Source organism: Nomascus leucogenys, chromosome 5 (assembly GCF_006542625.1).
Source record: "Nomascus leucogenys isolate Asia chromosome 5, Asia_NLE_v1, whole genome shotgun sequence".
NCBI classification, from domain to species: Eukaryota; Metazoa; Chordata; class Mammalia; order Primates; family Hylobatidae; genus Nomascus; species Nomascus leucogenys.
This window is the reverse complement of record NC_044385.1, coordinates 20,469,061-20,541,149: the sequence shown is the minus strand read 5'-3', so window position 1 is coordinate 20,541,149 and position 72,089 is coordinate 20,469,061. Positions and strand designations below refer to the sequence as shown.

Genomic DNA, 72,089 nt, shown 5'->3' with positions numbered 1-72,089 from the left:
CACTGTGCCCGGCCCAGTCCTGTGGGTTTAAATATCACCAAAATGCTGTTAACGCCCACATTTTAATCTCCAGTCCAGGCCTTTTTTTCTGACCTCCAGGCTTGTGTAGCCAACTGCCTACTCACGTATCTCAGAGGCAACTCAAATTTAACTTGTCCAAACCTGAACTCTTGATCTTCCTCCTCCCATCTTCCTTATCTAAATATATGTTACTACCATCTGTTCATTTTCTAAAGCCACCAACCTAGGAGTCATCTTTTCAAATGCCCTCTCCTTTGCTTATAACCACCAGCCCATTACCAAATACTACTGATTCCACTTTCAAAATATTTCTCAAGTCTTTTCCTATTTCTCCATCTCCAAGTCCTTATTCCCTCTCAAATGCACTACTGCAACTCAATTGCTACGCACCATCCCACCCTCTTTTCCTGCCCCTCCCTCTTATGCTCACTATGGTGGCCAGAGGGATCTTTGAAACATAGTTTAAGCCTTGATAAGGATCCTTATATGGTTAGTGACTAAAAGGCTCAGACTTCCGAGAGTCCTGTGGCAAAGGCAAAAGCCTACTTCAAAGGAAGTTCAGATACCCACCTGGTTCCTCTGAAGAGAATTTATTTTTGTGAAAAATGTTCTGAAAACTTTCTGGTGGGACCAGAGAGTGGAGAAGCCCATTTCCCTCCTCTCATATAAGGAGAAGTCCTTGTATGGACTGCAAGCATCTGCATGATCAGATTTAAGTTTAAATCTCCAACCTCATCTCCTACCATGCTCCTCGCTTGCTACACTCTAGCCACATTAAGTTGTTTTCGGTTCTTAACCAAACAAACACCATCTTGTCTTGGATCTTTCACATATGCAATGCATTTTCCTGAAATGCTGCGTGTGCCCCACCCTACAACTTTCCACCTAAACCTCGCCTTTCTGACACTTATCATCCTGATGGTCTTGGCTCATCATTTTTTCAAAGAGGCCTTTCTTGGTCTCCCAATCCAAATCCAGTCCTCTCTTGTAGTCTCTCATGGTTTTCCATTTATTTTCCTCATAGCGCTTAATACAGCTTATAATTCTAAGTACTGATTGTGCTTATTTAATGTCTATCTTCCTCCCTTAGACTACAGGCTCTATGGCTGCGAGGGTCATGTCTGTTATATTCATTGTATACCCAAGGCCTATCTTACAATAAGTGCTCAATAAACATTTGCTGAATGAAGTAATAAATAAACAAATGAATGAAACTTCAGATTTTCACTAAGCCCTTTTAGGTTATACATTTGGGACATGTATAAAGGGGAGGTTGGAGTGGCTGTTGGCATTGAAGCTTTAGAATGCTGTGATAGAAAAAAAATTATAGTTCCTTTAATGAGAGGACTGTTATAGCACTATAAAGTGGAATGATTTGTTCTGAAAAGGAATCCTAGAAAACAAACCAAAGAAAACAATGAACTTTTCCGAGGACTAAAATTCAAAACAAATGATCAAGTAGTAATATAATCACCAAGTAGATTCATTTTATGAAAAGAAGTGCTGAAAGAGAACTCTAGCATAGAGGTCAGACAATATGCTCTGGAGTTAGAGTTGATTCTGTCACTTAAATAGCTGTGCAAACTTGAACAAATTTCTTAGCCTCTCATTTCCTTCCTCTCTAAATCAGGGACATTAATATCACTGACTTCTTAAGGTTTTTGTGAGATAATGCATCAAAAACACATTTTACCACTGAAGTCTCTCCACCTTTAGTTAATTTCTCTGAGCTCCAGTATTTTAATTTATAAAACAATGGATTTGTGCTTGACTTCTCTTAAGAGCCTCCAGTGCAAAGACCCTTTTTATTTTATGTAGCTGGATGCTCTCAAAGCCCTCCCTACTCTCAGTTAACTAGATGAAGGGCTCTGCACTGTAAGGGTCCCCTGTGGTGCAGCTGGGCAGGAACAGGGTGCATTGGGCACTGTTTTGTAAGGAGACTGCTTGTCTTGTGTGCCCTTGCCCAGTACAATGAGTTTTAGAATCAAATTTTAAAAATGTTTTAAAAATATTTATGGATTTTTTTTTATTCTCAAGAACAGTACATACTAGTAAGTATACTCCATTAGGGCAGGGGCTATATCATCTCCCTTTTCTCTTTCATTTAGTTAATTTTCTTAAATAGACTTTATTTTGTAGAGCAGTTTAGGTTCATAGCAAAAATGAGTGGAGGCCAGGCACGGTGGCTCGCGCCTGTAAACCTAGCACTTTAGGAGGCCGGGGCAGGTGGATTGCTGGACCCTAGGAATTTGAGACTAGCCTAGGCAGCATAGCAAGATCTCGTCTCTACTAAACATCAAAAAAATTAGCTGGGCCTATTGGCATTTGCCTGTAATCCCAGCTACTTGGGAGGCTGAGGCGGGAGGATCGCTTGAGCCCAGGAGGTCGAGGCTACAATGAGCTGTGACTGAGCCACTGCACTTCAGCCTGAGTGACAGAGTGAGATCCTATCTCAAAAAAAAAAAAAAAAATACTGGAATAGATACAGAGTTCCCATATACCTTCTATCCCTGCACATGCAGAGCCTTTCCTACCATCATCTTCCACCAGATTGGTACATTTCTTACAACTGACGAATCTACATTGACACATCACTATGACACAAAGTCCAGAGTTTACATTAGGGTTCACTCTTGGTATCTTACATTCTATGGGTTTGAAAAAAATGTATGATGACATCCACCATCATAGTGTCATACAGAGCAGTTTCACTGCCCTAAAAATCCTCCGCGTTCTGTGTCTTATCCCTCTCTCCCCCACAATGATCAATGATTTTTTACTGTGTCCATAGTTTTGCCTTTTCCAAAATGTCATGTAATTGGAATTATACAGCATATAGCCATTCAGATTGGCTTCTTTCACTTAGTAATATGCACTTAACTTTCCTCCATGTCTTTTCCTGGTTTGTTAGCTCATTTCCTTCTAGTACTGAATAATATCCCATTGTCTGGATGTACCAGTTTATTTAGCCATTCACCTACCAAATGACATTTGGTTGCCTCTGAATTTTGGCAACTGTGAATAAATCAACACCTGTGTGCAGGTTTTGTGTGGACATAATTTTTTTAACTCACTTGGGTAAATACCAAGGAGCGTGAGTGCTGGACTGTATGTTAAGAATATGTTGCGTTTTGTAAGAAACTGCCAAACTGTCTTCCAAAGTGGCTGAAACATTTTGCATTCCCACTAGCAAAGAGTGAGCCTTTCCATTGCTCCACATCCTCATCGGCATTTGGTGTTGTCAGTGTTCTGGGTTTTGGCCATTCTAATAGGTGTGCAGTGGTGTCTTGTTTAAATTTGCATTTCCCTCATGAGGTATGATGTTGAGCATCTTTTCATATGCTTATTTGCCATCTGTGTATCTTCTATGATGAGGTGCCTGTTAAGATCTTTGGTTCATGGCCGGGTGTGGTGGCTCGCGCCTGTAATCCCAGCACTTTGGGAGGCCAAGGTGGGCGGATCACGAGGTCAGGAGATCCAGACCATCCTGGCTAACACGGTGAAACCCCATCTCTACTAAAAATACAAAAATTAGCCAGGCATGGTGGCGGGCTCCTGTAGTCCCAGCTACTTGGGAGGCTGAGGCAGGAGAATGGCGTGAACCTTGGAGGTGGAGCTTGCAGTGAGCCGAGATTGCACCACTGCACTCCAGCCTGGGCGACAGAGTGAGACTCCATCTCAGAAAAAAAAAAAAAAGATCTTTGGTTCACTTTTTTGGTGTTTTTTTTTTTTTGAGATGGAGTTTTGCTCTTGTTGCCCAGGATGGAATGCAATGGCACGATCTCGGCTCACTTCAACCTCCACCTACCGGGTTCAAGTGATTCTCCTGCCTCAGCCTCCCGAGTAGCTGGGATTATAGGCATGTGCCACCATGCCCAGGTAATTTTTTTTTTTTTTTAGTAGAGGCAGGGTTTCACCATGCTGGTAAGGCTGTTCTCAAACTCTTGACCTCCAGTGATCCACCTGCCTTGGCCTCCCAAAGTGCTAGGATTATAGGCATGAGCCACCACACCCAGGCCTTTGGCTCATTTTTTGATGGGGTTCAGCGTTTTCTTATTTTAAAAAAATCAATTGTTTAATTTAATCATTTTTACTATATTCAGAGTTTTGCACCCATCACCACAATCAATTTTAGAATTTTTTTATCTCCAAAAGGAAACCCATACTCATCAGAAGAAACTCATTGTTCTCCCCTTTCCCAGCCCCAGGCAACCATTAATCTACAGTTGACCCTGGAGCAACATGGGGCTTAAGGGCACTGACCCCTTGTGAAGCCGCAAATCTATGTATAACTTTGGACTCCCCCCAATTTAACTACTAATAGCCTACTGTTGACTGGAAGCCTTACTGATAACAATCGATTTACATATATGTATTATATACTATATTCTTAGAGTAATTAGAGAAAATAAAATTTTATTAAGAAAATCATAAGGAAGATAAAATATATTTACTATTCATTAAGTGGAAGTGAATCAAAATAAAGGGATCATCATGGCAAGTGGGAGGCAGAACTAGATTGCAGCTCTGACTTGGATGGACAGAGCAGCATGCAGAGGCTAGCATCGTGAATTTTAGCTCCAGAACAACTTCAGGAATAAACCAGGAATCCTGAGAGGACCCACAGACCCCCTGAAGGAAGTGGGCGGCTCCTGCAGGACCCAGGAGACACCCCAAATATTGTGTGTCCAAAGTGTGGAAGTGGGAAAGGGAGATCTTCCACCCCTGAGGCACATACCCCACTGGGGAAACTGAAGGTCTAGTTTGCGGGAGAAGTTTCTGACCTTACCTGAAGCTGAGTCAATTTAGAGAGTCACGCAAAATACAAAGGTAGAGGAAGCAGCAGGAATAGCCCTGGGAGCTTGCTGGGTCCCCAAGCAGCCCATTCCTGCCTGGCACCACAGGGATCTTTGGGAGGGTGGCCAGAGGCACGGGGGAAAACACTGCAGGGAGAAGAAAGTCTCCAGTTGAACTTCGTAACAATTTGAAGCAGGTGAGAAGCCTCCTGGCCAGAACTTTGGGTGCGGGCGGGGGGCATGAATCCAGCATGCAGATTCCACAGGCAGGGGAAGAACTAAAGCCTTTTTCTTTCACAGCCAGGAGGTGGGTAGCCTGGGGCAAGTTCTCAGCCCTGCTTGCCCACTGCCTAGAAACAGACTTGGTGCTGTTAGCACGGGCACAGTAGGAATGAGACCGGCCCTTTAGATTGTGTGGGAGCTGGGTGAGGCCTGTGACTGCCAGCTTTCCCTCACTTCCCTGACAACCTGCATGACTCAGAAGAGGCAGCCATAATCCTCCCAGGCAAACAACTCCAGTGATCTGGGAACCTCACCCCCATCTCCCACAGCAGCCGCAGCAAGACCCGCCCAAGGAGAGTCTGAACTCAGACATGCCTAGCCCCTCCCCCACCTGATGGTCCTTCTCTCTACCCACCCTGGTAGCTGAAAACAAAGGGTACATACTCTTAGGAGTTCTAGGGCCCTACCCACAACCAGTTCCTCTCCATACTACTACAGCTGATGCTCTCTGGAAAGCACCACCTCCTGGCAGGAGGCCAACCAGAACAATAACAGCGCATTAAACCACCAAAGCTAAGAACTCTCACAGAGTCCATTTCACTCCCCAGCACCCTCCACCTCCACCGGAACAGGCGCTGGTATCCACAGCTGAGAGACCCATAGATGGTTCACATCACAGGACTCTGTGCAGACAACCCCAGTACCAGCCCAAAGCCTGGTAGACTTGCTGGGTGGCTAGACCCAGAAGAGAGATAACAATCACTGCAGCTCAGCTCTCAGGAAGCCACATCCATAGGAAAATGGGGAGAGTACTACATCAAGGGAACACCTCGTGGGGCAAAAGAATCTGAACAGGCCTGGCGCGGTGGCTCACGCCTGTAATCCCAGCACTTTGGGAGGCTGAGGTGGGTGGATCACAAGGTCAGGAGATCAAGACCATCTTGGCTAACATGGTGAAACCTCGTCTCTACTAAAAAATGCAAAAAATTAGCTGGGCGTGGTGGCGAGCGCATGTAGTCCCAGCTACTTGGGAGGCTGAAGCAGGAGAATGGTGTGAACCTGGGAGGCAGAGCTTGCAGTGAGTCGAGATCGCACCACTGTACTCCAGCCTGGGAGACAGAGTGAGACTCCATCTCAAAAAAAAAAAAAAAAAAAAAAAAAAAAAATTCTGAACGACAGCCTTTAGCCCTAGACCTTCCCTCTGACAGAACCTACCCAAATGAGAAGGGACCAGAAAACCAACTCTGGTAATATGACAAGATATTACCTAAATGCCCCACTTAAATGATACAGAACTGCAGAATGGATAAGAACTCACCAAACATCTGCTGCCTTCAAGAGACTCGCCTACCACATAAGGACACACATAAAGAGGTGGAAAAAGGCATTTCATGCAAATGGACACCAAAAGTGAGCAGGGATAGCTATTCTTATATAAGACAAAACAAACTTTAAAGCAACAGCAGTTAAAAAAGACAAAGAGGGACATTATATAATGGTAAAAGGCCTTGTCCAACAGGAAAATATCACAATCCTAAAAATATATGCACCTAACACTGGAGCTCCCAAATTTATAAAACAGTTACTGCTAGACATAAGAAATGAGGTAGACGGCAGCACGATAATAGTGGGGGACTTCAATACTCCACCCACAGCACTAGACAGATCATCAAGACAGAAAGTCAACAAAGAAACAATGGATTTAAACTATACCTTGGAACAAACGGACTTCACAGATATATAGAGAACATTTCATCCAACAACCACAGAACACACATTCTATTCAACAGCACATGGAATGTTCTCCAAGATACACCATATGATAGGCCACAAAATGAGCCTCAATAAATTTAAGAAAATTGAAATTATATCAAGCATTCTCTCAGACCACAGTGGAATAAAACTGGAAACCAATTTCAAAATGAACCTTCAAAACCACGCAAATACATGGAAATTAAATAAGCTGCTCCTGAATGAGCATTGGGTCAAAAACGAAATCATGAGGGAAATTTTAAAAAGTCTTTGAACTGAACGACAATAATGACACAACCTGTCAAACCCCCCTGGGATACAGCAAAGGCGGTGCTAAGAGGAAACTTCATAGCCCTAAACACTTATATTAAAAAGACTGAAAGAACACAAACTGACATTCTAAGGTCATACCTCAAGGAACTAGAAAAACAAGAACAAACCAAACCCAAACCCAGCAGAAGAAAGGAAATAACCAAGATCAGAGCAGAACCTAATGAAATTGAAACAAACAAAATGCAAACAAACAAAAAAATGAAACAAAAATCTGGTTCTTTGAAAAGATAAATAACATTGATAGACCATTAGCAAGATTAACCAAGAAAAGAGGAGAGAAAATCCAAATAACCTCAATAAGAAATGAAATGGGAGATATTACAGCTGACACCACTTAAATACAAAAGATCATTCAAGGCTACTATGAACACCTTTATGCACATAAACTAGAAAACCTAGAAGAGGCTGGATGCAGTGGCTCATACCAATAATCCCAGCACTTTGGGAGGCTGAGGTGGGTGGATCACGAGGTCAGGAGTTCAAGACCAGCCTGGCTAATATGGTGAAACCCCATCTCTACTAAAAATATAAAAGTTAGCCAGGGGTGGTGGCACACGCCTGTAGTCCCAGCTACGCAGGCGGCTGAGGCAGGAGAATCGCTTGAACCCAGGAGGTGGAAGTTGCAGTGAGCTGAGATTGTGCCACTGCACTCCAGTCTAGTTGACAGAGTGAGACTCCATCTCAAAAAAAAAAAAAGAAAAAGAAAATAAAAAGAATAAGAAAACCTAGAAGAGGTGGATGAATTTCTGGAAAAATACAACCCTCCTAGCTTAAATCAGGAAGGATTAGATACCCTGAACAGACCAATAACAAGCAGCAAGACTGAAATGGTAATTTAAAAATTACCAACCAAAAGAAGCCCGGGAACAGATGGATTTTCAGTAGAATTCTACCAGACATTGAAAGAGGAATTGGTACCAATCCTTTTGACACTATTCCACAAGCTAGGGAAAGAAGGAACCCTCCCTAATTCATTCTATGCAGCCAGCATCACCCTAATTCCAAAACCAAGAAAGGACACAACCAAAAAAGAAAACTACAGACCGATATCCCTGATGAACATAGATGCTAGAATCCTTAACAAAATACTAGCTAACTGAATCCAGCAACATATCAAAAAGGTAATCCACCATGACCAAGTGGGTTTTATACCAGGGATGCAGGGCAGGGATGGTTTAACATATGCAAGTCAAGAAATGTGATATACCACGTAAACAGAATTAAAAACAAAAATCATGTGATCATCTCAATAGATAGAGAAGAAGCATTCGACAAAATCCAAACAACCCTTTATGATTAAAACTTTCAGCAAAATTGACATACAAGGGACATACCTAAATGTAATAAAAGCTATCTATGACAAACCCACAGCCAACATAATACTGAATGGGGAAAAGTTGAAAGCATTCCCTCTGGGAACTGGAACAAGACAAGCATGCCCACTCTCACCACTCCTCTTCAACGTAGTACTGGAAGTCCTGGCCAGAGCAATCAGACAAGAAAGAAATAAAGGGCATCCAAATTAGTAAAGAGGAAGTCAAACTGTCACTGTTTGTTGATGCTATGATCATTTACCTTGGAAACCCTAAAGACTCCTTTAGAAAGCTCCTAGAACTGATAAAAGAATTCAACAAAGTTTCTGGATTGAAGATTAATGTACACAAATCAGTAGCTCTTCTATACACCAACAGCGACCAAACAAAGAATCAAATCAAGAACTCAACACCCTTTATAATAGCTGCAAAAAAAATTAAAATACTTAGGAATATACCTAATCAAGGAGGCAAAAGACCTCTACAAGGAAAAGTACAAAACACTGCTGAAAGAAATCATAGATGTCACAAACAAATAGAAACACATCCCATGCTCATGGATGGGTATAATCAATATTGTGAAAATGACCATACTGCCAAAAGCAGTCTACAAATTCAACACAATCCCCATCAAAATACCACCATCATTCTTCATAGAATTAGAAAAAACAACTCTAAAATTCATATGGAACCAAAAAAAGAACCTGCATAGCCAAAGCAAGACTAAACAAAAAGAACAAATCTGGAGGCATCACACTACCTGATTTCAAACTATACTATAAGGCCATAATCACCCAAACAGCATGCCACTGGTATAAAAATAGGCACACAGATCAATGGAACAGAATAGAGAACCCGGAAATAAACCCAAATACCTACAGCCAACTGATCTTTGACAAGCAAACAAAAACATAAAGTGAGGAGGCCAAGCATGGTGGCTCACGCCTGTAATTCCACAACTTTGGGAGGCCGAGGTGGGTGGATCATGAGGTCAGGAGATCGAGAGCATCCTGGCTAACACGGTGAAACCCTGTCTGTACTAAATATACAAAAAATTATCCAGGAGTGGTGGCGGGCGCCTGTAGTCCCAGCTACTCGGGAGGCTGAGGTAGGAGAATGGCGCGAACCCGGGAGGCAGAGCTTGCAGTGAGCTGAGATCGTGCCACTGCACTCCAGCCTGGGTGACAGAGTGAGACTCCATCTCAAAACAAACAAACAACAACAACAAAAAAAAACCTACCACCACCACCAACAACAAAAAACATAAAGTGAGGAAAGGACACCCTTTTCAACAAATGGTGCTGGAATAATTGGCTAGCCACATGTAGGAGAATGAAACTGGATCCTCATCTCTCAGCTTATACAAAAATCAACTCAAGATGGATTAAGGACTTAAATCTAAGACCTGAAACTATAAAAATTCTAGAAGATAACATTGGAAAAACCCTTCTAGACATTGGTTTAAGCAAGGACTTGATGAGCAAGAACCCAAAAGCAAATGCAATAAAAACAAAGAAAAATAGCTGAGACCTAATTAAACTAAGGAGCTTTTGTATGAAAAGGAACAGCCAGCAGAGTAAACAGACAACCCACAGAGTGGGAGAAAATCTTAATCTATACATCTGACAAAGGACTGATATCCAGAATCTACAATGAACTCATTCAAATCAGCAAGAAAAAAATAAACAATCCCATGAAAAAGTGGGCTAAGGACATGAATAGAAAATTCTCAAAAGAAGATATATAAATGGCCAACAAACATATGAAAAAATGCTCAATATCACTAATGATCAGGGAAATGCAAATTAAAACCACAATGCAATACCACCTTACTCCTACAAGAATGGCCATAATCAAAAAAATAAAAAAACAGTAGATGCTGGTGTGGATGCGGTGATCAGACAACACTTCTACACTGCTGGTGGGAATGTAAACTAGTACAGCCACTATGGAAAACAGTGTGGAGATTCCTTAAAGAACTAAAAGTAGAACTACCATTTGATCCAGCAGTCCCACTACCGGATATCTACCCAGAGGAAAAGGATTCATTATATGAAAAAGATGCTTGTACATGCATGTTTATAGCAGCACAATTCGCAATTGCGAAATCATGGAACCAACCCAAATGCCCATCAATTGAGTGGATAAAGAAACTGTGGTGTATATATACACAATGGAATACTACTCAGCCATAAAAATGAATGAATTAACAGCATTTTCAGTGACCTAGATGAGCTTGGAAACTATTAGTCTAAGTGAAGTAACTCAGGAATGGAAAACCAAACACCGTATGTTTTCACTGATATGTGGGAACTAAGATATGAGGACCCAAAGGCATAAGAATAATACAATAGAATTTGGGGACTTGGGGGGAAGGGTGGGATGGGGAAGAGGGATAAAAGACTACAAATAGGGTGATGGGTGCACCAAAATCTCACAAATCACCAGTAAAGAACTTGCTCATGTAAGCAAACACCACCTGTACCCCAATAACCTATGGAAAATCAAAAAATCAAAAATAAAATGCAAGTGAATAATCATAAAGGTATTCATCCTCATTGTCTTCTCATTGAGAAGACTGAGGAAGAAAAGAAAGAGGAGGGGTTGAGTTTTATTGTCCCAAGGGTGGTAGAGGCAGAAGAAAATCCACATATAGGTGGACTCATGTAGTTCAAATCTATGTTGTTCAAGAGTCAACTGTTCTTTCTGTCTCTATGAATCTGTCTATTCTGGGCATTTCATATAAATAGAATAATGCCATATGTGGTCTTCTGTGACTGGCTTCTTTCACTTAGCATAATGTTTTCAAGGTTCATACATATTGTAACATGAATCAGAATTTTTTTATTGCTGAACAGTATTCCATTGTATAGATATACCATTTTCATTCATTCATTCATCTAACAGCTTTTTAACTAGACTTTCCTTTTATCTGCTAATTTTCACTCCCCTTCAACCTCACTTTAAGAAGAACCTCGTTGCCAATTCCTAAGACTTTAAGGAGTTCTTCAGTGTAAGGTGGGCTGTTCTCAGCTTCCCAACCACTGCTATACAATTTGACACCCTCAGGTCTTCTAATTCAGTTATCACTTGTCCGAGGGCTTTCCGCCATCCAAAATTTTGTTTTTGCTTTCTCCTCTCTTCTTTGTCCATGTGGTTTATGTTTTTTTTGTGTTTCAAAATCCGTTTAATTACTCTTTAGAATAACTTGAGAATAAGAGTTAATGCATGCATTTTACCTGCATCTTTAACTAAAATTTCTAGTATCAATCTCTAATAATAAGAGATGGCTTTAACCTGATTTTATAAAATCAATACAAATAGTGTAAAATTACTGTGCCAACATCATAGAAAACCATAAACAGTTAACTTAGACAGATACATGCATACATGAAGCTATGAATGATACACAATGTGGCTCTGGTTTTCATTTTAGACAAGCATGATGGACAGAAATCTCTCTCTTGGTCCTTCTTGATCCTTCCATTGCCATTGGTTCATTGTCATCTACTGATCTTTTTCTGTCACACACATTGCCCCATATCCCACACCTTCCTCTATCAGTAAGTCCTCTTCCTGGTATTAAGAATTTTATATAGGCATACTTCAGAGATATTGCAGGTTCAGTTCCAGACTACTGCAATGAGGCTAATATCGCAATAAAGTGAGTCATATGAATGTTTTTGTTCCCCAGTGCATATAAAAGTTATGTTTATACTATACTGTAGTCTATTAAGTGTGCAATAGCATTATGTCTAAAAACTGTACATACTTTAAAAACACTTTATTGCTAAAAAATGTTAATGATAGGCTGGGTGCGGTGGCTCATGCCTGTAATCCCAGCACTTTGGGAGGCTGAGGCAGGCAGATCACGAGGTCAGGAGATTGAGACCATCCTAACACGGTGAAAGCCCATCTGTGCTAAAAATACAAAAAATTAGCCGGATGTGGTGGCATGCACCTGTAGTCCCAGCTACTTGGAGGCCAAGGGAGGGGAATCGCTTGAACCTGGGAGGCGGAGGTTGCAGTGAGCTGAGATTGCGCCACTGCACTCCAGCCTGGGTGACAGAGTGAGACTCTGTCTCAAAAAAAAAAAAAAAAAAAAAAAATTGCTAATGATAATCAAGTCTTCAACAAGTTATAATCTTGCTGGTGAAGGGTCTTGACATTGACAGCTGCTGATTGATCAAGGTGGTTGTTGCTGGGGGTTAGTATGTATATTCGTTGGGGTTCTTCAAAGAGATAGAACCAATAGGGTAGATAGATAAGTAGATGAGAGGGGATTTATTAGGAAGATTGACTCACGTGATTATGGACACTAAGAAGTCCCACAACAGGCAGACTACAAGCTGGAGACTCTGAGATGCTGGTAGCATGGCTCAGTCCAAGTCTAAAGACCTCAGAACCAGGGAAGCGGGTGGTGTAACTCTCAGTGTGAAGTCAGAGGCCTGAGAACAGGGGAAGCCATTGGTTTTAGTCCTGGAGTCCAAAGACTGCAGAGCCTGAAGTTGTTGTCCAAGGATAGGAGAGGAAGAGTGTATTCCAGCTCCAACATACAGCACAACATAACTGCCTTTTTGTTTTGTTTTCTCCAGGCCCCTGGAAGATTGGATGGTGCCTGCCTATACGAAGGGCAGATATTCCCCTCCTCGTCCACTTAGGCTCACATGCCAATCTCCTCTAGAAACACCCTTGCAGACACACCCCAAAATAACACTTTTAGAGGTTTGTATGTTTCCTTAATCTAGTCAAGTTGACACTTGCAATTAACCATCATCACAGGGTGGCTGTGACCATTTCTTTTTTTTTTTTTTTTTTTTTTTTTACCAGTTCAGAATTCATCTTTATCTTCTACCTGCCTCATCAGTGGAAGTTTAAAGTCATGATTTTTTTAGACATTTATACTTGTGTACATAGACAAATAAACTCATATAGGATGACAACTGATTTTTTTAAAGTCCAGGTAGAGAAAGAAGCAATCATTTTGAACTAAAATCTTTCTACGTTTTTTTAATTACTATTCAATTTGCTATTGTTTAGCAAAAAGCAAAGTTTCCATAGTGTTCATCTCAAATCTTACTGCTTTACAACTTTAAAGTTAAAAATAAAAATTAAAATAAAATTAAAAAAATAAAATTAAAAATAAAAAAATGAAGCAGTCAATCCAGTGATTAATTTGACATAGCTTTCACTGGGAAAGGGCAGCTGGGGGTGGGGATGGGGGCATTGGCAAAGAGACCAATAGACAAAAAGATAACTTAAACAATTAAACATACAATGGTTTTATTTTTAAAAGAGAGAGAGAGAGAAGTGTTACTTTCAACAATTGGAAAAAAGCACTGAAAGCCCATGGGTCAAGCCATAGACGAAACCATGTTCTATCTTAAGTAGGTTCTTTTCCTCCCTCTCTTTTCTTCTTTTCTTTTTCTTTCTTTTCTTTGTTTCCTTCTCTCCTCCTCTCCTCCTTTCCTCCTCTTCTCTCCTTTTCTTAAAAGCTCTCCCCAAACCATCATCGCTTTTAAACCTCCCCAGATGCCTTCATCCCCAGATTTCTTGGGTGGGGGCTTGTAGATGTTTTCTTTTCCTGCGGGCTTTCTGGTTCCTCATCTTCCTTGGGAGAAGGAGTCTTTTCCTTTGATAGCTTTGAAGCTGTGGGGCGACCCACATTCCCTTTGCCTTTCACTGGACTTGGCGTCACTGTAGCCTTTAGCCTGGGTTTGAACATTTTCTTTTCTTTTCTCTCAGGTTTGGACTTCTTAACCATCTTTTTGTTTTTCTTTTTTGAATTGCCATAGTCACTATCATCATCATCTTCCATCAGGAAATCTTCATTGCTGCTGGAATTCTCCTGGAAGGGTGCCTCATCCTCTTCTTGTTCTTCCTCATGCCCACATCTTCCATGAGCTCTGTTTGGAAGCTGCTTTAGATGCTGCCTGCTGTGCTGGCATACATTTTTATGATCTTCGTTCTCATCTTCATTATCCTCTGCTGAGTGAAAATCATCCTTCTTGGTCTTCAGATCTTTTTCTTCTGAGTCCTCACTATCTTCCTGTGAATTCTTTCCAGATTGCCTTATTTTTAGCTTCTAGGGGAGATGATCAAATTTTCTTAGTGGTAGGGCCCGAATCTCTTCCATAATCTTCATCTGCATCATCAGATTCCTGAAACTGTGAGTAATCAACAAACCTTCCTATTTCTGAAGAGTCACGACATGTTCTCTGTTGAAACAAGATGGAGTTGAGAAGCCAAAGACCAGGACACCCCCAACCCCGTGCACTTGGCGGCCATCCCCCACTCCTAACTTCAGCTGAACCCTGAGCTGCTGGCTTCTCAAACTCTGCTGCTCTTTGGTTTAGAGGAGCCCCCCACTCCCCCTTCTCTTCAAAATGCAACCATTTCTTAAAGTAAGACAATGAAGTTTGCTGCATCGATTGACTCTTCTTTTCATGAAAGATTTCTCTGTAGCATGCAAAGTTATTTGACGGCATTTTACTCACAGTAGAACTTCTTTCAAAATTGAAGTCAATCTCTCAAACCCTGCTGCTGCTTTAACAACTAAGTTTACGTAATATTTTAAATCTTTTGTTGTCATTTCAATAATATTCACAGTCTTCATCAGGAGTAGTTTCCATCTCAAGAAACCACTTTCTTTGCTCATCCATAAGAGGCAACTCCTCATCCATTAAACTTTTATCATGAGATTGCAGCAATTCAGTCACATCTTCAGGCTCCACTGCTAATTCTAGTTCTCTTACACTTTCTACCACATCTGCAGTGACTTCCTCCACTGAAGTCTTAAAGTCCTCAAAGTCATCTATGAGGGTTGGAATCAACTTCTTCCAAACTCCTGTTAACATGGATATGTTCTTCCATGAATCACAAATGTTCTCAATGGCATCTAGAATGGTGAATCCTTTCCAGAAGGTTTTCAACTGACTGTGCCCAGATCTATCAAAGAAATCACTATCTATGGTCACTATAGCCTCACAAAATGTATTTATTGGCTGGGCACAATGGCTCATGCCTGTAATCCCAGCACTTTGGGAGGCTGAGGTGGGTGGATCACCTGAGGTCAGGAGTTCGAGACCAGCCTGGCCAACATGGTGAAACCCTGTCTCTACTAAAAATACAAAAATGAATCGGGCATGGTGGTGGGTACCTGTAATCCCAGCTACTCAGGAGACTGAGGCAGGAGGATTGCTTGAACCCGGGAGGCGGAGGTTGCCGTGAGCCAAGATCGTGCCATTGTACTCCAGCCTGGGCAACAAGAGCAAAACTCCATCTCAAAAAAAAAAAAAAATGTATTTTTTAAACAATAAGACTTGAAAGCCGAAATTACACCTTGATGCATAAGCTGCAGGATGGATGTTGTGTTTGCATGAAAACATTAATCTCCCGTATAGCTCCATCAGAGTTCTTGGATGACCAGGTGCGTTATCAATGAGCAGGTAAATTTTGAAAGGAATCTTTTTTTCTGCGCAGTAGTTCTCAATGGTGGGCTTAAACTATTCAGTAAACCATGCTGTAAAGAGATGTTCTATCATCCCGGCTCTGCTGTTCCATTTGTAGAGCACAGGCAGAGTAGATTTCACTAATTCTTCAGGGCCCTGGAACTTGCAGAATGGCAAATGAGCATTGGCTTCAACTTAAAGTCACTAGCTGCATTAGCCCCTAGAAAAACAATCAGACTGTCCTTTGAAGCTTTGAAGCCAGGCATTGACTTCTCTCTAGCTACGAAAGTTCTAGATGGCATTATCTTCCAATAGAAAAGGTTTCATCTGTGTAGAAAATCTGTTGTTCATTAAGCATCTCAGCTAGATCTTCTGTGTCACTTGCTGCAGCTTCTCCATCAGTACTTGCTGCTTCACCTGGCACTTTCATGTTATTAAGACAGTTTTTTCCTTAAACCTGATGAACCAACCTCTGCTAGCTTCAAACATTTTTCTGTAGCTTCCTCACCTCTCTCAGCCTTCAGAGAATTGAAGTGCATTAGGGCGTTGCTCTGGATTGGGTTTTGGCCTAAGGAAATGTTATGGCTGGTTTGATCTACCCAGACCACTAAAACTTTCTCTATTTCAGCAACAAGACTGTTTCATTTTCTTATTCATGTGTCCCATGGAGAGGTGCTTTTAATTTCCTTCAAGAACTTTTCCTTTGCATTCACAACTTTCCTAACTGTTGGGAACAAGGGGACTAGCTTTCAGCCTATCTCAGCTTTCAACATGCCTTCCTTACTAAGCATAATCATTGCTAGTTTTTTATTTAAAGTGAGAGATGTGCCTGCAATCCCAGCACTTTGGGAAGCTGAGGCAGGCAGATTGCTTGAGCCCAGGAGTTCGAGACCAACCTGGGCAACATGGCAAAACCCTGTCTCTACCAAAAAATACAAATATTAGCCAGGCATGGTGGTGCTTGCCTGTAATCCCAGCTACTCAGGAGGCTGAGGTGGGAGGATTTCTTAAGCCCTGGAGGCAGAGGTTGCAGTGAGCTGAGATGGCACCACTGCACTCCAGCCTAGGTGACAGAGCAAGGCCCTGGCTCAAAAAATAAATTAAAAAGTGAGCAGGGAGTGTTGACTCACGCTTGTAATCCCAGCACTTTGGGAGGCCGAGGCAGGTGGATCATCTGAGGTCAGGAGTTCGAGACCAGCCTGGCCAACGTGGTGAAACCTCGTCTCTACTAAAAATACAAAAATTAGGTGGGTGTGGTGGCTCATGCCTGTAATCCCAGCTACTCAGGATGCTGAGGCAGGAGAATCACTTGAACCGGGAGGCGGAAGTTGCATGGAGCCAAGATGGCGCCACTGCACTTCAGCCTGGGCAACAGAGTGAGGCTCCGTATCAAAAGAAATTAAATAAATAAATAAAGTGAGAGATGTGCAACTCTTTTACTTGAACACTTAAGAGGCCACTGTAGGGTTATTAATTGACCTAATTTTAATATTGTTGTATCTCAGGGAATAGGGAGGACCCTGAGGAGGGGGAGAGAAAAGGGGGAACAGCCAGTCAGTGGGAGGAGCCGGTTAGTGGAGCAATCAGAACACACATATTTATTGATCAAGTTCACCTTCTTATATGGGTGCTGCCCATGACTCCCCAAAACAATTACAACAGTAACATCAAAGATCACTGATCACAGATCAGTATAACAGAAATAACAATGATGAAAAAGTTTGAAATATTGTGAGAATTACTGAAATGTGTCACAGAGATCATGAAATGAGCACATGCTGTTAGAAAAATGTCAAAGATAGGCTGGGACATGGTGGCTCACACCTGTCACCCCAGCACTTTGGGAGGCCAAGAGGATCACTTGAGCCCAGGAGTTCAAGACAGTCTGAGCAACATAGTGAGAGCCTCATTTCTTAAAAAAAAAAAAAAAAAAAAAAAAAAGTTAAACCAGGTACGTCTTTAATTGCAGAGCATTCCCAATCACTCAGCCCACCACTGCTCCTTTAAGAAGGCTCTTTGTGATGTTCTGTGATTCTAGCTCTGCACATTCCCAGTTTCCTCTTGAATGATTCTACCTTCCACTGAAACATAGCAAGATCGCTTAAGATCCTATAAAAATGACTTTGGCATGGCCCTTTGCCTGGGAACGGCTTTTTCAGTTGCTGCTGCTGCTGTGTAATATGTTAGGTTACACGGACTATCTGTTTTTTGTTAAAGAGAATGACTTCCAAGTTCAGTAGGTGCTTCTTGAAAACATATTTCCCCGTGATGCAATAATAATTGATTCTGTTATTTCCATAGTTCCCCGTGATGCAATAATAATTGGTTCTATTATTTCCTAATTCTTGTTCTTATGTATGTGACATATGACATGTAACTGAGACACAGTTCCTATATTTATTGTTTGTTCCGCAATCTTTTCACAGATGGGATTAGGTTGAACATTACCCTGTTCTATCTGAATTATATGCAATATGCTATAAATTTGAATAATCCACAGTAAGATGATTTGAAGCTTAACTCTGCCCCAGCAGGTGATAATTATTTTATTAGAGCATTCTGTATCTAGTCACTCTGCATAGTGTTGACTCTTGGTTTGAAGTCACATCTCATGCCTGTGGTTCAGCATGCATCTTTGGGCCTCAATGTCTTAGAAAAACTTAGCTTAGTGGACTGGATTTACAGACCTGGGGAGGACATGGAAATTTCAAGTTTCTCATCCAGAATCTTCTTCCAACTTGCTGTGTGGCCTTCCACACGTCATTTCATACTCGCTCGATCATTTCTTCATTTCAGCATGGAAACAGAGCCCATTAGCTTCTCAAGGGCATTGTAAGAAAGGGGAGAGCAGTGGTCAAAACGGAAACAAACTGAAAAATATCAAGATCCCCTCAATAGTTCTGACCTCTAGTGAAAAAAGGAACAAGGCGGTACCGGAAAACCCAGTATGTACATAGCCAAAACCAAAGACTTGTTGTTGTTATAAAGAAAAGGGAACGATGTCTGATTTTAACATTCACATATTCCAAACCACAGTCTTCCAGGTCTCTCTCCCACAGCCAAGGCTGATGGTAGCAGCCAGGTCTACAGGAAAGTTTCCAGAAAGCAGATTTTGGCAAAGGTTGCCTTTAAACCTGCAGAGAATACAATTCCAGTTTTTGGGGTTTTTTTCTTAAGCACATTTTCATTCCTTTTTGCCACAGAATTTCATGGACTATGTTTATCTTTCTTTTTCAGGTCATAGTATATAGACTTTTCACAGTCAGACATGAGGAGCAGACATATTTCTTGAGTGTTTTTTCTTTCTTTCCTTACGAAATTCTTTCAACTTGGAGGTGAAGCCAAATTCTAAGATTATATTTTCAGAGAATCATTTCTCTTATGTGATCATTACTTCAGAGAAAGAAGGAGATATTAAAGTCCACTCTCTGACTGCTTTGAGAAGAGGCTCACATATGCCAAGTGAAAGGAATAATTATTGATTTTAATTATATTCCCTGGACAAATGGCCCCTGTGGCCCAGAGTCCTGGCACCCAGAGATGGCAGTGAGCCCTGGGTCTGTTTAGGATAGTTTAGTAAAAAAAAAGAAAAAAAAAAAAACCACTGCAAGTGCACTGGTTTTAGAGGAATGTCCAAGAAAATTGCCCTCCTTCTCCTCAGAACATGTCATTACAGAAAAATAGAAGTCCCTGCATTCCAATCTGATTTTCATTTAACTCTGCAAGCCTGTAAATTTTGCCATGAGGTAAGGGGCTGATTCAGAGCTCCAGAATCTTTTTGGTGCCACAGACACTGTTTCAAAATGGATATGCTTTTAGGTTTCTTAGTGTTACTCTGCTAGGGTCATGGAATAAATGGGGCTCTGTGTGAGGAGAACTCCCAGTCCTGGTAAACAAGAACTGGGATGCCTGGTGGTCAAAGTAGCTGCCTTGCGTTTTAAAGGTTAGGAGTTCAAATCTTGTGGGTTTGAGCTTGGGTTAAAGTATGCACGTATCTAGGTTGAAGAAGCAATAACGTTGCACAGTGGAATCTGGCTTACCCATATCTAATTTCTGGCTACAATTAATTAAATACATACTTCCTATGGAATTCTTTACCTTATAGATCGTGGACAAAGGGTCCACATTCCAGGGGGCACAGGAAAGCTTTACTTTCCAAGCTTCCTGGGCTGTACAGTGTATATAGACTTGAATTCTACCACATTGGCATGCGGTTCATATTTGTCACATTCCTTAAATTCTGATAGACCTATAGCCCCAGGCCTCCTTTCTCCTCTTAATTTTCTTTTCTCCTGATTTTCCAGAGAGAGAATAATTTACAGGTTTTTTTTTTTTTTTTTTTTTAAACAGAGTCTTGCTCTGTCATCCAGGCTGGAGTGCAGGGGCGCCATCTTGGTTCACTGCAACCTCCGCCTCCCTGTTTCAAGCTATTCTCCTGCCGCAGCCTCCCAAGTAGCTGGGATTACAGGCATGTCCACCTAATTTTTGTATTTTTAGTAGAGACAGGGTTTCACCATGTTGGCCAGGCTGGTCTTCAACTCCTGGCCTCAAGTGATATGCCCACCTCGGCCTCCCAAAGTACTAGGATTATAGACATGAGCCACTGTGCTCAGCCTCATTGGCAGTTTTAAAGACATGTTTTTTGCACAGATGACCCATTGGAAATAGGCCCCATTGATAGGAAATATAAACTGTATTAGGGCCTGTAATTGTAGTGGTCTAATCTTTGTAATGCTTTGTTTTTCTATAGCATTTCAACGTTTATGAAACATGTATATGATCTCTTTTTACCCTTAGTGTCTTTGAGGAAGGTAAATATTGTTCCCATTTTGTGGATAAGAAAAATGAGAACCAGAGCGATTAAGGGCTTGTTCAAAAGTACTCAACCAGTTAATGTCAGAGCTGGTACTTGAACTCAGGCCTCTACAACTCTAAATGTTTTCAATGATAGTAGAATTGCCTGTAATGGCAAAACATTGTAGAATCATATTGATGTTTCAGATTGTGTTGCCAGTCGTACTTCATTGAGCTATGCTTGGTAATGCCACTGCCATCTTGGAAAGAAAATAGATACTGAAGTTCTCCATAGATGCTGAACACTCAGAAAGTGCCAATAGTTGCATCGATTTGATTATATCTGCTACCTCATTCCCTCTGAAACACCTGCAAATAAAGGAAAATAACTAACCCATTGTGCCCCCATCTAAGAATGCCTGAAATCAGAAATATCCCAGCATTGTGACCTGAAGTTGCTTCAGCAGGAAGTTCTGTTTTTTAAATTAGGACTCTAGCCATTTCTTTTTCCAGTAGCTCTTATTGCCAGTGGGGCTTTAAGCAAATAGTTCCCAGGAAAGCTGTCTATACCTACATGAGATGAAGACAATAATGATACCTGCTTCCTGTCTACCTGGCAAGTGTGTTGGGAAAAGCAACAAGATAATGTCTGTCATGTGCTTTGAATGCCTAGAAAGAAAGATAGGGTTTATGAGCAAGGGTGTAATTATATTGAGTCAGCCATGATATCATCGTCTATATTATAGATATGTGGTTGTTGCCTAAGACACTGCTGAATATAATTTGGCTCTCATATTTGATGTTTTAAGGACATGATGATGTTACAATAATTCAGCAGAAGAGCCTACGTTGGGAAAGGAAAGGTATCCTTTTCTTTTAAAAATTCCTGTATGACTGAAATTTATTTTAGGCTATCTTCTCCAGCTGGTCCTGCAATTAGGACAGCCTCCAGTGTTCACAAAGCACTCCTTCCATTTCTTCATCAGTCAAGTGATTCCTCCTCTAGCTGGTCCAGGATTTATGGCAGGAGGGTGACCTGGAGAAGGGAGAAAATGTGTCCAACTCTACCGAGGGACCACTACAATTTAAAAGCCCAAATAGAGGATTTCTATGACCATGCTTCTAGAAAACCTATGCCTGTCAGGCCAGTTCCCATAGAGCAATGTCCTGTCCCACACCTAACAGGGCCAGAGCAGATGACTTGCCCCCAACCACCATTTGAATTTGTTTAAAAGAATAGTTCTAGGCCAGGAGCGGTGGCTCATGTCTGTAACTCCAGCACTTTGGGAGGCCGAGGCAGGTGGATCACCCGAGGTCAGGAGTTCGAGACCAGCCTGGCCAGCATGGTGAAACCCCGTCTCTACTAAAAATTCAAAAATTAGCTGGGCATGGTGGTGGGCACCTGTAATCCCAGCTACTCAGGAGGCTGAGGCAGGGGAATCACTTGGACCCGGGATGGGGAGGTTGCGATGAGCCAAGATCACACCACTGCACTCCAGCCTGGATGACAGAGCGAGACTCCATCTCAAAACAAAAACAAAAATAAAAACCAAAACCAACCAAACAAAAAATAATTCTAAAACCACAGCTCATAACCATTCAAGCACCTTTTGGAATGCCAGGCACTGCCTAGGGCACTAGAGATATAGATGTTAAAACATTATTCCTGGGCCAGGCGCTGTAGTTCATTCCTGTAATCCCAGCAGTTTGGGAGGCCAAGGCAAGAGGATCTCTTGAACCCAGGAGTTCAAGACCAGCCTGGGCAACATAGGGAGACCCTGTCTCTACAAAAAAATAAAAAATTAGCTGGGCGTGGTGGTGTGTGCCTGTAGTCCCAGCTACTTGGGTAGTAGGGCTGAGGTGGGAGGATTGTTTGAGCCCGGGAGGTCAAGGCTGGAGTAAGCCATGTTCATGCCACTGCACTCCAGCCTGGGCGACAGAACTAGACCCCATCTCAGAAAACAAACAAACAAACAAACAAACAACCCAACAACAATAAAAACCTTATTCCTTAGGGAAATGGCTGTCCAAGGAGGAGACACTTGGAAAGGACCAGCATCCAGTAAAGTGCCTGGGACACAGTAGGACCAGAAGCACACTCACTGAATGAATGGCTAATAATGTATTACAAGGTGATGAGGACCATAATAACGAAAGCACAAGGTGCCATGGGAGCATGTTAGAGGCCACCTAACTAAGAGTGGTAAGAGGAGGAAGGAGAGTGCACGGAAGACCATGGGCAACGGCTTCACATAGGAATGGGTGGGCAAGCCCTCGGTTTATGATGACAACAGCATAGAGTGTCAGGCTTTTTATTCTATTCTAGTTCACTTAAAAAGCAAACAAGCAAACAAACAACATGCCAGTCACAGCCCACTAAAGGTTTCAAGCCACAGTGTGAAAGTTCTATATTATTAGAAAGGATTTTCTCTTCTTCACACCTGTCAGCCTAGGAGCCAAGGACTAGACAACAGAATCAAAATGTTTGCTTGGGAGTTCTTAAATATCAGCCACTGAGCACAATCATTTCCACCCCATCTTAACATTATTTTTTTCAGTCATGAGCAACCATGGGTATTAGTTTCCTATGGCTGCTGTAAAACATTGCCATAAATGTGGAAACCTAAAACAAATATATTCTTTCATGGTTCTGGGGGCCAGAAGCCTGAAGTCAGTTTCACGGAGCTGAAATCAAGGTCCCGGCAGGGCTGAGCCCCTCCCAAGGCTCTAGGGGAGAATTCGCTCTTTTCCTTTTCTCCCAGCTTCTGGTGGCTGCCCCTTTCTTCGGCTTGTGGCCACATCACTCCAGTCTCTGAGTCCCTGGCCACGTTGCCTTCTACTCTTCTGTCTGTGTTGAATCTTCCTCTTCCTCCCTCTTATTTAGGGCTCACCGGCAATCCCTCTGTCGAAAGATGTATAATTTAATCACACCTACAACTTTCTTTTTTTGCCCTATAACATTCACAGGTTCCAGTGATTAGGAGGTAAACATCTTTACAAGTTGAGGGGGCGTTATTCAGTCTGCCACAACATCTCTGTCTGAATCACCGAGTCTCCAGTACAAACCTGTTGAATATCTCAGTTGAGTTTCTCTTTGCTTTCATTCAAGAAGGCAGAATAACTCCTCTCCTCTTTCTTTAGGGGAGAAGAAAATGGGCGAGAGGATGGGAGGTAACTTTTGCTGAGCCCCTACATTTGCATGCACTCTTCATAGCAAGATTGTGTGTAGCTATTATCACCATTTTCCAGCTGACAAAGGCGAGGCTCAGTGGGGCCGAGTGACTCGCCCAGGTTCTCCCAGGGAATACGTAGAAGAGTCAGAATTTGAATATGGATCTGTCTGATTTCAAAACCCATGTCCTTTCTGTTATACCAACATTCCTCAAATTTCAGAAACACATTAGCACCTCATAAAGGAAAAAAAAAATATATCTACAAGCCTCAATTTGAGAAAAAAACTAATTTAAGGAACTAAGTTTTATTCTATAAAAACATAAATTTTACCTATTTAGTTCTTTATTTTTTATGAGACAGGGTCTTGCTCTGTCACCCAGGTTGGAGTGCAGTGGCACCATCATAGCTCACTGCAGCCTCGAACTCCTGGGCTCAAGCAATCCTCCAGCCTCAGCCTCCTGAGTAGCTGGGACTGCAGGGAGCACACCACCATGCCCAGCTAATTTTTTAAAACAAATTCTTGTAGAGACAGGGTCTCACTGTGTTGCCCAGGCTGGTCTCAAACTCCTGGGATCAAGGAATCCTCCCACCTCAGCCTCCCAAAGTGCTGGGATTTGTAGGCATGAGCCGCCACACCTGGCCTGAAATATACATTTTAAAATGCTCAAGTTGTCCCCAAATCCCAGTGACTGATACACCTGTGTGAGAAATGCTGTAAGACACTACAGTCCCCCTCATTTCTGAGGACTCTATTTTCAAGGATCTTTTTTTTTTTTTTTTGGAGACAGGGTCTCGCTTTGTCACCCAGGCTGGAGCACAGTGGCATGGTCATGGCTCCATGTAGGCTCAAACTTCTGGTCTCAAGCAATCCTCTCTACTCCGCCTCCCAAAGCACTGGGATTACTGGCATCAGCCGCCGTGCCCGGCCTCAAGGCTCTTAAAACTAAGACCCAGGATGGCCACATTTCAACCATGTTGCACCACTGCTTAGGAAATGCTTTCAGTGAAACAAAGCATTTGCCACAAATAAGACTTTAACACCAGCAATCTGTTAATATTATAGATGTAAGTTAAATATTTCCACCACAGAGATGCTTCATCAACTTCAGTCAGATTAAAGTAATGGACGTGGCATTTTCTGACCTTAATCTGAATGAAAGTTTAGCTGGATGTCCCATGCAAGCCTTGTAGGTGAAAAATGTTACCCTTGTTCTGGCATACTCTAACCACCTGTAATAACATTGAAGCCTAATGCTTATTGAGCAGTTACTTGGTTACACTTATTATGTGCTAAGCACTTTACATGAATTAATGTATTTAACATTCATGAAAACTTTATGAGGCAGGTCATATCTTTATTGCCCTTTCCAAATGATAAACAGAGGCACAGAAGGGTTAGGTAATTTCTCCAAAGTCCTACTGCTAGTAAGAGGTGTAGAGCTAAGATTAAAGACAGTCATCGGGTTATAGACACCATCTTTTTTTTTTTTTTTTTTTTAAAGAAGGGTCTCACTTTGTTGCCTGGGCTAGATTTGAACTCCCAGGCTCAAGCAATCCTCCCACCTCAGCCTCCCAAGTAGCTTGGACTATAGGCGTGCAGCACTGTGCCCAGCCAGCCACCATGTTTTAATATAACTGACAACAAAGATGTTCATTCTGTGTGCAGACTCATCTCTTGGGCCCAGGCCTGAGACCTCAAGTGTCGCACAGAGCTCCAGCCCTGTCTGCCCCCAACCTCCCTGGCCTATAGCAGTTTTGCTATATCAGCCTCTTTCGTGAGGTCTTATGCTTCCCTTTCACTGTCTATTCACCCTGGGACACAGAAAACGTGAAATGCACTACCCCTATATTGGATACTAGAAATTCCAGTCTACTTCCTACCTCCTGTTCCAATCAACAGCCTCTACCGTGAAGAGAAAAATGGGATATCCCCCCCACCACGCCTCTCTGTCTTCACTCTATTCCCTCAGTCTACCTTTTTGTGACCTTTTTCCTTCAAAGATTTCCCTGGAAAAATGCTGGGGTTACAGGAGAGACACCACGTGGTTTGTCTCAAATTTCCTAGGAATGGATAGGCTTCCAATTTCAAGAGATCCTTCGAGTCCTTAATCATTTCTTCCTTCATCATGACTCAGATATTCTTGCACACTGATCATTAAACTTTGTCTGTGTCAGTGAAATTTGGTTCTAGTTGAGATTCAGTTCCAGGTGACTGAGTACTTGCACATAGCTGCACTCTGTAAGCTGTAGTACATTCTCATGTTCCTAAAGATTTGCTCTTCTCCTTCTAGCGTGTGTTCCCAGGAAGAATACGATCCACTGTGTAAGAATGCATTCTACAATGCATTCTACCAAAGCCTTGTGCTTGGTTTGTTATCTTGGTTGCATTTCTGGGAGGCATATTCCTGATCCTCGTCCAACTGAAGAATCTAAGTACTCAAGCTTGGAAACCCCTTCTCTAAGAATATACAGTAGTCCCCCACTTATCTGAAAGGGATACATTCCAAGACTGCCAGTGGATGCCTGAAGCCACAGATAGAACCAAGCATCACATATACTATGTTTTTTTGATCTGATCATCAAGATGGCTAAATGATTTTGTGCAGATAAAAAGGTAGGATTCGCATCCTGGGCAGGAATGGAGTAGGACAGCTTGAGATTTCATCATGTTACTCAGAATAGCACAAAATTTAAAACTTATGAATTGTTCACTTCTAGAGTTTTCCATTTAATCTTTTTGGGTTTTTCATTTGTTTGTTTGTTGAGACAGGGTCTTGCTCTGTTGCCCAGGCTGGAGTGCAGTGGTGTGATCATGGGTCACTATAGCCTTGAACTCCCAGGCTCAAGTGTTTCTCTTGCCTCAGCCTCCTGAGTAGCTGAGACTACAGGCATGCACCACCACAACTGGCTATTTTTAACTTTTATTTGTAGAGACAGGGTCTCACTATATTGCCTAGGCTGGTCTTGAACTCCTGAGCTCACGCAATGCTCCTGCCTCTACCTCTCAAAGTGCTGGGATTATAGGTGTGAGGCACCATGTCCTGCCATTGAATATTTTTTGGACTGCAGTTGACCAGAGGTAACTGTAACTGTGGAAAGCAAAACCGTCAATAAGGGGGGACTATGGTATAGACAGTCCTCAAAAGGCCCCAGTCAATGATGAAAGCTGTGCAGATGTCCTGACAACCACGAAGCAACTCACTGTAGAAAATTATAATAATATAAAGATTACATAAGGTCAACTTGGTGGGGTTCTCAAATTATACCTCACTTACTCTGAGGTGAGCAGATCCATATTAGTTCTACTGTTCTTTTTTGTTTAAGAAGGAGTCTCACTCTGTTGCCCAGGCTGGAATGCAGGGGCGTGATCTCAGTTCACTGCAACCTCCACTGTGAAACCTCTGGGTTCAAGTGATTCTCCTGTTTCAGCCTCCCAAGTAGCTGGGATTACAGTCACCCACCACCATGCCTGGCTAATTTTTTTGTATTTTTTAGTAGAGATGGGGTTTCACCATATTGGCCAGGCTGGTCTTGAACTCCTGACCTCAAGTTATCCACCCACCTTGGCCTCCCAAAGTGCTAGGATTACAGGCATGAGCCACTGCACCTGGCCTCTCATTTCTTAATCATTGATTTCCAGTTCTACCTGAAAGACTCCAAACTCTGAAGTAGTTAACCCCACCAGTTTTCTCCTCCATAGTCCAGATTAGGGTCTGTGTCTGGCGTCTAAGAATCCCACAGCAGCCACAGCCACCCTGACTCTCTCCTTGGATTTCATCTTTTAGTCTCTGGACTCAGCCCCAACATTTGGACATTTGCAAGCAGAAAAATATGTTCCCGAATAAGGAAGTCAATAAAAAAATCCGTGTTTACATTTTTCACTCCTTTCTCATTCCCTGCACTTATAGGGCCCTTCTCTAAGATAATGTCAATCTATTTAATCTGCTTCCTTAAACTGTAAAGTTCTTCAGGGAAAAAAACAATCCGTCAAGTGCTCTGTTTCCCCTTCACTTCCCCTGGTCAGGGTCCATCAGACAATCCATGTGGCTGACAGAGCGAGTGAGAAACCCCGGCCCTTCCAGCCAGGTGGGCATACTTCCTCTGCCCCCAGGTTCCTTAAAAAATGGTCATTCTTATTTTGTTATTTAGTGTGGTTTTTATCCAGAGAGGTCAGTTCTTCCAAGGGGCAGACTTTCAACCAACTGATCAAGAAATCTGGCAGAACCTTTCCCATCTCAGGATTCCCGGTAGAAAGAAAACCATGCTGCATGTGGCTCTGGGAGAGGAGATCACTTCTGAGAATGGTTGGCTGCTTTTTCCCCTGCCCCTCTGAGATCCTAGGAGCCCCTTTACAGAATCCCTGAATGTTATGCTTATTGGTCATTCTCGCTACCCAGCCTTTAAACATTCTTTCCCTTTGGAAAGAAGCATCCAAAAGAAGGGAGGCAGGACTCCATTTCCTACTTCAAAAGCCAAAGAGGGCAGAGAGTTTCTCTCTTTGCCCCAGCAGCTAGGGAACCAGCATATTACCCTGAGTTCAGCTGATCAGTGGCCCCAGTAGGACAGGAAGCCTGTGGGGAGGCAGAAGGTTTTGGCGGTGGCTGTGCTGGAGTTGAGTGTCCAGCAGCACAGCAATGAGTGTTCAGGGGTGCCAGAGCCCAGCAGCATGATGACAAGTGCTCAGCACTGACAACACCAATGACAGCATGCCAAGCAGACTATCTTTGTGCCTTGCCACCTTGATTTTTTTTTTTTTAAACAGTCTCGCTTTGTCACCCAGGCTGGAGTGCAGTGGTGTGATCACAGCTCACTACAGCCTCGACCTGGGGCTTAAACGATCCTCCTGCCTCAGCCACCTAAGTAGCTGGGACTACAGGCATGAGCCATCATGCCTGGCGAATTTTTAATTTTTTTTTTTTAATTGATGAGGACTCTCTATTTTGCCAGGCTGGTCTTCAACTCCTGAGCTCAAATGATCCTCCTGCCTTGGCCTCCCACAGTGCTAGGTCATGAGGCCTCCCTAGATTTTCATCCAATTTCATCACCTGGTTCTCCAGCCTTGCACTGATTCTTTGAACCATATGATACATTTCCAATAAATCCACTTTCCTACTGAGATTTTCATTGGTGGCAACCAAGAATTCTGTCTGATAGACCATCTGTTTCTTCTTGAACACACAATCCAGGAACAACTGAGTTTGGTGGACTTGATGAGGCCATTTCCTGCACTCTTACTGATCCTCCCACTATGTGCTAATTGCTTTACTTTTTCCTAAAACTGAAGAAGCTGTGTGTGCTCCAGAAACAGCCATGCAGGACCTCAGTAGATGTGTGCCATAGAACCACAAGCAAGCTCAGATAAATGACTAGGAAGCGGGAGGATGCATCTGATGGCTTCTCTGCATGAAGACCAAATGAAAGGAACCTTGTACATGGACTCTTTTTAAAAATTAAAATTTATTTTGTTTCTTGCATCTAATATAGAAATAATTCATGTTCATTGTGGAAGATCCGTGGGAAACAAAAATAGAAAGAAAAAAAGACTCACCTGTCATCTCCCAAACACCAATAGACACAATTGAAATGATGATGTGTTTCTAATGTTTTTTTCTAAAAAGATCTTTTCATAGCTATGTTCATCTGAAAATTCTGAAAAGAGCAGCAACATTTCCAGTACATTATTGATATGCACACACGTACAGTATATACACATTGTATTAGACTCTTCTGGCATTGCTATAAAGAAATACCTGAGATTGAGTAATTTATAAAGAAAAGAAGGTTTAATTAGCCACAATTCTGCGGGCTGTAAAGGAAGCGTGATGTTGGCATCTGCTCAACTTCTGGAGAGGCTTCGGGAAACTTACAATCATGGCAGAAGGTGAAGAGGAAGCAGGCAGTTCACATGGCCAGAGCAGGAGCAAGAGAAAGAGCGGGGAGGTGCTACACACCTTTAAATGACAAGATCTCATAAAGAAATCACTCACTATTGCAAGGACAGTACCAAGGGAATGGTACTAAATCATTCATGAGAAATCTGCCCCCGTGATTTAAACACTTCCCACCAGGTCCACCTCCCACATAGGGAATTACAACTGAACATGAGATTTGGGTGGGGACACAGATCCAAACCATATCACATATAAAGTATGTACATAGGAAAATATAATGGGAATGTTTATCATATGTTATATATATTCCTTCACTCATATAAATATTATTCCTTCATTCATATAAATATTATGAATATAAATTATAAATGTAAATTATAATTATAGGCTGGGCACGGTTGCTCATGCCTGTAATCCCAGCATTTTGGGAGGCTGAGGCAGGCAGATCACTTGAGGTCAGGAGTTTGAGACCAGCCTGGTCAGCATGGTGAAATCTTGTCTCTACTAAAAACACAAAAAAATTAGCTGGGTGTGGTGGCAGGAAACTGTAGTCCCAGCTACTCAGCAGGCTGAGGCAGGAGGATTGCCTGAACCCCAGAGGTGGAGGTTGCAGTGAGCAGAGATCCTGCCAGTGCACTCCAGCCTGGGTGACAGAGCAAGACTCCATCTCAAAAAAATAAATAAATAAATAAATAAACAAATAAAATTATAATTATACAATTATATTTATATTATATTATATTAAATACATAATATAATTATATTATGTATTTAATATAATATAAATATAAATGATAAATATTTATATAAATATTTATATTATCACTATAAATATATTTATATTTATGTTACATAACATTACATCCTATAATATAGATTCCTATAATATATAACATATATATTATAAATATTCATATTATATACTATAAATACATATATTTATCCCCAGTACTAAATATAAGACAGTGAACTCTATTTTTCAGCAGGAAGCATTTCTCAAAGTGTCACATAGAACACTTATTCCTCCATTTGTTAATATCTGCTATATACATAATATAAAAAGATATTTTCTTGATCAGATAAGTTTGGGAAATGCTGAGCTAAAGTCAAATATGTTTCTTTATTGCATGAATTTTCAGAGCTTTTAACACAGCAGAATGCAAACATGCATTTCCCAACCCCTGTGTGACTGCAGGACTCCCTTTTAAAGCACATTTGTCAGGATTACTGTTCTAGGGAGCACTGACCCAGAAAGCTTAGAACTTCCTATCATGTTCCTTCTTCTTCCACCCTGAAGAAACAGCTCAGAGTTGGTGGGAGGAAAAGAAGAATGTATTTCAGACACATAAAAGCAAAATCTGGAAAAGAAATAACAGAATGGGACCTTGCAAGTGATTTTCCTTTGCGGATATGTGTTTATCTGTAAGGACATGTTTGAGGGTATGAGGTTCATAGACAAATGCCACAATTCGCACCCGAGAGAACTGAGGATAGAGCCATGCTGAATTCTAAGGGGGCAATCTTGTCTTGAAAAATGTTGCTGCATAAGTGGGTCTACCCCTGCTTAAGTAAAATATCCAATTAATTTACCAGAACGCCGCATTGTCCGACTACAGGCAATTAATTTAATGTTACTCAATATCATTTTATTATTTGCCTCCCAAAAAAGACAGTTCTATATAACACATTTTCTAAATGATGCAAAGGATAAATGAGAAAATAAGGTAACTCAAGAGGCATCGTTGAAGATGATGAGCATGTTCTTACCGGAACACAGCTTTGGTTGACACAGGAAATCTCCATAAGAAATCTCGTTTTTGCCCCATGACTTTCCCAACTGACCTAAAGTCTGGTCAGTCTCCAAGTAGAGTCTGCGCAGAATCTGAATTCAGCCACAGATTAAGAATGAAAACATGGCCTCTCCCATTAAACCAACAAGTGTGAATGCCAAACTGCAATTTGACATATACAGAAATTGAGGGAAACAGGAAGTAAAAAAAGAAACCTGAAATGGGTGATGTCTCCTAACGAACACCTTATTCACTGCCAGCTCTGCAAACTTGCTTTGTGGCAAAACCCATCTACGAGACTCCACAACTCCTGACCCTGGTAGCTGTCATTTTTGGGATACGCTAAGTGTCTAGGAAAGTCTGGGAAATACCAGAGTTCAAAAGCACCTTCTTTCTTTGAAGGAGCCTAAAGGATATTCCAGGGCAACTTTCTGATTTTTTGGTTGAAATTTTCTTCATGCTTCTGTTTGGTGAGCTGCTCAGCTGGCTCCCATGCCTGAGCTGCACAGTGCCAGCTCCCGCTGACGCTTGAGAGGGAAATGGAACCTGAGATTGTCAAAGCTGGAGGGGACTTGAATGATCATCTCCTCTAGCCCAACCTCCTCTGTTTACAGATCTGAAGGCAGGGAGCCTGAAACCCACCCAGCATCCTGAGAGTAAATGTGCTTTCCTCCCTTCTTCTATTTCTGTGCGATTTTCCCATGGCATCCGGCCAGAGCATCTACACCAGCAATGTCTAGAGGATTTATGAGGCCAAGCGATCCTTTGGGTTTCTACGCAGACCTAAACAGGAAACCCACACAAGGAAATGCCCTTTCTGTTTGCAGGCCAAATTCCCAGGATGCCTTCGCCAGAGTGCCCTGGCTGGAACAAAACAAAGGCCTGGCACAATAAATGCCCTTAGATCCAAAGGCAGAGGTGCCCTCCCCACCTCTCTTCACTTCTCCCCATCCCCTCCCTAGTCCAGGAGGCCCTCTATTAGTTTGATGAGAACAAAACTTCCTTCTCTCAGAACTCAGCTTCACTTAATCCACTGGTTGAGATGCTGGAGGGGGTCCCCCCGGATCTCCAGGTGGATTTCAGGGTGTTACTTCTCCTTACCTGTGCAAAGTCAACCTGGGCAAGTCCTCCAGGTTAATTAACCAGACACCCTACTCACACACCTCTTATTCTTTCTCCATGTTTAGCCCCTAGAAGATGCCTTAGAGATGAAAAAAAATACATGCATTTCCTAATCAAGAGGCAGCCAGATGCAGCCAGAGTCCCTCTGAGCCCTGACTGCACAGTGTGACAATCACTCAACCCAACACAGCTCTCTTGCCTTTGCTGCAACCTCAACACCTTGCGTCCTGCCAAATCTCCTCTTCCCATTTCACCAGTCCATCTACACTGGTGTCTAGTCATTCCAGCCCACCATGGCATTTAAAAATCTTTCCAGCTCTCTGTGGAAGATCTGAGACTTAAGAAAGAGACTGTTGCTCAGGGCTGGACAGGAAGGAAGTATGCATTCCTGGCTCCCAGAACAGAACAGCGATGTGGGTGACCCTTCGCCCCCTCCCCAAGGCGTCCCCTTGGGCCAACACAAAAATAGAATTCTATCCTCCTTGGATCGTCTCCACCTCCCTCAGGAAAGAAGACACAGGCTTCTAGTGAGTCAACAGTATTATCGGGGCTTGCCTGTCTTTCAGGAATGACCAGATGTTGGGAAGAGGATAATGTGTCATTTCCTTTAACAAATAGTCTAGGCATCTGTGCATTTCCTTTTGAGCCAGCTCTTCAGGAGACTGTGCCGCAGTGACAGGGAAGGACGAATCACCCTGGCTTCTACTCTCATAGGTACTGGGGGGCTCCTCGAACCCTTTGGATTCCAGCCCTCCATTAAGAAAATATTTCTGTCCTTTGTATGCATGAATGACACCACGAGAAGACAGCATAGGGAGTGGTTACAAGCAAAGAATTTGGAGACAAAATAAATGCTCTAAGGGAAAAAGACAAGTAGCCAAGGAGCACTGGGAGAGGGCTCGGAGGAAGCAAATTGTTCATCCATTCCCCCAAATCAGTGGTTCTCAGTAGTGAATCAACATGCGCAACATTTGCCTGGGAACGTGTCTACCACCCCAGCCCTACTGAAACTTCAGGGGCGAAGCCCAGCAATCTCCTTTGACAAGCCTTCCAGGAGATTCTGATGTGAGCTCAAGATTGAGAACTACTGATCCAGATAGATTTTAGCTGGTCCTAGGGCTTCCCAGAAAGCATTTTTAAAAAAGCAGAGATTCTCTTCCACAGGAGGCCTACACGCTGCCGCCTCTGCAGCCACCATGTCTCTAGTGATCCCTGAAGAGTTCCAGCATATTTTGTGAGTACTCAACACCAGCATCAGTGGGCAGTGGAAAAAAAGCCTTTGCCATCACTGCCATTTAGGCTGTGGGACAAAGATCTGCTCATGCGGTGTTGAGGAAAGCAGACTTTGACCTCACCAAGAGGGCGGGAGAACTGAGGATGAGGCGGAACGTGTGATCACCATTATGCAGGATCCATGCCAGTACAAGATCCCAGACTGGTTCTTGAACAGACAGAAGGATGTAAAGGTTGGAAAATACAGGCAGATCCTAGCCAATGGACAGCAAGCTCTGTGACGACCTGGAGCGACTGAAGAAGATTGAGGCCCATAGAGGGCTGCACCACCTCTGGGGCCTTCGTGTCTGAGGCCAGCACAGCAAGACCACTGGCTGCCATGGCTGTACTGTGGGTGTGTCTAAGAATGACTAAGTCTGTAGGCCTTGTCTGTTAATAAATAGTTTATATACCAAAAAAAAAGAAAAAGAAAAAGCAGAGATAGTGTGGGATGATTACCTGAGAAAAAGCTTTAGCTACCTTGCAGGGGTGGGAGGAAGGGACAGGACTTGTAAATGAGGCTATTCTGGCAAGAGAAAGATCCTATAAATAGAAATGAACTGACAGCAAATAAAACAATCCAAGATGTACCTTATCTCTCTGCTCGTACTGCATTAATTTGCAGCACTTCTAGAATATGGCTCAATGACGTAAGAGTATATTCACAGCATATTTCTCAGTTTAAATAAAATGCACAATGTGGGCCCAATTATGTAAAACGTACGTGCATATCAATCCATATTTAGAAAAAATATTAGAAGATTATATATCAAAATGTGATCATCTCTGGGTGGTGGAATACGAATAACCTTTACTTCATCCTTTATGACTTTTTTTTTTCCCCAATGTTTCCATAATAAATAGGTATTTTTTAATAATAAAACAACTGTAATAAAGTGACAATCTTGTTGGGTCAAAATAGTCATTTAAAAAAGTCTGTATAGCCCTCTCTGGAGGCTACCTCTCTAAGAATTTATGTCACACTGATAATTAGCACCACCTGTTACACTTGTGCTAAAACAGGCACAAAGAACGTTGGATTCAGAACGTATAAAGAGATTGTTAAACTCATCAGCTCCAGTTGAAACCAGCACAGCAGGGAGAGCTGCAGAAAAATGTGAGTCAGAGCCCACCCTGGGGCTCCGGGGCCCCGCTGGGGCTGGCCCAGGGCCCTCGTGTGCTTCCAGCACGTGAATCTGGGTTGCTGGGTGTCCTCAGCAGCCTGCAGAGACCCGCTGCCCTTCTGCACAGCTTTGTTCGGGAGCCCCAGCACCTTCTCAGTTTTTACACCCTGATTTCCCACCAGGGAGAGGCCCTGGGCAAAAACAAAACAAAATTAAAACACTGAAAGGGCTCTCAAAGCCTAGAAAGGAAGAAAGGACAATGGAACGTGATGTAAGGGTCGCTAAACAGCCAGTGACTCAGCGCTTCTGCACCGTCAACACCAGCTGCAGCCTGCAGCGGTGGCCGTGGCAGCTCACAGAACAGACACACACACACACACACACACACACACACACACACACACACACACACAGTGCAAACGTTACACTGCCTAGAGAATGGCAAAAATTCTGACTCTTAGACTGTGCTACAGCCAAGAAGACACAGAATCAAAGACTTCTGGAGCTTCAAGGAGCCTGGCAGGATATCTAAGTATGTTAGATCTTAATCCAGTTTTCCATTAACATCTTTTATCAAGATCCCTAAGGAGGGCTGGGCATGGTGGCTCACGCTTGTAATCCCAGCACTTTGGGAGCCCAAGGTGGGAGGATCATTTGATGCCAGGAGTTTGAGATCAGTCTGGACAACATAGTGAGACCCCATCTCTACAAAAAACTAAATATTAAAAATTAAAAAAAAATCCCTAAGGAGCTGGACTTGTCACTGGGGTCAGATTCTCCAAACTGGACCCACTGTCTGCCTGCAAGCATGGCTAATTCCTTCTGAAATTCTAATTCCTTCTGAAACATCACACGATGAAATTTGATTAGTGTGGTAGATTCTAGTGTGGGCTTCTGGAGGAGACTTTAGGGGAAAATTCTCACCCTTCATGAGTCATGTGAGGGGCTGGCAGAAGAGTCTGCACAAATCACAAATGGGAGTGGGGGCCGGGCATGGTGGCTCATGCCTGTAATCCCAGCACTTTGGGAGGCTGAGATGAGCGAATCACTTGAGTCGAGTCCAAGAGTTCAAGACCAGCCTGGACAACATGGCAAAACCCTGTCTCTACAAAAAATACAAAATTAGCTGAGTGTGGTGGTGCAGACCTGTAGTCCCAGCTACTCAAGAGGCTGAGGCAGGACGATTACCTAAACCTGGGGTGGTCAAGGCTGCAGTGAGCAGTGACTGTGCCACTGCATTCCAGCCTGGGCAACAGAGTGAGACCCTGTCTCATAACGAAACAAAACAACAACAGTGACAACAAAAACCAAGTAAGAGTAGGACTCTGTCCCGTAAAGTTTGGACATGGGCAATAACTCTGTCTGCAAATGTATCATCTTATTAAAAGGTATATTTTTAAATTCAGCCTTTACCTCAATCCAAGTCTGTTGAAGCAACTCCTCCCACAGAATGAGTTGGGCTCACCCACTCCTCCCAGATGGCTCTGCGCCCACTGGGCCCACAGCAAGGAACCCTGCAGATTAGGTTGGTCTTAGGAGGCCTGACGCTCACCATTAACCACCAAATCCATTTGTTGGACCAGCACTGCTCATGGGATGTGATCAAAAAGCAACTTTATTTTTGTTACCCACTGCTCCTTCAATATTTATTCCACGAGGAAAGATCTTTCCTGACATTAGATAAAAATTACGAGGACTCCAGAATTTTTCTGCTCACTCTAAGGTATTAGATCATTCTATGGGCATTTTAAACCACAAGATACAGTCTCATTTGAGGAATTAAGTGTCTGAGTCTGGCATGGTAGAGCACACCTATAATCTCAGTGATTTGGGAGGCTGAGGAGAGAGGATCACTAGAGATCAGGAGTTCAAGACTAGCCTGGGTAACAAAGTGAGACCCCTTTTCTAAAAAAAAAGTTTAAAAACAGCTGGGCATGGTGGTGCATGCCTGTAGTCCCAGCTGAGGTGGGAGGATTGCTTGAGCCCAGGAGTTCAAGGTTGCAGTGAGCTATGATCATGCCAGTGCACTCCAGCCTGGGTAACAGAGTGAGAGAAAGGAAAGGGAAGCGGAGGGGAGGGGAGAGATGGGGAGGGGAGCGGGGAAAGAGAGAGAGGAGAGAGGAGAGAGAGAGAGAGAGAGAGAGAGAGACAGAAAGAAAAAAAAAAAGAAAGGCTTTAGCGGCCATCTTGTATCCCCGCGTGTGTGTGCCTAGTCTCAGCTGTTCCACCCAAGACCCCCTGAGCACCAACCCTAGTCCCCCGCGCGGCCCGTTATCCACTCCGACAAGATGAAAGAAACAATCACGAACCAGGAAAAACTCCAAGGAACAATGATCCACTTGAACAACCCTGAAGTTCGGGCATCTCTGGCAGTGAACACTTTCACCATTACAGGCCATGCTGAGACAAAGCAGCTGACAGAAACGCTACGCAGCATCTTAAACCAGCTTGCTGCAGTCAGTCTGACTAGTTTAAGGAGACTGGCTGAAGCTCTGCCCAAACAATCTGTGGATGGAAAAGCAGCACTTGCCACTGGAGAGGATGATGATGATGATGAAGTTCCAGGTATTGTGGAGAATTTTGATGAGGCTTCCAAGAATGAGGCAAACTGAATTGAGTCAACTTCTGAAGATAAAACTTGAAGAAGTTACTGGGAGCTGCTATTTTATATTATGACTGCTTTTAAAGAATTTTTTGTTTATCGATCTGATAAAATCTAGATCTCTAATATTTTTAAGCCCAAGCCTCTTGGACACTGCAGCTCTTTTCAGTTTTTGCTTATACACAATTCATTCTTTGCAGTTAATTAGGCCGAAGAAGCCTGGGAATAAAGTTTGAAACAAAGGTTAATAAAGTTCTTTGCCTAGAGGAAAAAAAAAAAAAAGAAAGGAAGGAAGGATTGATTAGGGGCTAGGCGTGGTAGCTTACGACTGCAATCTCAGCACTTTGGGAGGCTGAGGTGGGAGGATCACTTGAGCCCAGGAGCTTGAGACCAGCCTGGGCAACATGGCGAAACCCTATCTTTACTAAAAATACAAAATATTAGCCAGGCATGGTGGTGAGCACCTGTAGTCCCAGCTACTCGGGAGGCTGAGGTGAGAGAATCACTTAAGCCCAGGAGGTCGAGGCTGCAAATGACCCATGATTGCACCACTGCATGCCAATGGGGGTGACAGAGCAAGAAGCTGTCAAAAAAAAAGAAAAAAGAAAAAGAAAAGAAATTCAATGTCTGGGCCAAGAATCCAGAATATTAACACTTTAATATTCATTTAAAGAAGAGGCTTTCCAGCACTTCCCATGCCCATCCTGTAGGAAAGAGCAGAGCTCAGGAGACACAGTTCTTACCAGGCTCTCCCTGTTACAATTGTCCCGTCCATCTCCGCTCCCCAGGCTTGGATTGAATTTAGAATGTCTCCCAGCCTGCTCTCTCTGCCATGAGGCTTCCATCTGTTGGTCCCAGCTCTCTGTGGAAGTGCAATTCTTTCCTAAATGCAGCCCTGTTTTCTCCTCCACCTCCCTCCTCTGCCAAGGCTGCTTTCACAGGAGTTCCCCAAATGCAGATCCCAGAGTATTTACACATCGAAATAAGCAAATGCTACAAATTAGAGTTTTCTCCTCTCCCTTCCCCAGCCAACTCTGGTTACTAACATTTACCAGCATAGCACTGCATGCAGTTATAAATGTAGTAAATCATACTGCCATATATTTCTATATCCAGATCCTTCCTATGGCATGGCTGGAAGACAAGATTCCCAGTCAGAGCCACGATAGAAAGAGGGTGGATGGGTGGAGGCTTCGTTTCACCTAGGAATTTCCCCAGGGGTAGTCAGCAAAAGTATGCTGAAGGAAAAGACAACAGATTTCCCAGGGCCTGGAGGAAGCACCTGTTTTCTAGGAAAAGTAATTTTCTTTTTTCTTTTTATTTTTTAAAATATATTTTTAGTAGAGATGGAGTTTCACAATTTTGGCCAGGCTGGTCTCAAACTCCTGACCTCAAGTGATCTGCCCACTTTGGCCTCCTGAACTGCTGGAATTATAGGTATGAGCCACTGCACCTGGCCTCAGGAAAAGTAATTTTCTTTCTTTTTTTTTTGGACAGAGTTTTGCTCTTGTTGCCCAGGCTGGAGTGCAGTGGCACGGTCTTGGCTCACTGCAACCTCCGCATCCCAGGTTGAAACAATTCTCCTGCCTCAGCCTCCCAAGTAGCTGGGATTACAGGTGCCTGCCACCACGCCAGCTAATTTTTCTATTTTTAGTAGAGATGGGGTTTCACTATATTGACCAGGCTGGTCGCGAACTCCTGACCTCAGGAGATCCACCCACCTTGGCTTCCCAAAGTGCTGGGGTTACAGGTGTGAGCCACCGTGACTGGCCAGTAAAAGTAATTTTCTAACAGGTGAAGGAGATGAGTGGGTCTGTGTACCTCAGAATGGGGACACAGGCTGGGTGGCTAGAGAGTGGCCCACTGAGGCAGGGCTGCCCCCAATAGGCAGTCTAAGACCTTGCTCATTTGGCTGGCAACTCTCCCTGCAGTAGTGGGGATGTACCCAGACTAGGAGGATTGGTGAGAGCCCCAGACTTGGGATGTGGAGGGCTGGTTTCTGACTGTGACAGTTATGATGGTCCCTGGAGAGGGTAGGGGAAGAGGGAGAAGCCTGTGAGTTAACAGTGAAACACCCTGTAGCAATGACCCAGTGAATGAGGGATTGGCAATGCCAAGCTCCTAAAGGAGCATTAACTGTGCTGGGGGCAAGGATGCAGGCTCCCACAGAGGTGGAATGAACTGCCCTGGCAAGTCTAGGACCCGTGAAGCCCCACTAAGACTCCATCCCCCTAATTCCAAAAACAGGAAAATGTTTTTAAATCAAATCCGCTCTGTTTCCTCTATTTCTCCAGATTTGTTTTCTTCTTGGACTCATTATCTTTATGGAAACTAGGTCGAATTGGATTCTTTTCTATTTCTATCAGCCATGTATAGCACCATTCGCTTTCTAATACTGTTAGAGAGTCTTTCAATTATGTTAAAAATGAAGCCAAATTTGCCATTCTTAAAAACGTTTAAGCTTCCATGCAAGTTCCCTTGACCTGCTTTTCTTTTGTCCCCTTGGGACACAGAATTCCTGTTAATGATACCTTATGACACTGCAGAAGACAGGAAGACATTGAGGTCAAAGGGCAGCTGACCCTTGAAACCGACAGACTGGAGAAGAGCCATTTTTCCCTTTCCCAGGTCACAAATGATGTGGGAGAGAAGTTGCCAAACACTGGCCTTGCTTGTTTTTTAAACATCAATTTAGGAAAGTATAGACACAAGGAAGAGAAAATTCAATACTAATTCAAAGAAATGTATTTAATTTGAATGTTGGATAAACAGTAGGTATGTCATGAGGTAATAATAAACTATATTTTGACATCCAAATTTCGAGAACTTAGCCAGGTGTGAGGATGTGTGCCCATTGTCCTAGCTACTCCGAGGCTGAGGTGGGAGGATCGCTTGAGCCCAGGAGTTTGAGGCTGCAGTGAGCTGTGATCACACCACTGCACTCCAGCCTGAGTGACAGAGCAAGACCCTGTTGAAAGAGAGAGAGAGAGAGAGAAGGAGGAGAAAGAAAAGAAAGGAAGGAAGAAAGAAAGAAAGAAAAAAGAAAGAGAAAGAAAGAAAGAAAGAAAGACAGAAAGAAAAAGAAAGAAAGAAAAGAAAGAGAAAGAGAAGGGGAGGGGAGGGGGAGGGGAGGGGAGAAAAAGAGAAGCCAAAAGCTGTGCTAAGGAGTCTCAGAACAACACCCCCAACCCATCCAAGCATTCTTAGGCTTAAATGATAATTATCCCAGATCTGGAGGTAACAGGGCAACCTAAAACCAATGCTCCTGTTTATAACATTCACCCCCAATCTGACTTGCCACAATCTTAGGACTAAGGTCCTAGACCCAAATCTACGGTGTTGGGGTTGACAAAGACCATCTGATGGTTCCACTAAACCAACTTAGACCTTTCTGATCTTATTTAAAATGGGGGACAAGACTGCCTCTACCCCTAAATCGTTATGTCTATTACTGTGCTACCATCTAATGGCGAAGTGTATTAAAACACAAATGAAACCTAGTCCAAGGAACACTGACTACCCTTACATTTTTTTTTCCTATGGCCAATAGTTATATCTCTCTCTCTCTCCAGATAAGGCATCAAATTTTATCCATCATTCATAAAAAATGCCCCCAGATCTAAGATTTCTGGTAGGGAAAAATAAAGTCTAATTTACGCAGAAAAAAATTATGTAACATTAGGGAGGACAGAGGGATTTTTCTAAAACACTCTCAAAGTGTACGACATAAGACAAAACATTATTTTAAGATAGATATTGTTTAACTTTCTCATATATGAGAAGTTACTAATGGCAGAAATATTAATGCAGTATAGTATGTGCATAATGCATTACCATCTTACGGAGAGGATAAAAATGAAGCCATCACCCTCTACAGAGACTATTCACCACCCTAAAAATAAAGTCTCATAGCAAAAATAAAGTTTTACTGTTACGTGATAAAAAAGATAGTGGATTACCAACATTTTTCCCTCTGCTCCTGCTGGCTGAGATTTCAGATTATTACAACTTATTTGGGAATTTTCCTCCCAGGGATAAATGTTAGAAGTGGGGATCATTTTGGGAAATGTACTAGGCAATGAAAACAAAGAATGCTCCTCCCCACCCCAAGCTCTTCTTTTTCTCTAAAAGGGCACAGGACATATATATTGGGGATTTTCCACTTCCTGAGCAGTTCCATTAATGTCACCAATAACTCAAACTTTAAATCACATCAGGAGAGAGCCAGGTCCCCAAGAACTCCTGGGACACAGCCAGCTGGTCCACAGTGCATCGAGGCTTGCTGCAGAGACCCCAGAGAGTGGTCCTGTATGGGCTGGGAGGGTGGCATGGACAGGTGATAACCAGACACTCAATCAGTTGGTAGGGCACAGCTGCCATGGGAACAGAGAGTGAGATGGGTAGGTAGAATTAGGACACCCCAAAACATGGCTTCGAACACCAGTTGTGCTGTGAAATTTTGAGACACGTATTAGTACACTTACAAAAAATCTAGAGATGCAAATTTCAAGTTGATTTCCAACCAGGGCGTAGACAGGGTCACTATAAGAGCTGAGAATATAGCTTCTGGGTTGGGATACACACTGATGTGCCCCTTCCCAAACAGTGCCTCTCTTTCCCACAACTATTGGAGCACAGAGTAATGGAAATCGTGTACTGCTAAGTTATAAGCATATGTAAAAACACAAAACTGGGCCAGGCGCAGTGGCTGATGCCTGTAATTTCAGCACTTTGGGAGGCTGAGGTGGGAGGATTGCTTGAGCCCAAGGGTTTGAGACCAGTTGCTACTCAGGCAGCTGAGGCAGGAGGATCCCTTGAGCCCAGGAATTCTAGGCTGCAGTGAGTTATGATCAAGCCACTGCACTCCAACCTGGGTGACAGACAGCAAACTTGCCTTCGAAAAAAAAAAAAAACAACTCACAGAACTGTACAAAACACCACATCTCTTTCCCTCTTGACCTTTATTTTCACCCCAGCCCACAGGTAAGCTACAACCACCAGTCCTATCTCCTAAATCAGTGGTTCTTAAACTGTTGTCCCCAATCAGCAGCATCAGCGTTCCCCTGGGAACTTGTTAGAAATGCAAAGCCTGAGCCCGGTGCGGTGGCTCACGCCTGTAATCCCAGCACTTTGGGAGGCTGAGGTGCATGGATCACCTAAGGCCAGGAGTTCGAGTCCAGCCTGACCAACATGGTGAAACCCTGTCTCTACTAAAAATACAAAAATTAGCTGGGCGTGGTGGCACATGCCTGTAATCCCAGCTACTTGGGAGCTGAGGGAGGAGAATTGCTTGAACCTGGAAGGCAGAGGTTGCAGTGAGCCAAGATCGTGCTACTACACTCCAGCCTGGGCAACAAGAGTGAAACTCCATCTCAAAAAAAAAAAAAAAAAAAAAGAAAGAAAAGAAAAGAAAAAAGAAATGCAAAGCCTCAGGCCTCATCCCATTATTACTGAATCAGAAACTCTGGGAATGGGTTCCACAAATTTGCTTTTTAACAAGTTGTCTGGGTGATTCTGATACACACACGGGCTTGAGAACTGCTGTTCCAAATGCAGATGCTGAAGGCGCATACAGGGATGCAGTTTGTTGGCTAAAAGATGGCAAACAAGGGTGTGACCAAGTCTAGCTAAAACGTGAAGCTCTGGAATCAACACCTTCTTCCTGTACCTTCAACTCCCTCAGATGTCATATGATGTGGCGTTTTGGTCCAGACCACCCCAGCAGCTTTAGTGGGGTCAGCCCACCTCAAGAGCCTGGTTATTTTCTCTGGGAACTGAAGCAAAGTCGTTGGAACAAACGTAGTAATCCGAGGTAGAGTTAAATAGAGAGGTCCTTGGGGACCCTGTATCTCCCTATTTTGTTTTCTAATCTTTAGGATCAGTGGTTCATTTCCTAGTCCAGCAAGAATGGTTGGCAAGTCTGGGCTGTTAGGTGGGAGAAACACCGCCCTGGAACACTGAGATCTCGTTGTACACAAAGGAAACAGCGTGGTCCTGCTAACAGCTTGGGAACTGAGATAGCAACAGAACCACCAACAGAACCCCGTGAAAAGAGGACAAAAAGCCATTTATTGTATGGTTGTTCTTTTCTGATAAATATAAAAGTTACAGAAAAGTCTAAATAATACTGTAACTAAAACCTATATTCCCACCACCTTGATTAATAACTGTTAACGCTGTGTCAAATTAAACAGCAGTTTTGCAAAGCTGTGAAAAGACTGCATCTGGCAGTGAGCTGGGAAACAAAGAGGAAAACAGCTAGAATAGGGAGAAATGAGCTAAGTATTTCTGAAATAATTTTTTAACAAAGAATGTCCCCGTTCTTTTATCAGAAAACATTTCAAATATGAAGTTTCCACAGAGCCATTAATAATAGTTTGTAAATTTGCGTAGCTAGAGGCTGGAGAGTTGAAATTTACAAGTAATGAAGAGCAGAAAAATAGTTGTAGAGGAAGCCAGCTCGTTTCCTTGGGAAAAACAGAATATGCTTTAGGACAACCCCCCGCCCCCAACCCCCTGAAGAGAGCAGGAAAGAAATCAGGCTGGTTCAACAGAAATCCGGCTGCAGATCAAGAAAGTGTGAGGCTTTCTCATCGCTGTTTATGGAGTTGAGGCCAAACGCTGGAAGACCCAGAAGAAAGAACTGTCACCCAGGGCATTCCCTTGCTGGCTGACCTTGTACTATCTGCTTGGTGTTACCCATCAAAGCAGAGGGGCAGTAAGAACATGCACTGAAGTAAGAATCATGAGCTATTAGTGCTCCTACCCAGGGTGGGGAAAACATGGAAGTGTGGAGGCTGGAGGGCTGCTTCCCAGAGGATAAGGTCACAGGGAGCTGAGCTGGCCAAGGAGCAGGCAGGAAGGGCTGTCATCTTTGCTCTGATCCAACCAGTTTTACAGTCACCATGGCAGCCCCTGTGGCAACATCCAGAACTTCTGGAATGATATCTCCTGCAGCTCTGAGGGTGTGTCTTCTGTACTTTGACAAGTGCATTCCATTGCTGAAGGGCAACAAAATTTAAAATATTTATCCTTCCCTCTTAACCCTGCTGGAAAACCTCTTCCTTGCTTAGACAAACCCATTTCCCCTGTAGGCAGGACAAACATGGAAAGGGACAGAGAAGTTTTTTTTGTTTGCTGTTTTTTGCTGTATAAGAGGGCTAGAGGAGGGGAAGTCTAGACTAGACATCCCCTGGATATCTCTCATTTGTGTACATATTGGTAAATTTCATATATTCATTGGAGAATTTAATAAAGTTAAGCATAGAGTTCAGCTGGGCAGCCTCAGCTAAACTTCCCACATTCCCACGCTCCAGGTGCAAAGCTGTATTGTCTATCAATCAGCACCTGCCCTTTCAAAGAAATGCTATGTGTCATCACAGTCACAGGCTTTATGAGGACCAAGGGCACCAAGCCCCCAACTCATGTGCTTCCTCCCACATCCTTCGGAACCTCAATTGATGCAATGAGAATCTGTTTGCCACAGCCAGAGCAAACTGCGGAGGATGGCTGCAGAAACATTCAGGCCCATTAAAAACCAATAACAAGAAATGGTTTTTTCACCTGGTTTCCTATGCAAAAAAAAAAATTAGGGGAAAAAGAGAATGTAAAATACTCATATGTGTGGCTGTGTATGCATTGCTCTTACCTCTATTAGAAATTCATTCTTTTAGCCAATAAACATTTTTGACACTTACTATGTACAAAGCTCTGTGCTAGATTCTGTTAACAAACATAAGTAAGGCATACCTCCTGGCTTCCAAGAGCTCATCACACATAAAAACTAAAAAATCGTATTATAAGTTCTATAATTAAGGCTCTTTCATCTGGTCAACAAAGATTTATTGTACACAATGTGCCAGCCTCAAGTATGAACAAGTAATTTTGAGAGCACAGTGGCCAAATATAACTACCATTCTCCTTTCAACCATGAAAGGTGTGATGAAAGAACTCCCATGGATACGCTTTTTAAGGAGAGGGTCCCTATCTTTTTGTACACCGGTCATACCTGGTGTGTGCCCGGCAAACGTTCAATAAATACTGCTCGTTAAATAATGGATTTTTTGTCCTGTTATTCATTAAGCATTTTCAACCTCATCTTTCTTTGCCATCTGCTCCCTAATTCCATAAGCACTTATGGAACATCTACACATATGCTGGGAGCAAGGGCTATAGAAACAAGAAGCTGTTCAGTGAGGGAAACAGGAGCGAAACTAAACTGAGCCTCAAAGAATGTGTAAGAATAAAACAAATTGTGGCCAGGTGCAGTGGCTCATGCCTGTAAACTCAGTACTCTGGGAGGCCAAGGCGGGAGGATTGCTTGAGCCCAAGAATTCAAGGCCAGCCTGGACAACATAGGAAGACCCCATCTCTACAAAAAAATTTTCAAAATAAAATAAAACAAGTTGTGTGTGTCCAAGGGATGACATTCCATGGAGGGAGGATGGTTTAAGAAAAACATAGAAGAGAGGTGCAGTGTGGGCATGTGGGGATCTCCACACAGTTCAATGTCTTGAGCTTTGCACTTTCAAAAACTTGATCTTGTCAGATCTAACCTTGAGCTAACCAAACTTTTGAGGGAAAGTGTATCAACTAGAAGGCCGATTCCTCAAGTCATTACTCTGTCGGTAGGCTAGATGTTCATGTGGGCATTGGAATCTGTATATATCCAAAAGGATGCTTGAGTGAGCATGACCTTGGGGCAAGTTGCAAAGCTAGTGATCTTGTCATCAATGTAGGATAGCCGGATGCATCTGTCTTTATCACCTTCTTCCCTCTCCCTCTGTCATAAACAAGCTTCCAGGATGCTGCACTCTTTTCCTACTTCCTCAGCTCACACACTCCTCACCCCATTGCAATCTGGATTCTACCCCACCTCTCCCCTGAAGCTGCCCTCACCTAGGTCATAAACGCTCTCTCTGTCGCTAAATACAGGATTCCTCTTAGTCCTTCTCATTCTTGATGTGTCTGTAGCTTCCGACCCTAAGATGAGCTCTCCTTCATCCATTTCGACGCTACCACTCCTTCCTGTTTTCCCTCTGATGTCACAGGCCCCCTTGCATCTTCCTTTTACTCTGCCAACCCTACAACTAGTAGTTTCCTCCACTGTTCTCTCTCTCGGTGAGATCATGACTTTAATTGTTACCTGTATAGGCTAAAGATTCCCAAATTACGACCGGTGGCTCTAATGGCTTTTTCAAGAAATTGTGGTAAAATACACACAACATGAAGTTTACCACCTGCTATGGTTTGAATATTTGTCCCCTCCAAAACGAATGTCAGAATTTATTCCCCAGTATGGCAGTATTGAGAAGCGGGGCCTTTAAGAGGTGATTAGTCTCAGTTATCATTCCAGCTAGGTGGCAATGCCTTGTGATGCCAGGGCAAGGCTATTCAGGAGGCTATACATGCTCTGAATCAGCATCCAATATATGGTGCTCTTTCTCCGAGGGCCAAGATTCAGGAGTCCAGGAATCAAGGGGTGGAAATAGAAATGGCACCGCTCGCCATTACCCCTAGTGACCCACTAGCAAAATTTTTGTTTCCTGTTCCTGCAATTTTATGCTCTGCTGGCCTGGAGGTCTTAGTTCTGGAGGGAGGAATGCTTCCATTAAGAAACACAACAATGATTCAATTGAACTGGAAGCTAAGACTGCCACCCAGCCTCTTTGGGCTCTTTATGCCTCTGAGTCAATAGGCCAAGAAGGGAGTTACTGTGTTGGTTGGGGTGACTGATCCAGACTTCCAAAGGGGAAATTGGACCTCCACTCCACAATGGAGGTAAGGAAGAGTATGTCTGGAATACAGGAGGTCTCTTAGGGCATCTCTTAGTATTACCACACCCTGTGATTAAGGTCGATGGAAAACTACAATGGTGCAATCCAGGCAGGACTATGAATGACCCAGATCCTTCAGGTATGAAGTTTGTGTCACTCCACCAGGTAACAAACCTCGACCAGCTGAAGTGCTTGCTGAAGGCAAATGGAATGCAGAATGGGTAGTAGAAGAAGGTAGTGATCAATACCAGCTATGACCACATGACCAGTTACGGAAATGAGGACTGTAACTGACATGAGTATATCCTCCTCATTTTGTCATATGTTTGTGTATATGTACACATGTTTTAAACAAATACCTTCATTTTCTTTCTTCTCTTACTCCCTTATTATGTAACATAAGATATATTCACTTTATATCAGTATTTAATTTTATGTCATAGTGTTTACCTTGAGAACAGTAAACATCACTCAAGTGCTTCATCTCCTCTTCTGGGGAAGGCATTAGTATGAGATAAATATGTCATGTTAGAATTAGGATCTTGTTATTGTTTTTCTTTGGGGATTAAGTATGGTTTAAGGAGATGCAACGCATATGGGTGCCACATTGACAAGGAGTGAATTTGTGATGGTAGTTTTATGTGTCAATTAGATGTGCAGATAGCTGATAAAACATTATTTCTGGATGTGTCTGCGAGGAAGAGATTAGCTGATTTCTGGAAGAGATTAGCTCATCAGTAGACTGAGTAAAGACGGTCTGCGCTCATCCATGTAAGTGGGCATAATCTCTTGAGGTCCTAAATAGAACAGAAGGGTGGAAGGAGGGCAAATTTGCTCTATTTGATCTGTGACATCCATATTCTTCTGCCCTCGGACATTGGCACTCCTGGTTTTCAGGCCTTTGGACTCAGATTGAACTACACCACCAGTTTCCCGGTTCTCCAGCTTGCAAACAGCAGACTGTGAGACTGATTAGCCTCCCCACATGAGGCAATTTCTATAATTACAAAAAGATACAGGGCTGGGCACAGTGGCTCACACCTGTAATACTGCATTTTGGGAGGCCAAGGTAGGTGGACTGCATGACCCCAGGAGTTCAAGACCAACCTGGACAACATGACGAAACTCCATCTCCACCAAAAAAAAAAAAAAAGTAGCTGGGCATTGTGGCACATGCCTGTAGTCCCAGCTACTCAGGAGGCTTAGGTTGGGGTATTGCTTGAGCCCAAGAGGTGGAGGTTGCAGTGAGTCGAGATCACACCACTGCACCATTGCACTTCAGCCTGGGTGACAGAGCAAGACCTTGTCTCAATACACACACACACACACACACACACACACACACACACACACACACTATAAGTTCTGCTTCTTTGGGGAATCCTGACTAATACAACAGGTCAAGAAATACCTCAAGCAATAGAGGCAACAAGCAAAGATGCAGGTGTGTGATACAGAATGATGCATCAGAGAACTGCAAGCTATGCAAGGTGGCTGGGGCACTTGAACTACAAAGCAAGGAGTAGTCAAGGACAAGGCCAGGTAATGTCTGCCAATAGACTCAGAGGATGGACACTATTGGGCAGTCCTAACCAGGAGATCAAAGTATGGATCTATTACACAAGACCATTAGAGGTGACACATGGAAACCAGGAATCAAAATTAAGGAGGAAATGACTGATAACAAGTAAACGTATTATCCTTCCAGAGTATATGTGATGGAATGTTTGTTGAAAACATGTTTGTTGAAAAAAAATAAATCAAATATGTAATATACACTAAAATATGAGCATAAACCTAGATTAATACAGCTATGAAATTAAATTATGGCACTTCAGGTATGACTCAGGTTGAGGGAGATATACGTGTTGTCAGTGTCCTGAAGTTCCTGAAACTGGGAACCACTAGTTCTTCCTACTCTTTAATGAGCAAGAGGCCAGAAAGTAGAAGGAGTAGAAGCAGGAGAGGTGAGGAAGAAAAGAGACTGGGCAATTTACAAAAGAAAGGATTAATGGACTCACAGTTCCACATGGTTGGGGAGGCCTCACAATCATGAGGGAAGGTGAAAGGCAGGTCTCACATAGTGGCAGACAAGAGAAGAGAGCTTCTGTAGGGAAACTTCCCTTTATAAAACCATCAGATCTCCTGAGACTTACTCACTATGATGAGAATAGCACCGGAAAGATCCATTCCCAGGATTCACTTATCTCCCACTGGGTCTCTCCCACAACACGTGGGAATTATGGGAGCTACAATTCAAGATGAGATTTGGGTGGGGACACAGCCAAACCATATCACCAACATTAGGTGAGATGGCTCTGGATTCTGATTTCCACTCCTCATGGCAATGTGTCCCCTTAAGTGCCCTTCAGCTTTCTGTGTTCCTCACTCGGTCCTTGTTCTCTATTCTTTCATCTGCCCCCAGCCTTCGGTTTGCTCTTTCCTCACTCAGAGAGCCGTATTTCCTTGATAAATCCCAGTCTTTTTTTTTTTTTAGACGGAGTCTCACTCTCTGTCACCCAGGCTGGAGTGCAGTGGTGCGATCTAGGCTCACTGCAACCTGTGACTCCCGGGTTTAAGCGATTCTCTTGCCTCAGCCTCCCGAGTAGCTGGGATTACAGGCGCCTGGCTAATTTTTGTATTTTTAATAAAAACGAGGTTTCACCATGTTGGCCAGGCTGGTCTCAAACTCCTGACCTCAAGTGATCCGCCCACCTCGGCCTCCCAAAGTGTTAGGATTACAGGCGTGAGCCACTGCGCCCAGCCGGTAAATCCCAGTCCTTTACCTACATCCTCCAGGGGTATTTTGAGCCTGTTGCCCCTGGCCTTTCAGAACCGGTCTCCCGCTCCCTGGCCATGCCCGTCTCTTTCTCGTATTCTAACCCAGCTTTCCCACGTCTAAACGTATTTTTTGACTCCTGGTGAGGCATTCTCTGGGCTCCCCCAACCTCCCCGGGAAGTGACTGGGAAGGGCTCCCTTAGGCTCTCTCTCTTTGGTGCCTGGGCTGCAGCCACAGGGCAGGGAGAGATGCCCCGGGGGCGGGCCATGCGACACGGAAGCTCCTGTAGAGCTGTCGCCGGCAAAAAGAAAGAGGCCCTCGCTGCAAAATGACTGAGTCAGTTCAGGCCTCGGCCCCAACAGAAGTTCCCTGTTCATCTCACACCCTCCACTGAAGCAGTTCCGAAAGGCTGGGGAAAGAGCTGTTTTCTGGGAATTTGGAATGTGGGAAAAATTTCCCCAGGGAATCAAAGTCGCCCGTGGCAGGAAGCGGGGTTCCGGCCACAGGACGGCTGGTTTTCCTGCTCTGCCACCTCCCGGGGGATGTGAGACCTGCAGGCCTTCCCCAGGGTGGAGGAGAGCAGCTGTTCATGCACCGAGGATGGATTCATTTACTGTGCACCTAGAACAGAGAGGACTAGACAACGTCCCCGACCATAATGAGGCTACACTCGGGACGGGAGGTGACTGTAACGGGTCATTTGTTGTAAATGCGAAAGAGAGAAGTATGCAAGTCAGAATCCTGGGAATCCTCCGCCTCCAATCCATTATCAAGTCCTCTCAAATCCAAATCCAGCACGCCCGTTAGATCCATCCACTTCCCTTTCTCCAGGTCCAAACCACTCCTCTGTCTCCTCTCTGAATGCTTTCTCCTCCCTCAATCCATTCTACACTTAGCAGCCTGCTTAAATCCATTTAGCTTAAATCCCCACCACAGTCCCGGCCCCGCCAGGTCCAGCAGGCCCTTCATCCAGAGCCCTTCTCCCCGACACTCTCTCACATCAGCACCCACGTCTTCCCGTACTCCAAACACGACAAGCTCTTCTCGCCTTCGGGACTTTGCTTCTTCACAGCTCCTTCTACCAAGCATACTCTTCCTTATCTCTCCTCTATTCATTTCATTCTATTGACCCTTGGATAGTGGCTCAGCATCACTTCTTCAGGGGAAGCTTCCCTGACCTGCAGGTAACAGATCCTCCAGTCATCTGTTCTAAAACTTCTCATGCTCTTCCCTCATAGCAAACATCACAGTTTAATTACATCTGTGTGCATTCATTTAATTAATGTCTCCTTCCCCCGAAGCTGTAGATGCAATATCAATAGTACCTAGCATGGTACCTGACATATAGTAAATGCTGAATAAGTATTTGTGGAATAAATTTGAAAGGACTGTGGACTTCTTACAAGCAAGAGGGGAAAAATCTGGTTTTCTGAGTGGGTGTAGAAGTAGTTTCCACCACAGAATTAGAACAGGACCAGGATTTCCCAGCCACTTTTATGGGATGCTTTAACCACAGTGGCATCTCCTCTTAAGCCTTCCTGAACTGTATCACTGGAAGTCCAACATCTGTTCCATCCTTGGACCCTGGGGGCAACAGGCTATCACTGCTAGAAGGAGGGTAAGCTAGTGGCCCAGTGAGCTGAATGAAGCAGAGAATGGGGAAAGATAGTAGAGGGAGACCATTCAAATCAGAAGGCCATTGGATTGATGACCTCTGAAATCTTGACGCCCCCAGGTACTTTCTCCAGGTTCCAGAGCAGATGATGCTGCCTGTACAATGGGGAAGATCAGACACCTACTTGAGTGTCATACCCTGAGACTCAGCCTGGTTGGATTCATTCATTCAGTAACCTTTACATTAAAGTTCCTGTCCTCTAAGAGGTTATGCGTGCTTTTGACCCCCCAGTGGGCACCCTGGAAACTCTTCTAGCAACCTGCTAAGCACCATTACTGGTCAGCTTCCAGGGTCAGTGGAACTTGATGTAAAAGCAGCTGGGGTTGTTACCAGTGGTGGGTATCCGAGTTACTGGCGACAAATTCATACAGGTCTGCAGCAACCTCAATTTTTGCCTCCTCAGAAGAAAGAATTTGACTGACGGGCAGAAGGCAGAAGGAGAGACTGAGGCAAGTGTTAGAGCAGGAGTAAAAGTTTATTAAAAAGCTCTAGAGCAAAGGCCAGGAGTGGTGGCTCACGCCTGTAATCCCAGCACTTTGGGAGGCCAAGGTGGGTAGATCGCCTGAGGTCAGGGGTTTGAGACCAGCCTGGCCAACATGGTGAAACCCTGTCTCTACTAAAAATACAAAAATTAGCTGGGCATTGTTGTGGGTGCCTGTAATTCCAGCTACTCAGGAGGCTGAAGCAGGAGAATTGCTTGAACCTGGGAGGCAGAGGTTGCAGTGAGCTGAGATCGTGCCACTGCACTCCGCCTGGGTGACAGAGGGAGACTCCAGCTCAAAAAAAAAAAAAAAAAACTCTAAAGCAGAAACGAAAAGAAACAAAAAGAAGGAAAGTACACTTGGAAGAGGGCCAAGTGGGCGATCTGAAAGACAAGTGTGTGGTTTGACCTTTTGACTTGGGGTTTTATACGTTCTCATGATTCTGGCGTCTTGTGTCCCTTCTCCACTGATTCCTCCCTTGGGGTGGGCTGTCCACAGGCACAGTGGCCTGCTAGCACTTGGGAGGGCAGCATGTGCAGTGTGTTTACTGGAGTTGTCTGCATGCTCACTTGAAGCATTCTTCCCTTTCCAGTGGAATGTCTCTAGGAGAACATATACCAGTTAAACTCTGCCATTTTGCCTCAGTTCACATGCATGAGCCCACAACTCCCGAGATCTTATGGGGAAGCTGCTGATTACCAGCTTCAGGCATTTCTATATATTGGGAAACTGCCTTTCTCTGGCAACAGCTGCAACCAGTTTTTATTTTAGAGAGACAGTGTGACAACTGCCTGATCATCATCTGATGGTCACCTGATATTCCTGGTGGGGTCAATGGGGGAGCTCTCGTCTGCCCGGCTCATGGCTGACTAGCTACCTACTGTAACAGCGTCAAAGCCATATGATTATGGAGCAGGCCAGGCAGGATATATGGGAGAGCTTGCCTGTGTGGTCTCTGCAGTGGTGAGGTGAGCTGATGGAACATACAGCAACATAGGTACTTGTAGTGACCATTTTTTTTAATTGCTCAGCCTCCATTTCCCTTTTATTGGATAGAGCACCCCAATTTCTGATTTGTGGACTTAACCCTCTCTCCTTGTGTGGACTCTTGGTAGGACAGTAAACCAAGGGGCTTTTCCTCATAGCCAAGAGGTGGGCACATGACCTAGGCTGGAGCACTCAGACTGTCTCCTGAGACAGGATCTTGCATCATCAGAAATGAGCACTTGAACGACACTTGTCTCCTCAGCAACTCTCAGACAAAATAGTTGGCCAGTTTCTGTTGGTTCCAGTTCTATTTCAAGACTGGCTCTCCAGCCTGTCTCCTGTGTGAGCTACCTGATAACCTTTCAACAAGTTATCCTTTTGTTTGATTAGCTGAAGTTGGTTTCTGTTGCTTGCAACCAAGGAACCATGATAAATTATCATCTGGTTCATAATTTCCATTTCATGAACCTCAGATGGTGAGCAATACTACAAAGACTTGGATAGCAGCTGCTAAAAGAGGAGGTGGCTGGAAGCATCTGAAATGTAGTCTGGAATTGTCCTGGGAGGCTAAACAGGTAAGCACTAGTTGGTGAGGATACGGGAAATAGCTGGAAGAATTAAGTGCACCAACTTGCTGAAATTTGCTCTTACCGGTAGGAATGAGCCAGGGATATATAAGCAAGGAATGTCAGAGGTGAAGCCTAGAAAATTCATATTCCATGGAAATTTAGGACTGAAGATTGTGCAATGATCCTCAGATTACCCAAGGCACAGATGTCAGAGGTGATGTCACAATACAAGAAAGCAAGAGAGAAAAATGCCCCTTTCTAAAAGGGCTCTCTGACCTCTACTGCAGCCGGATTCTGAGAGAAATAGGCACAGGGGAGGCCCCTTCCTCTGCTGAAGTCTTCTGTTCTCAACAATGTGAGGCTGGGCTTGGTCAAGATGAGTTGGGATGACTGCAGAGGTGGTGGGTACTTGGTAGTGCTGGAGACGGGGGTCTGAAGTGTGGTGAGAAGTCTTGACATGGCTCGAGGACATGGCTGCCCCTCGATAGGAAGCTGAGGCAGTGGATGACAATGCTAAGCTCTTGACATGCTCCACCATGAGCAGCTGGTTGCGGAAGAGCTTGTGAGTCACACCTCTTCTGCAGAGGATATGTGTTGGCTGTGTCCATCTTCACCTGAGCAGTCCTGGATCATGCTGGAGGCTTGCTCCACAGCCTCCCCATGTTCTGAATCCATAGTGCTTTGATCTAAAGGCAGAACCCTGCCCTTCCTTTCCCTCAACCTGCCCTCAGAGCTCCAGGAGACCGAGGAGCCCTCCACAGTGGCTGCAGCCTGGTGGCTGGGGTCTGGAACTATGCGGCTGGCATTTAGCCCATCCTATTCTCTGCAGTCAGCAGGTGGAGGGGAGCTGAGGGTTGTGTAGCAGGGGCCAGGATAAGGCATACTACAGGGATCTTAGCTGTAAGCAACAGAAACTAATTATAGCAATTTAGAATGGAAAACAAGTACACCAAAAAGATACTGGGTAGCTCATAGAATTGCTAGAAGGACTGGAAAAACAAGATCTGGAGGAGACACAAACAGAAACAAAGACCCAGCCCACTGCAGGAAGGGTTCAGTGCAGACATCATTGCTTGTATGCTGGACAGCAGACATCACAGCCACCCTGCTATGCTTGCAACACTGGAAGTGGGATGTTGCTGTAATCATTTTACAATCTGACAGGATCCCCTTGCTTGTTTGTTTCACTGACTCCCATTTCTGACTTTGGTGCAGTGCTTCTGATTGGCTGGGAAAAAGAAAGGAAGGAAAGATGTCCAGTAGAACTCCCCTCTACCTTCATTTAATCTTATTCCTTAACTTACCTTCTTTTATCATCAGAATTCTTTTTTTTTTTTTTTTTAAGAGACAGGGTCATGCTCTGCCACCCAAGCTAGAGTGCAGTGGTGCAATCATAGCTCACTGCAGCCTTGCACTCCTGGACTTACATGATCCTCCTGTCTCAGCCTCCCCAGAGGCTAGAAGTATAGGCAAGTCATTATGCCCTGCTAATTTTTTGTAGAGATGAGCATCTTATTACACTGCTGAGGCTGGTCTCAAACTCCTGGCCTCAAGTGGTCCTCCCCACTTGGCCTCCCAAAGCACTGGGATTACAGGTGTGAGCCACTGCACCTGGCCTTTACATATTTTATTTTATTTTATATATATATGTTTTGAGATAGGTCTTGCTCTGTCACCTAGGCTGTAGCGCAATTGTGCAATCGCAACCCACAGCAGCCTCAACCTTCTGGGCTTAAGCAATCTCCCACCTTAGCCTCTGAAGTAGCTTGGATACAGGCATGGGCTACTACACACAATCCTCCCACCTCAGTCTCTGGAGTAACTGGGACTACAGGCGTGGGCCACTACACCCAGTTAATTTTTGTATTTTTTGTAGAGATAAGTCTTGCTATATTGCGTAGGCTGGTCTCTAACTCCTGGGCTTAAGCGATCCTCCACTTAAGACTCCCAAAGTGCTGAGATTACAGGCATAAACCACCACACCCAGCCTACCATATGCATTTTTAAAAGAAAAACCCTTAGCCGGGCACAGTGGCTCATGCCTATAATCCCAGAACTTTGGGAGGTCGAGGTGGGAGAACTGATTGAGCCCAGGAATTCAAGACCAGCCTGGTGAACATGGTGAAATCCTGTCTCAACAAAAAAATACCCAAAAATTAGCCAGGTGTGGTGGTAAGCACCTATAGTCCCAGCTACTCAAGAGGCTGAAGTGGGAGGATCGTTTGAGTGCAGAAGGTGGAGGCTGCCATAAGCCATGATGGCGCCACTGCACTTCAGCCTGGGTGACAGAGCAAGACCCTGTCTCAAAAATAATAATAGGCAAGCATGGTAGCTCACACCTGTAATCCCAGCACTTTGGGAGGCCAAGGTGGGCGAATCGCTTGAGGTCAGGAGTTCAAGACTAGCCTGGCCAACATGGTGAAACCCCATCTCTACTAAAAATACAAAAATTAGCCAGGTGTGGTGGTATGCACCTGTAACCCCAGCTACTCCGGAGGCTGAGGCAGGAGAATCACTTGAACTTGGGAGGCGGAGGTTCCAGTGAGCTGAGATCGCGCCATTGCACACAAGCCTGGGTAACAGAGCAAGACTCCGTCTCAAAAATATATATACACACATATATATGTGTGTGTCTCTGTATGTGTATGTGTGTGTAAAGAACTCTTAGCTACCATCCTGTAGCAGATGCGGTGGTGCCTTGCCCAGATCCCCATACCCAGCTGCTGTGAGTGTGAGCCACTAACACATCACGGCTGCTCTCTTTTTCCTCTGTGTTTCAGGAGAATTGCTCTTGGCTGAGAAGAGCTGCCCTGCTGGGAAGTTATGGAAATTATGAGCCCATTTCCCCCAGAAAGAGGGGGGCCGCTCCAGCCAATGACTGGCTGATACCTGGGTACAAAAGCTGGCCCCTTGTCTCCAGGCAGGTTGGGGTCCAGAGCCCTCCGCTGCACTTCCCTTCCTCCCTCACAGGTCTTTCCTGGGCACAGCACTACAGCGATCACAAACAGCTGTGCTCCCTAGTCTTGGGCTCTGCTTCTAGACAACCAGGTCTCAGGCACAGCTTTGCTGTCGGGATCATCATCGTACTCTCTCTGCCTTCTATTCTGAGCCCGATCATCTAATGTGCCTCATCTTCTGCTTCCTGGGCAGACAGGCAGAGAGAAGCTGGAGCCTTGTGCCTGGTGCCAGGGAGACAGGTTTTAACTCAATAATCATGCAAATGAATGCAGGGGTGTGAGTGTGATCAGCCTTGTGAAGGACAGGTGCGTGCTGCTGTGTAAGGGGGTATGACCTAGTTAGGAGGTCAGAGAAAGCTTCTCTGTGAAATCGATATTGAGCTGTTGTTCAGAAAATGAGTAAAAATATAAAGTGGGAACAGTAGAGCATTCATGGCAGAGGGACCACACACGGGAGGGAATATGCAGAGGGTAAGAGACCAAGCGATGCCAGTGTAATTGGGGCAGAGAAATCAAAGGCTGGCAGCACTCATAGGCTGCAGGGCTGGGCAGGGACCAGAACAGGCAGCCTTGGCTTTGTAAGGAATCTGGTCTGTATCCTAAAACAAAAGGAAGCATTGAAGTTTTATGCCCACGGGAGAAGGGTAAAGCGACAAGTTTGTTTTGAGAGATTTCTCTGGCTGCAATGTGGAGAATGGATTTGAAAGGGGCCCATGGGGTAAGCCAGGGAGAAGCCTTTTGTAGTGCTCAGGGGAAAGTAGAGAAAGAGCTTGGCTGGGGTGGTGTGGAGGGGGTGGCAGTGGAGGGGGTGGTGGTGTGGAGGGGGTGGTGTGGAGGGGGGGTGGCAGTGGAGGGGGTGGCAGTGGAGGGGGTGGCAGTGGAGGGGGTGGCAGTGGAGGGGGTGGCAGTGGAGGGGGTGGCAGTGGAGGGGGTGGCAGTGGAGGGGGTGGCAGTGGAGGGGTGGCAGTGGAGGGGGTGGCAGTGGAGGGGGTGGCAGTGGAGGGGGTGGCAGTGGAGGGGTGGCAGTGGAGGGGGTGGCAGTGGAGGGGGTGGCAGTGGAGGGGTGGCAGTGGGGGGTGGCAGTGGAGGGGGTGGCAGTGGAGGGGGTGGCAGTGGAGGGGGTGGCAGTGGAGGGGGTGGCAGTGGAGGGGTGGCAGTGGAGGGGGTGGCAGTGGAGGGTGTGGCAGTGGAGGGGGTGGCAGTGGAGGGGGTGGTGTGGGAGGGTGGCAGTGGAGGGGGGGGTGGGGTGGCAGTGGAGGGGGTGGCAGTGGAGGGGGTGGCAGTGGAGGGTGGCAGTGGAGGGGGTGGCAGTGGAGGGGGTGGCAGTGGAGGGGGTGGCAGTGGAGGGGTGGCAGTGGAGGGGTGGCAGTGGAGGGGTGGCAGTGGAGGGGGTGGCAGTGGAGGGGTGGCAGTGGAGGGGTGGCAGTGGAGGGGTGGCAGTGGAGGGGTGGCAGTGGAGGGGGTGGCAGTGGAGGGGTGGCAGTGGAGGGTGGCAGTGGAGGGGTGGCAGTGGAGGGGGTGGCAGTGGAGGGGTGGCAGTGGAGGGGGTGGCAGTGGAGGGAGGGGCAGATTTGGGAGGTCTTTAGGAGGAACACTGACAAGATTTGGTGATGGATTTTATGTGAGGGCTGGGGAAGAGGGAGCTGTCAAGGGTGACATCTGAATTTTTGGTTCTCCTAACTGCAGGGATTGTAGGAAATGCTGGGAGACACCAGGGCAGGCTCTGCCCCAGACCTCGGCGTTCTTCTAGAGCCAGGACAGTCTTCTCTAGTGTTACCTATGTGTGCTCGCTCAGCATGTGTGGCTGACTGTCCAATATGTTTTGCAACTGACCAGTTTTCTTGGATGACAACAGATTTCCCTCCGAGATTGGCCCTGTATATTTGGTTTGAATCAGGGTGAGACGACGAAAGGGTGAGGAGGGAAGGAGAGGGAAGAGCTGTGGGAGGAGGTGCGGGGGGTGGCAGATGGGGGTGACATCCTGGGAAGAACACGGTAGCAGTGTCCCTCTTGTATGTGGAATAAGTTCCACCTCTGCCAGTCCCGGTTTATCCTCTTCTTTCTCCCATCTGGCTTACATAAATATTCTGAATTGTGACTCTGAAATACTCAAATGCCATTTGTCACCTGGAGGAAATAATTTCCTTCATGCTAAAGAAGTTCTTTATAGAGAAAAAAATGGCCCTGAAAGTCTAGTGATGCAACTACCCTAGTTCAACTATGGCTGGAAAGCACCTGTCTACAGGAATAACAAATATGACTCGCCTCACCAGCATGCATGTATCCCTTTTATTTGTTTGTTTTTCAGACAGGGTCTCACCCTGTTGCCCAGGCTGGAGTGCAGTGGTGCAATCTCAGCTCACCATAGCCTCTGCCTCTGGGGTTCAAGCAATTCTCGTGCCCCAGCCTCCTGAGTAGCTGGGACTACAGGCATGCACCACCACGCCTGGCTAATTTTTGTGTTTTTTGGTTGAGATGGGGTTTCACCATGTTGGCCAGGCTGGTCTCGAACTCCTGACCTTAAGTGATCCACCTGCTTCAGCCTCCCAAAGTGCTGGGATTACAGGTGTGAGCTGCCGCACCCAGCACCTTTTATTTTTTGATGAATTTCTGAGCCCCAACTTTTTATTTCTTTCATTTTAGGCAGTGGTGCAATCATTTCACTGCAGCCTCCAACTCCTAGGATCAAGTGATTCTCCCACTTCAGCCTCCAAAGTAGCTGGGACTACAGGCACACACCAACACACCCAGATAATTTTTGTTTATTTTTTGTAGATACTGGGGTTTTGCTATGTTGCCCAGGCTGGTCTTAAATTCTTGGCCTTGAGCCGCCCCACCTAATCCCATCAAGCTTGATTTTATTAGCAGAAATCCAGTGTTTTCCTCTTCGGGCCATCCCCCTTCAGAATTTCCAAGAACACTTTATCCAGCTCTTCCATTGCAGCGGCCTCACCTCTAATGGACCTCAAAGCTCCCATCTTCTCTCTAGTCCCTTCCCTTGAGAACATCCAGAGTGATCCGACCAAGTCATACCCTTGCTTAAAATCTTTCAGGGCTTTCATTGTTCTTAAAGCAAAGAGCAAACTCCTAACCACACCTTAGAGGCTGGTGTGAGGTGGGCCCTGCCCATTTTTCCAATCTGTGCTCTCCTCCTTCTTCATTTGTGTTCTATCAAGCGGTCTTCTTTCATCGCCTCAACCATACTAAGCCATTTAAAGCCTCAGGGCCTCTGGCCGGGCATGGCGGCTTGTGCCTGTAATTCCTGCACTTTGGGAGGCTGAGGTGGGCGGGTCACCTGAGGTGGAGTTCCAGACCAGCCTGGCCAACATGATGAAACCCTGTCTCTACCAAAAATACAAAAAGTTAGTCGGGGATGGTAGTGGGCACCTGTAATCCCAGCTACTCAGGAGGGTGAGGCAGGAGAATCGCTCGAACCCAAGAGGTGGAAGTTGCAGTGAGCGCGCCACTGTGCTCCAGCCTGGGCAACAAGAGCGAAACTCTGAAACTCTGTCTCAAAAAAAAAAAAAAAAAAAAAAAGCCTCAGGGCCTCGTTCCCTCAGTCTTGCATTCTCCTGCCCCCATTCTTTGCCACGTCATTTAGATCTCAGTCTCCGGAGAGGACCTCACCAATTAGTCTCCGTCCAAAATGTGTCTGCCTCTGCCTGCACACCACCACCTCTATGACCTTCATTATTCCCAGCCCCCAGCCCCATACAAAGGAGACAGGAAACTTACTGTATTTTCTTGTCCCCTCTCTGCCCACGTTTGCAATCAGGTCAACTGACTGGACTCCTCTTTCAGGTGAGTCTCCCTCTGGTATTTTTAGTGTTCTTAAATGCCAGTGGACCTTGGTTGGAATCATCCCAATTCATCAGACAATTCAAAATAAAATAGGGTTGGGGTTGGAGATCTCTGCTTTTCTTCCTTGAGGGTCCCTCCGTGCCCTACCTCATGGCAGCAATGAAGGCAAGGTCTCAAATACAAGTCTGTTCTAATTTACCTACAGAGCTCCTTCTTATTCTTTTTTTTTTCAGGCAGCATCTTGCTATGTCACCCAGGCTGGAATGCAGTGGCTATTCACAGGCACGATCATAGCTCACTATAGCTGCGATCTCCCTGGCCCAAGCGATCCTCCTGCCTCAGCCTCCGGAATAGCTGGGACCACAGGCATGAGCCAACTCCTTATTTTTTTTTTTTTTTCTGAGATGGAGCCTTGCTCTTGTTGCCCAGGCTGGAGTGCAGTAGTGTGATCCTGACTCACTGCAACCTCCACCTCCCGGGGTCAAGCAATTCTGCCTCAGCCTCCCAAGTATCTGGGATTACAGGTGTGCACCATGCCTGGCTTTTTTTTTTTTTTTTTTTGAGATGGAGTTTCGCTCTTGTTCAAGTGATTCTCCTGCCTCAACCTCCCAAGTAGCTGTGATTACAGGCGCCTGCCACCATCACCAGCTAACTTTTGTATTTTTAGTAGAGATGGGGTTTCACCATGTTGGCCAGGCTAGTCTCAAACTCCTGACCTCATGATCCACCTGCCTTGGCCTCCCAAAGTGCTGGGATTACAGGCATGAGCCAAGGTGCCCGGCCAATTCCTTATTACTCTAAAGTGATTTCTTTCTTTCCTCAATTTCTAATTCTCTCTCTTACCTGAGTGATGTGTAAGAGCTTGGTTTTCATGTTGAGTGATTTTTGCAAGTGACTACATGGGATGGGATGAAGATTTGGCTGGGGTTTCAGCAGGAGACGGTGATGGCGATTTTGATGGTCTTGTACCATCAACTTTTTTGAAAATGTTTCGAAGGAAAATCAAACCCCAGTATCTTTTGATGAAAGGATCTGTAATAAGCTGTATTATCAATAATTCCAAAGACTTGGCATGTGTGCCAATGCATTTGTTTAATTCTCAGTTTGTAATTTACATGTAATCTTCATTTCCTCCATAATTGTTAGACAAAAATCTTTGAAGATATATCTCCAGCATTTCGTACAAGTTATTTCACTGTTTTTTTCTTTCAGAACATACGATAAGTTTGCTTACAGCCAATAAACATTTGTTTGAGGACAAAGATTAGCCATTTCCAGCATGTGTAATAACTTCCATCCTTAATTTAATTGTTTTTCCACCAAAACTGGCCTTTACAAAGTGTATAGTCATTTTAAAAATAATAAATGCAGTTACCACAAAATATTCAAAAGTTACAAAAACTTAGCCAGGCACAGTGGCTCGTGCCTGTAATCCCAGGACTTTGGGAGGCTGAGGTGGGTGGATCACCTGAGGTCAGGAGTTCTAGACCAGCCTGGCCAACATAGTGAAACCCCATCTCTACTAAAACTACAAAAATTAGCTGGGCATGGTGGCAGGTGCCTGTAATCCCAGCTACTTGGGAGGCTGAGGCTGGAGAATCGCTTGAACCTGGGAGGTGGAGGTTGCAGTGAGCTGAGATCACACCACTGCACTCCAGCCTGGACAACAGAGTGAGAATCCACCTCAAAAAAAAAAAAAAAAAAAAAAGAGTTATAAAAACTTAGAAACCCTGCTCTAAAGCGTCCTGGGCTTAGCTAAGAATTTTTGCCAGGTAAAAAGCAACTACCTTAAGGACAGTTAATGCTAGAGGCTGTCACTCTTGGTGTTTGCTCAGACCTTTTTCTGAAAATTAATGTCTGTGGGTAGAGCTGGGGAAACTGTAAATGTACGAGTCATCTGAGAAAGATTAGGAGGCAGATAGCACAAACAGGGAAAGTAGACTGAAGAGCCAAGGACCCAGGATATTGCAGCTCCCGCAATGACAAGCTTTTGGAGCTTCTGTCAATCACAGAGGACAGAGCCCGATGGTGGAGTGTCTGACCCTTAGTGGCATCTCTGTTGCACCACATTATGCAGCCCCTGGTCAGTGCATGGCATAAATAGTTGAGCCCTTTTCTTCATGCAGATCTCTCTCCAACTGAATGCTATTTGTTCATTTATTCGACAAGAATGTATTGAGGCTGGGTGCAGGGGCTCACACCTGTAGTCCCAGCACTTTGGGAGGCTGAGGCTGGAGGATCCCTTGAGTCCAGGAATTTAAGACCAGCTTGGGCAACATAGCAAGACCCCATCTCTAAATTTTGTTTTTTTTAATCAGCCAGATGTGGTGGTATGCCTGTAGTCTCAGCTACTTAGGATCCTGAGGCAGGAGGATTGCTCGAGCCCAGGAGTTTGAGGCTGCAGTGAGTTGTGAGCATGCCTGTTGAATAGCCACTGCACTCCAGCCTGGGTGACATACCAAGACCATGTCTCTAAAAAAAAAAGAAACAAAAAAGAATTTATTGAGCACCAACTATGTGCCAGAAAATATGCTAACTGCAAGTAAGGAGTGTGAAAGCATGGAAGTTATAGTCTAGTGGGAAGACAGAAAATTAACAAGGAAACAGAAAAACAATTAAAAAGAAGATAATTACCTATCTTGTTAAGTGCTATAAAGAGATGGTGAGCTGGGGAAGGTGAACAGGAGTGCTTTAGAAAGAGCCATTAGGGGCCAGGCATGGTGGCTCACACTTGTAATCCCAGCACTTTGGGAGGCCGAAGCAGGTGGATCACTTGAGCCCAGGAGTTCAGGACCAGCCTGGACAATGTGGCAAAACCTCATCTCTACAAATTTAGCTGGGTGGGGTGGCACACACCAGTGGTCCCAGCTACTTGGGAAGCTGAAGTGGGAGGATCGTTTGAGCTTAGAAGGTCAGGGCTACAGAGAGCCATGATCATGCCACTGCATTCCAGCCTGGGTGATGGAGTGAGACCCTATCTCAAAAAAAGAAAAGAAAAGAAAGAGCCATTTGGCTGATAACCAAGGCTGTCTCTGAGTAGGTGGCATGTAAGTGCTACCTAATGAGGAAGATGAGATCATAGGTGAGAAGGGCCAGGCCTCATTAAACTCCAGGAGGAGAGCATTCCAGGCAGAGGGAAAGAAGATTTAATGCCCAGAAGACAGGAAAGGGTTTTCTAATAACAAAAATTAGAGTAGTACAGCTGAAGAACAGTGGTGAGGAAGGCAATTGTGTAGATAAGATTGGTAAATTAGTTGGAGACAGATCATGAAGGCCTTTATATTGATCATGGTTTAGCCGAAAGAGAGAAATACTCCCAGTTATTTTATTTTAGTTTTTTTGAGACAGGGTCTCACTCTGTGGCCCAGGCTGGAATGCAGTGATGTGATCAGGGTCTCACTGCAGCTTGCCCTCCTGGGTACCCTGCCTCAGCCTCCTGAGTACCTGGGATTACAGGTGTGCACCACCAAATGTTGCTATTTTTTTTCATATTTTTTGTGGAGATGGGGTTTCTCCATGTTGCCAAGCTTGGTCTCAAAATTCTGGGCTCAAGTGATCCACCTGTCTCGGCCTCCCGAAGTGCTAGGATTACAGGTTTGAGCCACTGCGCCCAGCCCTTATTGTATTTTTTAAATGTATTTTTAGAGACAGAGCCTCACTCTGTTGCCCAGGCTGGAGTGCAGAGGCGCAATCATAGTTCACTGCAGCCTCAGATTCCTGAGCTCAAGTGATCTTCCCACCTCAGCCTCCCAAGTAGCTGGGACTAGAGACATGTGCCACCAAGCCTGGATAATTTTTTAATTTTTGTAATGATGAGGGTCTCTCCATGTTGCCCAGGCTAGTCTTGAACTCCTGGCCTCAAACGATCCTCCCATAGTGGCCTCCAAAAATGTTGAGATTACAGGTGTGAGCCACTGCACCTGGCCACTGGTTAGTTTTAAGTAGGAGCTTCATATGATTAGATTTATCTTTTGAGAATATCACTCTGGCTATTATGTATAATAGAAAGTAGAGAAGGGCAGGGGCAGAATTGAGAAGACCAATCAGGAGGCTCTAGCAGTGACTCAAATGAAACATGATGATGGCTTGAACTAGAGGGTTGGAGATGCAGGGGAGTGGCAAGCCTGGAGATGTAGAACTGACAGGACTTGCCTATAGATTAGCTGTGGAGCCTGCAGGAAAGGGAGGAGTGAAGGACACACCTGAGTTTGTGGGCAAATTGGATGCTAATGTCGTTTATGGAGATAGGAAGTCTTGAAAGAGGAATTAAGAGAAGGGAATAAAGAATTCCATTTTGGACCACATTACATTTCAATATGCCCATCAGATAGCCTGGGAGCTATCACCAGGTAGTTTGATATGAGTTGGACTTCAAAGCTAAGGAAATGGCTGGGCCCCAGCACTGGAATTACTGAGATTACTAGGAAGATAAAGTATAGAAGAGATCCTGGAACCCAGAGCTGATGACAATATCTAATCCAGGCAGAATACTAGAGGAACCCCCTGGACTTGCTTTGTGGAATATTTTTGTTGTAAAACTACAGGTGTTACATAGGCTCTTCCAGTTGCAGATAATAGATGTTCATTCAAATTAATTCAAATAATCAGTGTTTTTTTTTTTGTCATTATGCTCATGAAAATAAAGATGAGAAATTTAGCCCACAGCCTAACCTCATGAGAACCCAGGGACAGCCAAAGAGCTGTATTAGCTTAATGTAGTTTTGAAGAAATTTCGGTGGGTTGATGCTAGCTAAGCTGCAATTGCTTCTTGTAACACTGCTTGGCTTAGGTCATAGAACATAGTACTAGAGCATAGTTAACTGTGAAGAAACAAAACTGTGAGGTCCAGGTATGTATCAATCTGAGAGTCTGCCTTAATCAAAAGAACAAAGCTGAGTGCAGTGGTGGGCACCTGTAGTCCCAGCTACGCAGGAAGCTGAGGTGGGAGGATCCCTTGAACTCAGAAGTTCAAGGCCAGCCTGGGCAACATAATGAGACCCTGTCTGAAAAACAAACAAACAAACCAAAAAAAAAACAATTCTAGATTAAGTAGGGAAATAATTTGACTACATATATTTCAGGCTATTCTGGTAAATATTATTTTTGCAATCAAACTTTTGACATGTAGTCTTAGAGGTTAGACTTTCCAAGTAATATCTGAATTGCCTGGCATATAGTTGTTCAGTAAATATTTCTTGAATGAATGAGAGTTATTTTATGTTACTGATTAAGAACATACCTTTGTGCTTTAATTAGAGGTAGGCCACTTGACTAAATTCAAGTCCAATGCACAAAGAAGGGCCAAGGGAGTGTTCATAGGCAAAACACATATTATTTTAGAAAATAGTTCTAAGTCTGTTCAGCATGGAACAAATGGATGATTGAAGTCCAAATTTCTATGGCATGAGACTTGGTAATGACTTTTGCTTAGATTTTAAAAATATGAGCATTAATAAAGGCTTAAACAAACACTACAGAGTCTCAGTAAAGTAGCCATAGAACATCTAAACAAAACCAATTGGCTATATATGTCCAGGTGAATTTCTAGATTCTATTCTGTTCCATTGATCTCTATATTTTATACAGGTCTGATATCTTTTATGACTTAATCTAGATTTACAGTAAATAATAAAATGTTGTAGTGTATGTTCTCTAACATATTTCTTTTTCAACTTTTGATTATTCTAAAATTTTGCATTTCCTTATAAATTTTAGTATCAGCCTATCTGTGGGGATTTTTTCGAGATGGCGTCTTGCTCTGTCACCCAGATTGGAGAGTAGTGGCGCAACCTCAGCTCATTGCAACCTCCACCTCCCAGTTCAAGTGATTCTCCTGCCTCAGCCTCCTGAGTAGCTGGAATTACAGGTGGCTGCCGCCACACAGCTATTTTTTTTTTTTTTTTTTCAGTAGAGTCAGGGTTTTACCATGTTGGCCAGGCTGGTCTCGAACTCCTGACCTCAAGTGATCTGCCCACCTCATCCTCCCAAAGTGCTGGGATTACAGGTGTGAGCCACTGTGCCTGACCCTGTCTGTTGGGATTTTAATTAGGATTCCACTGAATCTGTGGAGTAAATTTGGGAGGAAACTGACATTTTTAACAATATTGAATCTTCCAATCCATAAACAAATTATATCTATTATTTAGATCTCCTTTAATTTATCTCAGCAATGTTTTATTATAGAGGTCAGCTCATATTTTGTTAAATTTATCCAGTGGTGTACTGGTGAACCTGCTCTTTGGGGTGAGGGTGGTTAGAAAGCCCTAATTTGCGTTATTTGCCAATTTCTGTGATGTAGATACACTATGATCAATTTCAGGCTATCAATGTAATGTCATTAGCGAGTTTAGAAGAGATGACAATAAATTGTTGTGTGAGCCAGTTCCAATACACATTGGATATATTCCTAAGTATTTCATGGTTTTGGGTGCTATTTTAAATACCTAGTATTGTAAGTGTTATGTTTTGAGTGATTGGCTTTTACTGTCTTTTCTTTTCTTTTTTTTTTTTGAGATAGGGTTTTGCTCTGTTGCTCAGGCTGGAGTACATTGGCACAACCACAGCTCACTGTAGCCTCAACATCCTGGGCTGATCCTCCTGCCTCAGCCTTAGGAGTAGCTGAGACTACAGGCATGTGCCACCATACCTGGGTAATTTTTGATTTTTTTTTTTTTGTAGATATCAGTTCTCACTATGTTGCCCAGGCTGGTACTATCTTCCTTTAAAGAGTATAAAACTTTGTTTTGTTAGGCCCTTAAGTTACTTGCAGAACAAGTTGATCCTCTTGAGTCTCTTTAAAACTTTGTTTTGGATGTGTGTGGTGGCTCACGCCTTACCTATGGGTAAGACACAGAGTTCTAGCATGTCCCCCAGCGTCAACCCCAAGCAGGATGGGTGCAGGAGGTCAGTGGAACCCTTCTACGGGTCTGAGATCTACGAGTAGGCAGCAGCCTGCAAGGGCCAAGGTGGCGGCAAAGAGGAGCAGATGCACATAATGGGGGTAAAAGGCTGACCACTTGTGTGTCTCCCAATGCCAGCCCCAAGTAGGACAGGCACAGAAGGTCAGGAGGGCCCTCTGACCTGTCTCAGAACTATGAGCCAGTGGCAGTGAGTGAAGGCACAGGTGGCAGCGGAGAGGGGCAAAAGCACCCCATGCATAACACACTGACCGCTTGGTGACCGAGAGTGCCAACCCCAAGCAGGGCCAGTGCAGGTCAGTGGACCCCTACTGCATATGTGAGATCAACAAGCAGATGGCAGCAAGAGAGGGCGCTGGCAGCAGTGGAGAGGAGCAGAGTCGTCCTATGGGTAGCAGGCTGAGCTCTCGTGTGTCCGAGTGGTGGTTCCAAGAAGGGCCGGTGCAGAAAGTTGACGGAGTCCTACTAAGGGTCTGAGATCTCTGAGCAAGCTGCAATGAGCAAACACACAGATGGCAAAGGAAAGGAGCAGAAGCACCGCATGGGCAAGACACTGGCCTCTTGCATGTCCCCCAGTGCTGGCCCCAAGCAGTGTTGCTGCTAGAGCTCAGAGAAGCCCTACTGTGAGTTTGAGATCTACAAGCAGGCTTCAGACAGCAAACACGCAGATGGTAGAGGCGAGGAGAGAAGGAGCCCCATAGGTATCAGGCTGACCTCTTTCACGTCCCCTAATGCCAGCCCCAAATGGGCCGGCGCAGGAGGTCTGCAGAGTCTCACTTCGGTTCTGAAATCTACCAGCAGGTAAAAGCAAAAGGTAGTGCAGGTAGTGACAGGGAGGAGCGGAGGCACGCCTTGGGTAAGACATTGACCTCTTGCGGGTCCCCCATTGCTAGCCCCAAGCAGGACAGGTGCAGGAGGTCGGCAGGGCCCTACTGTGGGTCTGAGATCTACGAGCAGGCAGCAGCCAGTGAGGGCACAGGCAGTAGTGACGATGAACAGAAGCACACCATGGGTAACAGGCTGACCCCTTGTGTCTTATGCCAGCCCCAAGGAGGACAAGCACAGAAGGTCAGCAGAGCCCTACCATGGGTCAGATCTACCAGCAGGCAGAAATGAAGAATGGTGCAGGTGGCAGTGGAAAGGAACAAAGGCACACCAAAGGTAACATGCTGACCTCTTCCATGTCCTTCAGTGCCAGGCCCAAGCAGTACCAGTGTAGGAGGTGGGCAGAATCCTACTGCGAGGCTGAGACCTAGGAGCAGACAGCAGCAGCAAACATGCAGATGACAGAAGAAGTGGAGGTGCCCTGTGGATCACAGCCTGACTTCTCATGTCCTAGAGTGCCAGCCCCAACCAGGCCCACCCAAGACTTTGGCGGAAACACTACTGTGAGGCTGCATTCTCCAAGCAGCCTGCAGGAGGCATACAAGCAGATGGCAGAGGAGAGGAGTGGAGGCGCCCCATGGGTCACAGGCTAACCTCTTGCATGTCCCGGGGTTCCAGCTCCAAGCAATGTCAGTGCAGGAGACTGACAGAATTCTACTGTGGGTCTGAGATCTCCAAGCAAGCTGCAGAGAGCAAACATGCAGATGGTGGAAGAGAGGAACAGAGCTGCTCCATGGGTAACAGGCTGGCCTCTTGCATGTCCCAAAGTGCCAGCCCCAAGTGGGGTTAGCACAGGAGGTTGGTGGAGGACTACTGCAAATCTGAGGTCGAGGAGCAGGCAGCAACAAGCAAGGGCACAGGCAGCAGCAGAGAGGAGCAAAGATGCCCCACGGGTAACACACTGATTTCTTGCATGTCCCCCAGTGCCAGCCCCAAACAGGACAGGCACAGGAAGTCTGTGGAGCCCTACTGTGAGTTTCCGACGTGTGAGTAGGCAGCAGCGGGTGAAGGTGTAGGTGGTGGTGGAGAGAAACAAAGGCACCCCTTGGGTAATGCATTGGCGTCTTGCATGTTCCTCAATACCAGCCACAAGCAGAGCTGGTGCAGGAGGTCAGTGGAACTGTACCTCAGATCTGAGATCTACGAGCAGGCTGTAGTGAGCAAACATGCAGATGGCAGAGGAGAGGGGCAGAAGTGCCCCATGAGTAACACGCTGATCACTTCTGTGTCTTGAAATGCCGGCCATGAGTGGTGCTGGCACAAGAGGTTGGCGGAGCTCTACTGGGGGTCTGAGTTTTATGAGGAACAGGAGGCAATGATCAAAGGTGCAGATGGCAGTAGATAGGACTGGAAGCACCCTCTGGGGAACATGCTGACTATTTGTTTGTCCCTCAATCCCAGCCCCAAGTAGGGCTGGCACAGGAGATTTGTGGAACCCTATTGTGGGTCTGAGATCTATAAGCACGCAGCAGTGAGTAAAGGTGCAGGCCCCAGTGGAAAGAAGTGCAGGTGCTACATGGGTAACATGATGACCTCTTGCGTGTCCCATGCTGCCAACCCCCAATAGGGCTGGTGCAGAAAGTCAGGGGAGCCCTATTGTGAGTTTGAGATCTATGAGCATGCAGCATCGAACAAAGGCACAGGCAGTGGTGGAGAGGAGTGGAGGTGCCCCATTGGTAACATGCTGAACTCTTGCATCTTCCCCAATGCCAGCCCGGTGTGGGGCTGCTGCACAGGGCTGGTGGAGCCCGATTGTAGGGCTGAGATCTATGAGCAGGTGGCAGCAAGCAAAAGTGCAGGCAGTGGCAGAGAAGAGTGGAAGCTGGTCTGGCACAGATCAGTGGAGCCCTACCACAGGTCTGAGATCTGCAAGCAGGCAGCAGTGAGCAAAGGAACATATGGCAGTAGAGAAGAGCAGAAGTGCACAATGGGGACCATGCTGACCTGTTATGTGTCACCCAGTGCTAGCACCAAACTGGGCTGGATCAGGGGGACAGTGGGGTCCTACTTCAGGCCTGAGATCTGTGAGCAGGCAGCAGCAAGCAAAGGTGCACATGGTGGTGAAGAGGAGCAGAACCACTCCATGGAAAGCACGCTGACTTGTGTGTCCCGCAGTGCCAGCTCCAAGCTGGTATGCCAAAGGACATCAGTCTGAGCCCTACAAATTATCATTCTTTGAGACTTTTTCGAAGCTTTTTTCATATCTTCTTTGCCTTTTCTTAATAAGAACTCAAATACTCCAACTTCTGTGTACCCATCCCATTCTCCTTATCTATCCGGATGGTACCTAAGTGAAGGAGCCAGGTAAGAGTCTGATTGTTCCCTTTCTCTTATGTGTTAAGGTAGCTGATACTTGGGAAAATTTAGACCCAAATATTTGGGGATTTCTTGCTTAAATTCAGAAGAGAGGTTTGCATATGGAGTTTTTAATAGGTTGTTTTAAGTCACCTCGATAGAAATGGCTTTATTCCTTCCAACTATAATTTGAACACTGAAGGGAAGAAAATTGGAGAGGTGCTTAAAATGATTATGAATGGTGTAAAATGTTACTGCCAGGGCTGCAGAATAGAATAGTGGTTTTTTAAACCCAAAGTTTACCCACAGTGTTCTGATTGCTTTAAGATTTCCTCTTTAACCCAAATATATCTTCAGATCTACTCTGGTGACTTACTGGACTTCATTTTCCTCCTTGTTCTAAAAGTGGTGGGGGTGGTTCCTGGTAAAAAAAATTTCAAACGAGATGGAACATAAATTCAGAGTTACATTTGTGATGGAAAGGTTTGGGAGTTTAAAATGCCAGACGCTACCTGTTCAACTGTTTGTTTCCATAGCTCCCTCCTCATGTCAACAGAATTACGTTCAAAGATGAGAGTGTTAGAGTTTAAACTCTAATCTCTGATAGGGATGGACAGGGGGGCTATGAAATAAAGTGTTTAATATTTTACCATCAGACTGATATCTTACCATTAGAAAAAGAATGAATTTAAGTAGAAATAGTTTTGAACAACATGGTTCTTGAATAAAAACTAAGTTCTTTGAAATAGAAAACATTGTATCATAAAGATATTTAAACCTGGTTGTCTCATTTGTTTTAATAAATGCCAGATATTTCATTAGTATAGAGAAAATATCTTATAGCTCTTCTGTTTAAACTTTGGTTGGGCTCTTAATTTCTTTAAAAGTTAGAAAACTTAGGCCTAACATGGTGGCTCACGCCTGTATTCCCTGCACTGTGGGAGGCCAAAGCAAGTGGATCAGCTGAGGTCAGGAGTTCGAGACCAGCATGGCCAACATGAGGAAACCTCATCACTAGTAAAAATACAAAAAATTATCTGGTTGTGGTGGTGCATGCCTGTAATCTCAGCTACTCAGGAGACTGAGGCAGGAGAATCGCTTGAACCTGGGAGGTGGAGGTTGCAGTGAGCTGAGATTGCACCACTGCACTCCAAACTGGGCAACAAGAGCAAAACTCCATCTCAAAAAAAAAAAAAAAGTTAGAATAATTAAAGATCATGATGTATGTGCCTTTATAACTGGAAGTACCATATTCAATTTTCAGACTATTCAATAATAGTGAAAGAACGAATAGATTGTGTTAATAGA

General features: G+C 44.5%; 2 pseudogenes; one reads left to right on the top strand and one right to left on the bottom strand.

Moving 5' to 3' along the window:
- Positions 1-11,944: 11,944 nt before the first annotated feature.
- On the bottom strand, positions 11,945-31,573 carry LOC100596366 (annotated as a pseudogene).
- Positions 31,574-33,855: 2,282 nt separating this feature from the next.
- LOC115835044 lies at positions 33,856-34,306 on the top strand (annotated as a pseudogene).
- Positions 34,307-72,089: the final 37,783 nt, after the last annotated feature.